Genomic DNA, 72,089 nt, shown 5'->3' on the forward strand with positions numbered 1-72,089 from the left:
CTATACGGGCAGTTGGATGGGTTGAGAATCATACTGACTGTTAACCAGGCAGGTTACGAATGGTCAGGTATATAAATATTGTATAAGGCTGCGGTCCACCGTTTGGTTGCGATCAAATGGATTATACGGGCAGTCGGATGGGTTGAGAACCATACTGACTGTTAACCAGGCCGGTTGCGATCGGTCAGGTATATAAATATTATATATGGCTGCGGTCAACCGTTCTACATGAGCTGCGGTTCAATTTCCTAGCTGCGGTCAGATGACATACTCTTGGGCTGCGGTCCACTGTTTGGTTGCGATCAAACTATGATGAGCTGCGGTTCATCGGTCGGTTGCGATCGACCCCTCCGTATTGTGAAACGGGGAAGGGTGCTGCGGGGCCGTGTCAGAGCTATATGCGCTGACCCTCATGTATGGGCATGCGATTGGTCCTGTGGCGCCAAAAAGTGTGCTTATGTGATGAGATATGGATGAGTTGTGATTATGAGTATCTTGGCGATGTGACTACGGGATTTACGTTGGGGATTGTTTATGTTGGGTTTTGGTTATTGATTATGCTCAGCCTTATCTACCTTGCCTGTTGCGAACTATATATGCTTGTTATAACTGCCGTTTGTGCTTAGCTCTATGTTCGAGTCTATCCTTGTTTTATAAGCTAGAGTTCGTAGGATATATCTTCTGTTCAAAATGGTTTTTGTATATCTATATATATCTCTATATGTATTGTATTGTATTTCAATGCGTTGGAGTGGGTTACCAGCATCTCTCGCTGAACAGATATATTTCGCTCTCAGGCACGGACGAGTAGATCTCTGGAGCGCGCTAGAGGTTGGGGCGTAGATTAGATAGTTCTTCCCTTTCGGCCTGCGTGCCATGATTTGTATTGATACTGATTGAGGTTGTTAGAACTTAGCCTGTGCACCTGAGTTCTCTAGCTCAGGTGTGGCATAACACCCCGTGCCCTTATAAACGTATTTTGGGATTTATAATCATTTACCTTTATTATATTGTCTTTAAAAGTTTTAAAAATTCTGGGGTGTTACACAAGTGGTATGGGTTTGCTAATTCTATTTCCTATAGGACTAGGGGATTGGTTTTAGGGATAAGGGCCCATGGACCATGGTGGACCTTTCTTAATTAATTACTGGAATTTAATTCTTTCTTTTGGGTAAATGATTAAATGATTAATTGGTTTTAGGGGTCGTAACACGGGGTGTTACACTCTCCCCCCCTTACAAGAAGCTTCGTCCCCGAAGCCGGTGTGTTAATCCATTCTTTCACCCCTGGACACCCTGTATTTTAGCCTCCTGGTTAGGAACGTGGCCCCACATGTTGTCCTTGCTGGGGTAGACTGGATTTCTGGTGACGTGGTGATTGGAAAGTTCGGGTCTACCTTGGTTTCTTGCTCCTGAACTGGATGCCCCGCGAGTGCCCAGGATGGTCTCGATTGCTGCCACCCTCTGATCTAAAGCGCGTGTCGCGTGGATTAAGGACGAGAACCCTTCATCCATGATTTGGTTTTGCCGGGTGAGTTGTGCGAGGATGTGCTCATTGACAGATTCTTCATTTTGTCCCCTTGGGTTTCCTCCCGTTCGTGCAGGTGCCGGTGGGTTAGGCTCGCTATCCTCTTCCTGTTCCTCACTTCCCTCTAGTCCACCACAATCTTGCATTGCTCGTTTAAGCTTTTTGTTGGAGATGTCCAATCGGTCAACCAATTCTCTTCGCTCCTCATCGGGTTTCAGGCAAATCTCTTCGAGGGTGATGTACTGTCCCCCTTCGGTGTAGTAGATATCATTGCGATGGAGGTTCTGGGCATTAAAAACCATGCCATTTGCGGTCTTGATCTCAGTGTGGCTCAGATCCACTCCCTTTTTCTCCATGATCCAACTTAGGATCATCCCGTAGGGTAGGCTAAGCCGGTTGCTAGTTTTGCAAAATTCCATGTGTTTCAACATGAGGGCCGGTAGGTTGAACTTGATTTTGTGTTTCAAGAGATAGGCGAAAGTGCACTCTAAACTCCCCACGTCGTTGCTTTTATTATTTGTGGGCAAAAGGCTGTCAGTCACAATCATAACCAATATCTTTTGCTTCGCAGTTAGCCACTTCCTATTTGGTCGTGTGGCCGAGGTGAACCTTTCCTCTTTTCCGAGTAGGTACCCGAGGTAGTCCTTGTACCCCGTATTTTGGGTATCAATCCACCCTTTCCGGTCATAGTTTGACACACCCGTGGTGGTCAATTTCAAGAGTTTGGCCAAGCGGCCTTCGGAAAGTATGATTTCTTTGCCTCGGACCTTAGTGGTGATTTCTAGTTTATCACCTCGTTTGATGGCTACCAAATATTGATAGAATTCCTTCACCAATTCGGGGTACGTATCCCCTTTAATGGTGAGGTACGTATCCAAAAGCCATTGGTGATCAAGCATATCGACTAATTCCGGAGAGAATTGATCGGGTTCGAGGGCTTTACCTCCGATCACGGTGTAGTCGGCGTTGCTCCATTCCGGGGTGCGGATTCCGAGGGGCTTTTTCGGCATTTTGGGTTTTCGTCTAGGTGGTGTTTTCCGATGAGTCTCCGGCGAGGCCTCGGTGAAATTTTTCGGCGATGGGGCGGCGCTCTTGCTGGGTTTGGTCGGCGAGGGGGGGGGCGACCTGCGGCGGTGTGCGGCAGTGGTTGGCTGTGCTGTCGGCGTCGTGTGGCAGTGGGTTACAGCCGGGTGCAGTGTGGGCGAGCGGCGGGTGGCTGCCGGCTGTGGTGGTGGCGTGTGGATGGGGTGCCGACGGTTGGTTGCGGTGGCGGGGCGGAGCGTCGGTCGTGGGGCGGCGGATGGTGGTGCGACGGTGGGTTGTGGAGGTGAGGGTGGTGATGGCGGCTTTGGAGGAAAGGGGAGAGAGAGAGATTGGGTGATTGGGAGAAGAAGAAGAAGGGTTTTTGATTTGGGGGTTTTTGAGAATTTTTAGGGATTTCAAGGGTTTTAAGAAGGGAGTGTTCCCTTGAGGTTTTAAGAAGTACTCATGGTTTAGTGGTCAGGTACTTGGGTTTTTAAATGGGAGGTTTAGAGTTCAATTCCCCTTGATGTCATTAGTTTTCTTCCTTGTGTGATCTTTGTCTTTTTCCTTCTTTTGTCTTCTAGTGGTAGAAGATTTGGTTTTGCCCCCTTTTGTTGTTGACGTGCATAATCTAGTCTTTTTCCCTTATGCTAAAATTAATTTTGATTTAGCTCTTCATTTATAATAATTCCGAAATAGCTAATTGAAGCAAGTAATTCTACTACGAGGGTGGTTACAAGGGATTTGCCAGTTATCCTAAACAGAATTCATCTCCTTGATTTTCTTCTAGTGGGTTTGCGTGGTCCTCGTCCCCTGGGGCCATGTCTCCTTCCTCGAGGTTGCTTTCGTTCTCGAGTTCGGCCTGGGTGCGTCTTATGACGAACACCTTTCCGGGGGCACCGTAGTTTCCTTGATGATTCGTGCCCCCGTGTTGGCCCATGGTTGTGGGGCGTGATTTCTGTGGTTGAGTGCATTGGAAGGCCTTGTGCCCTTCTTCCCCGCAGTTGAAGCATCGCCAGGGGTTGCCCATGCAATCTTTTCCTCTATGGTTTTTGTTGCATTTTGGGCAAGGGAAGCTCCTTGCGTTAGTTTCGTTGTTTCCTAGGGGTGGCCTCTGGCCAACTGGATTGCTTGGCCTCGTGTTGGCGTCGTTTCTCGTTCTTTTTATAGGTGGTGCTCCACCTCCTGTGTTCCTTTTTCGAATTTGTTCCTGAACCCCACGTTGCAGCAATTGGATCCGATAGAGATTTGCGGCACTGGAGTAAGCCTCGTTGAGGATCCGGGATCTGCTTACTACTAGTGCTTTTCGGGCTTCGAAGTTGAGACCCGATACAAACCTTTCTATTTTGGTTGCCTCAGTGGGGACTAGTTCTGGTGCGAAGCGTGCTAGTTCGAGAAATCGTTTATGTATTCCATGACGGTGGTCGTTCCTTGTTTCAAGTGGAGGAACTCTTCGTGTATGGATGCTTTTACGTGTGTTGGATAGAATCGTTCTCGTAGTCATGTTTTGAGGTTTTCCCAGTCAAACCCTGGTTCCTGTCTGTAAGTGGGCCCCTCGTGGATCCACCAAAGGTCTGCCTTGTGTCCGAAATAGAATGAGGCTATCTCTACACGACGTTCCTCTGGGCATTCTACCAATCCTAGAATCTTGTCGAAAGTCCGGATCCATTCCTCAAGGATTACAGGATCTTCTTCCCCTGAGAACGTGGGTGGTCGATGATTTGAAAATTTTCGGGCAACTTCCGAATTCGTGTTTGACGGAGGTGGTGGGGGTCTGTTATTGCGAAGAGCTACTTCGCTTAGTGTCTGGACGACTTGTGTTAGTTGCTGTAGGGTTTGAGTCAGGGGGTCGTGTGTGGTAGGTTCCGGAGTCCTTGATTGTCTTCTGTTTGGTGCCATGCTGCTGTTTTGTTGGGCCAATGTTTATAGTAATGTCGAGTTAGAGTTTTGTACCATCACCTTGGTGCGATAAGCGGAGGGGAAGTTCTTTTAATTTAAACAAGAGTGAGGGGGAATATGTGATGGTGGGTATACTCACAATCTCACCACGCATCTTAAGTCTCCTAAGTCCTATGTACTTAAATACCTAGAGTTCAAGCCTAATGTCTTAAAGTCCGGTCTTCAAGGTCTTATCCTAGGGTCAAACTTAGGCTCTGATACCAACTGTAACACCCCGAAATTTTAAAAAAAATTTAAAGCTTATATAATAAAGATAAGTTCTCATAAAATCCCAAACAGAGTAATACTAATCACAAGTGTACGGGGTGCTATGCCACATCTAACTAATATCCTCAATACAACATTATGGCACACAGGCCGAAATGAAACACTTCTATCTAATCCACGATCTTCTAGCACGCTCTGGGATCTACTCGTCTGTGCCTGAAAGCCAAATATATCTGTTCAGCGAAAGATGCTGGTAACCCACTCCAACGCGTTGAAATAAATTATAGATAGATATATATATAGATATACGAAAATCATTTTGAAGCAGAAAGATATATACTTAAGAGACACTAGTTTTAAAACCAGGAATAGACTCGGCAGATAGGGATAAGCACATTCAACAGTTATAACCAAGCATATAAAGATACTAGCATATATCCTATGGTCATAAATCCACTTCATCTCGTTCACGTCATCATTCAATTCTTATCTCATCACACAAGCACACTTTGGTGGCGCCACAGGACCAATCGCATGCCCATACATGAGGGTCAGCGCATATAGCTCTGACACGGCCCCGCAGCACCCTGCCTCGTATCGCAATACGAAGGGGTCGATCGCGACCGGCCGATGAACCGCAGCTCATCATAATGTTTAATCGCAACCAAACAGTGGACCGCAGCCCAAGAGTGATCATCTAACCGCAGCCAGGAATATGAAGCGCAGCTCGTGTAAAACGTTTGATCGCAACCAAACGGTGGACCGCAGGCCAAAAGTGATCATCTGACCGCAGCCAGGAATATGAACCGCAGCTCATGTAAAAGTGTAAAATAATGGATCGCAACCAAACGGTGGACCGCAGCCGGAGAGTGTAATTCTGACCGCAGCCAGCTTCTGAACCGCAACTCAGGAACAACCCATTTGATCGCAACCAAATTAGGGTATCATGAACACATAACTCATAGCAAGCACATGCAACCCACATTAACATATTGGGAAAGAGGAGAAAACGTATAATGAAACCTATGCGTGGTCATTCACATACTAGGAATAATCCTATGGGGTTCATAATTCTTTCACCTAGGCCAACGGGATACGAATTCAACTAGCATGCAATATATAAGACTCATTTATCTTACGAACGGTACCTGAAACATCAAACTAGACTTAGGCACGATAAACGGAGTCCGTTGGGACACCACAAGGGTCGGGAAAACATCAAACGGGGAAGCCGAAGTCCCAAGGTGGGTAAATTCCAGCGGGTAGCCGGTGGGTGGAAGACCACCCGCCGGCTGCCCGCCGGCGACAGACCTCTGGGCAGCGGGTGCCCGGCGGGCAGTCGTCTGCCCGCCGGCTGCCTACTGCCGGCGACGTCCTTCTCGGGCAGCGGGTAGGTGGCGGGTCTCCCTACCCGCACCTATCCCCCACTGACTCTTTATCAAAATAAACGTCCCGGGATCCGTTGTGGAACCCGAAACCATGCTTAGACACTTTTAAACGCAATTGATGACACCACGTAGACAATTAACGGATCAAAAGCAAGAATCATATAGCTCATATCCTATCATGACTTCTAAATATAATCAACACCCGAACATGCGAAATCCCACCCAATTATATCAAGAATAACACAATACGAAATCCCCAATTTTAACCTAGGGCTCTAATCATATTCAAATCATCAAAATCATGGTTCATCTTTTAACATCAAGAAACATCAAGATTCATCAAGAACATCACATAATCATCAAGAACCTCTCATCATCATCAAGATCATCAAGATCACACATAAAATCATCTAACCAATTATCAAGATCATATCATCAATATCACAAACGATTCATCAAGACACAAGTGTAGAGAGGAGGCCAAAAAAGATAATTATAGCAAAGAAAATAGGTTTTGTTGAGACATGGGTTACCTCTTAGCCTTAATTAGTTTCCTTGGTTATGAAGGGTCTTTCTTTAAGATTCCTTCTTTCTTGATTTCTCCTAGGGGATTTGTTGGAACTTCTTGTGTGGTGAGAGATTATTGTGGTGTGGGTTCTAAGTGCCTCCTAGGCCCCCTATTTATATATTTAAGAGTCCTAATTAGGGTCCAAGTGGTATGAGTTTGCTAATTCTATTTCCTATAGGACTAGGGGATTGGTTTTAGGGATAAGGGTCCATGGACCATGGTGGACCTTTCTTAATTAATTACTGTAATTTAATTCTTTCTTTTGGGTAAATGATTAAATGATTAATTGGTTTTAGGGGTCGTAACACAGGGTGTTACAGTGTGAGTTGATGTATTTATACATATTTTTTTGAAATTATTATGTGTATTTATATTTTATAAATTATATTTTATTATTATAGTTTTATCTTTATCTCTATCTCTATCTATATCTCTATATATATTAAAGCATAATGAAGTATGGAAAAAAGTTTATTGTGTTCAAATTTATTGGTAAAGTTTTATATTTAATATAATTTGTGTATATATTCATTTAAACCTCAATTATAATTAATTTGACTCCACATATATAAAGAGGAGAAATTAGATATAAAATAAATATAGTTCTTACATAAATAATTTTGTTCAAATGAATAAGTTTTTGGTGGAGATTTTCGACAAATATCACCTATTATTTTATTTACAAGTTTTATTTAAATACGTTAGTTATATACTTAAAGTAGTTATTTCAAATTCAAATTTCTTTTAAAATACAAATTCATATAATAATACAAGTAACAATAAACTTTAAAATCAACATAATAATAGTATAATTAAACTTTTAATAATATTAAATATTACATTGTATAGTTATATATTACATTTTTAATCAAACTAATTTTGAGCTCAAGAACTCAAGTACGTTTTTCTATTTCCACAATCATTACTTTCTTTGCTAATTCAGAAGATGTCAAAAATTTAATTGATAAATTTGTTAAATTAATAATAGTTCATGCATCACACGGGACAATTACTAGTTTGGATATATTCTTGCATATGTTGATTGTATATAATTAGGGTCCAATGGTAATGTGAAATTTTGCAAATTTTAAAATTAATTGAGTCATCATATGTAATAAGATATATATACACACACATACACAAACACAATATCAAATGAAATATACCTCTCCTGTACAACTACCTATTATGCATTTGTGGATAAACAATTGTGCATTTTAAAACAAGCATTTTATTGTGGTGACATGCCTCCAAGTAAAACATATGCAATTGGAAAAAATATCAAATTTCTTCATTGCAATTTAATTTTAAAACATTTCAATGTACCTTTCCAACTTACATGATTAAAGAAAGAACAAAAAGGTATATACAATGTAAGCAATGTGATTAGATTTTCCACGCAAAACATCTTGGAAAAAAATATCAAATTTCTTCCATTGCAATTTAATTTTAAAACATTTCAATGTACCTTTCCAACTTACATCTACTATCTATCCACTATATCTACTATCTACTATATATACTAATAAGAGCCCAAGAGAGTTAGGCCTATAATGGGTAGAAAAAATGGCGGTCAAATTTTTTAATCAAATGAATGGCTCAGATTGATCAGATTTTAATGTTTCCTTAAGATTTCCTAATTTATCCCTAATGAATATGATTTTCCGTTAACTTTTCCGTTAAATATTATCTTTTCCGTTAATTTCTGTTAGTTCACCGTTAACTTATTGATTTCATTAAGAAAGGTCTTAGGTTCGAATCTCATCCCAATTAAAGTTGGCATAATTAGTACTCTATTTTACTCTTATTAAATTAAATAATAATTTAATAGCTACAACAAAAAATAATACATATGCATTTCTTTAATTTAGAATTATGTGTCTACAATCTCTTTATTCAAAAAAAAATTTATTCATTATCAATAAATTAAATAAGAGAAATAATTTCATTAGTTATATTGTATTTATTTTTTTCCAATATAAAAATTCTTTACATTCAAATTCATCAATTGATTATATTTGCTACATTGTCCCTACAATGTCTTAATTAAAAAAAATTATTCATTATCAATAAATTAATTAAGAGAAATAATTTTATTAGTTATATTGTCTTTATATTTCTCCAATGTAAAAATTATTTACATTCAAATTCATCAATTGATTATATTCACTACATTGTCTATTATCTTTTTTTGTGCACTATTTTTTTAATTAAATATCAAAGTTATAATACAAAATAATGCTATATGTTTATTTACCAAGTATTTTATTAATACCATGAAAAAATTAAAAAAAAATATATAATTAATAAAGTCAATCATATGAACTACTTGAGAGATTTGTTGACAAAGAGAGTATTCAAATCACACAACAAATTTAAGTGAGAACTACCTCGCAATGTCCTTGTTAGGCAATCAGCAGTTAGTTCTTCAATATTAGTATATATATAATATTTTATGCCCTAATTTTTATTTGCTCTCCATTATGTCCCGTATTTGGTTTCAACCATACCTATACAATTATTTTATTGACAATTATAATCAATCTTGACTATATTATCTTGCATTTGTAAACTTAGAATTGCCTATTTAAATACGCAAATTTAACATTCAATTATCTATGCATGAACAATTTCAATATAATCTTGCCTTGATATACTTTAAAATACTTATTAAAAAAAAACATTGGGCATTATCCCAATCGCGCAATGCGCGTAAAAAACTAGTGATTAAAGAAATGACAAAAAAGTATATACCATGTAAAGCAAGGTGATTAGATTTTACTAAAATTATTTTGTTTGTTTGATAATTTTTTTTTTTTTTTTTTTTGAAAATTGTTTGTTTGATAATTTAATTGTATATATATTTATTTAATGTACAATGACCTAATTACATAAAAATACTAATTTGCCATATACATGTGATGATATATAACTGGATTACTATATAAGTGGGAATGATGAAATAAATTAAAGTACCCATCGGATCGATTCAATGGCCCTGAAAGTTGAAGTTTATCAGAAAGAGAGAGTGAGGCCATGTTCACCAACTCCCCAAACCTTGAGAAACTACAAGCTTTCTCTCATTGATATAATATCCTCGACTTATTATAACCCCTTTGTTTTCTTCTACAACTCCGGCGCCGATCGCCACGATTATGATGAGCTCAAGAACTCGCTCATGAAGACACTGTCCCTCTTGTATCCGCTCGCCGGAAGAATTAAAGATGCATCGACCATCGAATGCAACGACGAGGGTGCGGATTTTGTCCTAGCTAAAGTTACCAATTGTGATTTGGGTGAGTTTCTCCGGCACCCCAAACACGAAGATATACGCCAGCTGCTCCCACTTGATCCCTACCCAAACCCTATTCACTCCGCCCTGCCAATGTTAGCTGTTCAGGTCAACACATTCCGGTGCGGCGGAACTGCGGTGGGGTTCTGCATTTGGCACGGCCTGGCGGACGGCGGCGCGATGACCGGATTATTTAACACATGGGCGGCAATCAACCGCGGAGAAGGACCCATTAATCCCGGCGGTCTCATCGCGGACGCCTCCGCAACTTTCAGGCCGGGGAACCTCGTCAGCTCCCCGCTAAAGCCCTTTCCCCTCGAGAAACAGGGTAAGTACTCCTCGAAAAGATTTGTTCTTTGCAAGCGGGATATTGAGCGGATCAGAAACGATTATTATCAGCCATCGGAGCACAGCCGCCGTCCGTCTCGGGTGGAGGCGTTGTCGGCTTTCGTATGGGCGGCGGTGATACGGGCAACTCTACAGGCGAACCCAAACCTCAAGATGCATTTGCTGACAAAAATGATTAACGTGCGAAATAAGTTGAACCCGCCATTCCCTTCGCAGTGCCTAGGCAACATCTACCAAATGGTGGCCGCTCGGTGGGAATTGGAAGCCGACAGGGGCGGAAGCGTTACTGCCGGGTTTCTTGTAGGAAGAGTCGTGGAAGCCATCCACAAGGTTACCGACGACTACATGAGGGAAATGCATGCGGAGGGTGGATATCTCCGAGCCGCGTTAGATGTATCAAAGGCGGCGGCGCTTCATAATGCGGATGAGATTAATGTTTTATTTATAAGTAGTTTGTGTAATATTCCGTTTTCTCAAGTTGATTTTGGGTGGGGCAAGCCAATATGGATTGGCTTGGGTCATACACTGGAGAACTTGGCTGTTTTTATGGATGCAGAAGATGGGGGAGTAGAAGTGTGGATTGGGTTGGCAAAAGAGGTTATGTCCAATTTAGACAAGGACATGAAATTTCATGCTTATGTGTCTTTCTCTCAAATCATTTCCGAACCGTCTTGTCCTCTGCAGTCTGCACTCTAACTGGAGGATGGAGAAAGCTAAGCTAGGCAAGTCATGCACATGCCACATGCATCATATTGGGTTGGTTCTGTGGTTCATCATATCACTTTATTAATTAGAGTATTATTTCTTATCATCAAATAATGGAGTTAATACCTCTAATGGTCCTCCGAGTATTAGGGTATTACCAGGTGTGGTCCTCCGAATTTAAAACGACAACAAGACGTTCTCCGAGTTTTAAAAAATAATCACCAGTGGTCCTCCGTTAGGATTGATTTCAAATGAGCGTTAAGTGTGAGGGTTAATCGGTCATTTCTAGTATGAGTTAATACCCCCAATGGTCTTATTTAATTTGCTATTTTTACTTGTTAATTTTCCATGCACCAATAATAAAGGTATATTTTAATTAGTGAAAAATAATATTTGCAATTGATTAAATGGGTTCGATTGATTATGTTTTATGATGTTATCATTGTTTGAATTCGAGCAAATAATTGTCCAATTACCCTTGCCATGCATGCACGGATAATTTTTTTTTTATATATTTAGATAATAAAATTAAAAAGAAATCATTACCAATTTTAATATTTGAAAGTGTATATTTATTTGCAATTATTTTTTAAAAATCGATATGTAATATGATTTATATAATTATACTATTACTAAAATAAATATGAAAAAAAAAAGGAGAAACAATTTAATTGTAATTATTATAAAAATGAATTCAACCACCATGTTTAGCTTAATTACTATAATAATTATTAGGCAATTATATTTTCATACCTTAATTATATTCATTTTCACCATACCGCCTTTACTTTTTTCCTCCTCCATATCTAAATGAATTAATTGTAATTATTATAAAAATATATAACGACCCATAATTATAACTATACTAATATCAATGTAATTATTAGCTTAATTAACATAATAATTATTAGTAAATTATACTAATATCGATGCAATTAATTCTTTAATTATCATAATAATTATAAGTAATTATACTAATATTGTGCTGTTATACATTTATACCTTCAGTAATATATATATATATATATATATATATATATATATATATATATATATATATATATATATATTAGGACTCTATGTATTTGAGTCATATTATGACTCTTTATCCTAGTCTCCCTATGATTCTCTCTTGTATATATTCCTACAATTTGTACATTTGTAATTATTGTTCGTCTAATACAATTCTCATATGGTATCAACTAAGCTAGGGTTTAGTTCCCATGGCTAACGGATTTGTCAACTCCACTGAACGGGTCGTCTCAGATCCCACTATTACTGCTTCGGTCTCTATGGCCATTAATTCTCTTTCCACTTCGCATCACTTTATCCGTATTAAACTCACCCACAAAAATTTCCTATTTTGGAGGACGCAAGTTGTGTCGTTCTTGCAAGGTCACGGGCTGATGGGCTTTGTTGTTGGGAGCAGTGTGTGTCCGGCGACTTTCCTCCTTACCGGCGATAATGCGACGCCGCAGCTAACCCCGCCTACGAGTCATGGTTCCATAATGACATCCCATGCTGATCTTTTCGCTCGCGGGGGAGGTCATGCACCTCGCAGTTGGACGTCGGTCATCGCGGGAGGTTTGACAATCGATTGAGCAGTCGCTAGCTTCCTCGTCGCGGCTCAGACTCTTCATCTTCTCGGTCAGCTTCAATCTTTATGGCAAGGTGACTCCTCCATCGCCGACTACATTGGTCTGGCTTAGATTATCACCGAGGATCTCCCGTTAGCTGGCCGACCGATTTCCTTGGACGAGATGTGATAAGTGCTTATTTGTCTATATTTTTCCCCCTTTCACTAAGCCATTTTGCTTATAGATCATTCCAAATTTCATGAGATTATGATTAAATTGTGTTACTTTGCAAGGAGTTTTGTTTGGAAACAAAGATGAGTATTTTCAGGCATTTTGGTGGACATTGGAGTCAAATGGAGCATTTTGGATGCATTAGGAGTCCATGGGAACCAAGGAGAAGCTATGGAGATGGGAAAAACACTTCCAAGGAAGCCTAAGGGTGGTGCTTTGAATGGTCTTGGTCATTTGAGCTAACCAAAGCAAAAGAGAAGCAAAAGATCAATGCATTGCAATTCCCGACCTGCACGTCGACGTCATAGTATTTGGATCATATCTCGAGCTAAAAATATCCAATTGAAGTGATTCTTATATCATTGGAAAGATAACTTGAAGGACTAAAACTTTAATTCAAGAACCAAATGATATTTCAAACGTTTCAAGGGTAAAAAATGACCTAGAAGACAGATTCAGTGCACAGGAAGTGCACACTGCCTTGTGGCCACCGGTCTGGCCACGCCCGTGGCCACTGGGCAGTGTAAACTGCATTTCTGGCCACGGGTGAAGCCACGCCCGTGGCCACACCCATGGCCAGCCCTCTACAACTTTGTAAACTGCGTTTTTCACTCATTTTAGCTCGGTTTTGACCCATGGTTGAGCCCTAGCTTCTCTCTTTCACTTCCTTTCGTATTGTAGTGTTAGATTAGGTGTAGATTTGGATTTCTTAACATATTTCAAGCTTGTAATCAAGGATTCAACACTTGGATTTCAAGATTTACCATCCATTTCTTAGTGAAGTTTTCTTCTTCCTTTTATCTCTTTATTTTGCAAGATTAATGCTTATTACATGTGTTTTTGTGTTCTTTATGCTATTTAATCATGAGTAGTTAGTTTATGGACTTGATTTAGGGTTGCATTTTCTATCTTGATGCTTGATTTGTGATTATTGCAAAAAAAGGGGGAAGAACTTCAACCTAGGGTTCATGTGTTTGTGAAGGTTTTGTATTTATATCTTGTTAATGTTTGATGTACACATTCATTAGCTTGTTTTTGGATGATTCCTTGCCTCAACGAGAGTTGGATGATGAATCCAAGCCACCCCTTGCGTAGACCCGATTTCTTCCTACGAAAATAGGGGAAATTGGAGGCTTTAGATGCTTTGTGTGCTTGATGGACTTGGAATTGATTCACCACGAAAGTTGGGCAATTCCTTGTTCTAATCCTTGTTTATTAATCACGAGAATGGTTCATATACTAGGATACCTACGTGCATTCTCGCTTAATTCCTTGGTTAATTGTTTTCCCCAATCCTTAGGTTGTGCTATGTATCTGGAAGATAATGCTCCCTAGCTTGAGTCCTATTTCTTTATTTTGTGTTTACATCTTGTTTATATGTGTTCGTGTTATTTTGTTTAGTTACCGTAGTCTTAACTTCGTTATCTTTGTGTATATGTGGTAGTCTTATCATTTCCTTAAACTTGTAGTTTGCTTAGCTTCTTGTTGATTGCCTAGTGCTAGTGCCTAGTTTCTTGTGATTGCGTATTGCGTGCCATATCCCTCAATCCCCTGAGGACGACATAACACACCCGAGCTCACATCTTATTTTTGCTACATCAAGATGAACCTGTACATTTTTCGCGACCTTCAACCAAAATTCCGCAACCTCACGACGTCACTCTTAGTTCGCGGGCAGGTTGTCACTCTCCAAGTGTAACACACCCAATTTTCAAACACCTGAACCTAATATTAACCTTAAATTTAAAGGTAGAAATGCGGAATAAAAGAAAGGGTTAAAATAAATACTAATTACCCAAAATAACTATAACTGGGGATGCTACTCCGTAGCCACTCTCAACAGAGTAACTACACAAAAAACTAACCATCAAAACATCACCATCATACATTCATAAGGGTCCCACAAAACCCAAACATCATGAGTCTAAGCTCAAATAGAACATAAGGCTCTTAGGCCTAAGTGTCAACGCACTACAAAACATAAAAGGGTAATCTGAACTGCACAAGTCTAGCATCAAAGTAAAGTTTAAGAGGATTGACAAAATATCTAGGAACTAGAATCAAAACCCTATACTATAACTAGCTCCATCTAAGCACGCTCAGCAATCATCGGTCTATCATGAAAGAGGTTAAGTAAAAAGTGTATAAAGATAACTCGTTAGCACGAATGCTAAGTATAAACCACTCTATCTTGTAAAATACATATAGATATAGATTTGGAAAATAGGTAGTTGATGTGAGCCTAATTGTGCACATTTCCAGTATTAGTTTGATTATATTTCTTAGGATTGAGTTCATAGTTTTGGTGATTTAATTGCATTTTCCCTTGTTTTATCATTTAGTTATGGTTCACACTTGTTTTGGATGTTTTACGGTGTTTGTGAGTGTTTTGGGACCATTTTAGGTCAAGTACAAGAGCAGGGAAAGTACTAGGACAATTTTGGAGTCAAAATGGACCAAAGGAGCATACACAGGAGATTCAACGCGTCGAGCTTTAAAATTTTCAAAAACTTTCTGGTTGGTGCGGCAAAGGAGCCCGATGCGTCGAATGTCAATGGGCGCTGAATTGCGAATTAAGAAAGCGGCACTGAATTGCAAATTAAGAAAGGGACGCCATTCTCCAAATTCCAAAGCTGCTTTCTCTAAATTGTTAAAAGTGTCACTTTCCAATTTTCCAAATTCCAAAGTTGCATTCTCTAAATTGGAATATGAATCAAGAATATGAAGGAATGGAACAACAGTTCCCTTTCTCAAATTTTTCCAATTCAAGACAAGGATATTTTCAAGAAAGCTCATCTCAAGAATTCATATCACAACCCCAATGGTGTTCATTTTGTGATGGGAATCACTTTATGAAAAATTGTTATATGTTGAACCCCACCAACCATGTTCCTCGACAACCTACTCAAGGATTTTGTGCCAACATGAGCCAAGCCACTTATCAAAGATGCACACCACCTACTCCACAACCCTTGTGGTGTATCATATGTGGTGGACCTCATGAGGCGCAAAATTACTTCATCTTGGATCACAATTACCGATATCGGGGGTGAGTTCAATAGCCTCCATATCAAGAGTTTCAACAAGAATGCCAACCACTTGACCCAACAATTGAGATGAAGTCCATAGAGGCCAACGAGTTAATGCAAGTGCATTCTCAATTTATGGAGCGACAAGCTCAAATTGATCATGAGATGGCTCAATGGCAAGATTTGACAATTCAAGAGCCACTTCAAGATTCATTTAATTAAGAGATTCTAGAAGAGTTGATTATTCTAAATGAAGGTCATGAGGTGGAGAGAAATAAGAAGGATGGTGAGGACCTTGAAAATGATAATGATGAGGTTATGGATGAATGCATTGAGATGGAGACACCACGTTGGGAGGAAAGTGTAGAGTTGCAAGGTAATGGTTGTACGAGGGTAATTATTTGGTCCGGTGTTCGTTCGTGGAACCCAAAACCATGTCCAAACACATTCCAACACGTAACAACAACATCATGGATTCAGTTAACATAGATTAAACCAAGAATCATTCCAATTACGTTCTAACATGTACGATTCCTAAACATGCCAAGACTCGACATCAATCACATAACAGTTCAGGAGCATCCGAAACCTCAAGAACATCAAGAAATCTATATGCAAAGCCCTAAAGACAAGTCCTAGACTAGAATCAACACCCGAGCATGCATAAACCCACCCAAGACTACCAAGAACATCACAACACGAGATTCACGATATAAACCCTAGGGACAAGCTCTAGACATAATTAAATACAAGATCAAACCAATAACCACACATGGCTATCAAGAATATCACGAATAGCAATAATTCACCATATAAACCTAGAGACAAGCTCTAACAAGATATACATACCAAATCACACAATCAATCATTCAATCGAAGCCAATCAATAAAAGATAGCAAGGAAGATAGGTTTTGTAAGACATGGGTTACCTCTTAGACCTTAATCAAATTCCCTTGGCTACTAAGGTTCTTCTCTAAGATCTCCTTCCAATTGATTCTCCCTAGGCTCGGTAGAGGGAATTCTTTTGCTAGATTACTTGAGAGAATATTTTGGGTGGCAGAGCTATTCGTGGTAGGGTTTCTAAATGCTTTCTAATCCCCTATATATAGATTCAAGGATCCTAACTAGAATCTGAATAGTAATGGCCCACTTTCCCTATTCCTAACAGGATTAAAGGTTGTGCTAGGGATAAGGGTCCATGGTCCATTGTGAACCATATCAATTAATTAAAGGAATTCTAGTCCAATTAAATTCTTTTTAATTATACATTAACGGAATTAATTTCATAATTAATCCAGATTTGGAGGCCATCCCCGAAGCTTAGATACAGGTCACTCCATTTGTTCCCAATTATGATGTAGTCTTATCGTTAAATTAGGGAAATGTAGGATATGCTTGTTTTCTACTAAGTGTAAGGTGGGGATTGATCAAGTCAGAAGGCAAGTAAGGATTGAGATTTAGGTGTACCTTGGTTTCTTGCTCCCGAGCTTGAAGCTCCGCGCGCCAAGCATGGCCTCGATTGCTGACACTCTTCTGTCCAAGGAGCTCGTTGTGAGAATCAAGGACGAGAATCCTTCTTCCATGATCCAGTTTTGCCTCAAGAGCTGCGCGAGGATACCCTCGTTGGTGGAGTTCTCGTCTCGGTCCCCCGTGTTCCCCCTTATTTCAAGATTGTTCAATTCTAAATGCATTTCAATAACTTTAGTATGACTTGTTAGGAACTTGACTCTCGTATAACAAACTTAAGACTTAGCACAAACAAAGAAACATTTGATCATTGTCTTCAGACGTGTAAAGCACACTAAGCTATCCTATAAATTTTCAATTTTCTTTACTAAGCAACAAAGTTAATCAAACTTGAACTTTTGAGATACCAAATGATGTCATATTTCTGAGGATGCTTTTATGAGAAATTCACCAGAATAACTTGAGATTTTTAGTATATAAAATTTTTTCATATGCAGTAGTTTAGTCAATAATCGTTTTTAGAAGTTACAAAAGTTTTTAAAATTTTCATAACTGAGTCTTAGGTTCCTCATTCATTACTCGGGTTTTTAAGAAGAGAGGAGGTGATGGATATATATATATATATATATATATATATATATATATATATATATATATATATATATATATTATATATATATATATATATATATATATATATATATATATATATGAAATATACTTTTCATATATTGTCAGGATATATACGATTCTTGATTAAGTTACTGCATAGCTTACGAAAGAATTTTACGTATTAAAAATCTCAAGTTACTTCCTTGGTGAATTTGTCATAAAAATAACTTGAGAAATTTGATATCTTCTTGTATTTCAAAAGTTATGGTTTGATTACCATTATGTTTAGTAAGGGAAATCACAAACTTTTAGGATGGTGTGTTTTACATGCTTGAAGACAATGATCAAGTGTTCTCTTGTTTGTACTGAGTCACCGGTTCCTTATACTATTCTCAGGTTGCTAACAAGTCATACGGAGATTATTGAATTGCTTTTGGAATTGAAGAACCTTGAAATAGGATGCTAGGAAGTTGAAAATAATGTTGCAAAAGTGATTTCAATATAAGAAAGTAAATAAAATGTGAATTTCCTACTTTACACCTAAAATTTTAAATAATTTTAAATTTTTCCATCAGTTTTAACTGTGGGGGACCAAATGCGCCACTTCGCTCATAATTGAGGGACTAAAAATGGATATTGTCATAACTCAAAGACTGAGTCGTCACTACCATTATAACTCAGGGACCAAACTTGTCATTTTCTCATTTTTATTTTAAAAATTATTTAATAATTTTTAAATTAAGAAAATAAATTTAAAAAAAAAAAAAAAAACCCGTCGGCCACCCCACAGATGAAAGAGGAGGGGGTGGCCGGCGTAATCGGCGTTCCCTCTCTCTCTCTCCCCCCGCCCCACCCCCCTTGAGAGGGGGGTGAAAGAGAACGTTGGCAACCCCACCCCTCCGGCATAGATGAAGGAGGAGTGGGTGGCGTAGCCGTCGTTTATTCATTTTATCTTATTTTATTTTTTATCTTTAAGGTTTTTAATTTAAAAAATTTTAAAATAATTTTTAAAATAAAATTTAAATAAATTAACCAGTCACTGGTGTCGGATGATTTAGCCGGAAAATTTAACGACATGATCAAATATGATACAAATTGAATAATCATGTACCGAATTTAAAAATTTTAATAGTTAATGACTAAAATTGATATATGTATTATAATTGAGGGACTACAAATGATAATTTCTCCAAATGACACAAAAAGTTACGAATATATAATTGAATGACGACATATGCTATTTCTCTATAATCTACTATCTACTATATATATATATACACACACACATATATATATATATATATATATATATATATATATATATATATCTACTATGCTAATAAGAGCCCAAGAGAGTTAGGCCTATAATGGGTAGAAAAAATGGCGGTCAAATTTTTTAATCAAATGAATAGCTCAGATTTATCAGATTTTAATTTTTCCTTTTAATTTCCTAATTTATCCTTAATGAATATGATTATCCGTTAACTTTTCCGTTAAATATTATCTTTTCCATTAAATTTCTGTTAGTTCACCGTTAACTTTACTCATTGATTTCAATAAGAAAGGTCTTAGGTTCGAACCACATCCCAATCCAAGTTGGCATAATTAGTACTATATTTTAATTACTCTTATTAAATTAAATAATAATTTAGTAGCTACAACAGAAAATAATACATATGCATTTCTTTAATTTAGAATTAGGTGTCTACAATGTCTTTATTCAAAAAAAATTATTCATTATCAATAAATTAAATAAGAGAAATAATTTCATTAGTTATATTGTATTTATTTTTCTCCAATATAAAAATTCTTTACATTCAAATTCATCAATTGATTATATTCGCTACATTATCCCTACAATGTCTTTATTAAAAAAAATTATTCATTATCAATAAATTAATTAAGAGAAATAATTTTATTAGTTATATTGTCTTTATATTTCTCCAATGTAAAAATTCTTTACATTCAAATTCATCAATTTATTATATTCACTACATTGTCTGTTATCCTTTTTGTGCACTATTTTTAAATTAAATATCAAAGTTATAATACAAAATAATGCTATATATTTATTTACCAAGTATTTTATTAATACCAAATTAAAAAATATATAATTAATAAAGTCAATCATATTAATTACTTGAGGGTTTTGTTGACAAAGAGAGTATTCAAATCACACAACAAATTAAAGTGAGAAGTATCTCACAATGTCCATGTTTAACAATCAACAGTTAGCGGTTAGCGTTAACGGATTATATTAGCGAATTTGACAAGCGAATTGAATTATATCAACGGTTGCTAAAAGATATTTGAAAAAAACTGTTCAGATTAACATGTAAAATGACCTAAGGTATAATAATAATAATAATAATAATAATAATAATAATAATAATAATAATAATAATAATAATAATAATAATAATAATAATAATAATAATAATAATAATAATAATAATAATAATAATAATTGTTTTAAATATATATATATATATATATATATATATATATATATATATATATATATATATATATATATATATATATATATATAAAATTAAGCCAATCATATTAACTACTTGGAGATTTATTGACAAAAAGAGTATTCAAATCACACAACAAATTGAAGTGGGAAACTATCTCGCAATGTCCTTGTTTAGCAATCAGCATTTAGCTCTTCAATATTAGTATATATTTAATATTTTATGCCCTAATTTTTATTTTCCCTCCCTTATGTCCCGTATTTGGTTTCAACCATACCTATACAATTATTTTATTGAAAATTATAATCAATCTTGACTATATTATCTTGCATTAGTAAACTTAGAATTGCCTATTTAAATACGCAAATTTAACATTCAATTATCTATGCATGAACAATTCCAATATAATCTTGCCTTGATATATTTTAAAGTACTTATTAAAAAAAAAAAAAAAAGCATTGGGCATTATCCCAATCGCGCAATGCACGTAAAAAGCTAGATACCATAAAAAGTCAATCATATTAACGGCTTGAGGGATTTGTTGACAAAGATAATATTCAAATCACACAAAAAATTGAAGTGAGAACTACCTCGCAATGTCCTTGTTTGATAATCAGCAGTTAATGGTTAGCGTTAGCGGATTATATTTGCAGATTTGATCAACAAATTATATCAACGGTTGGTAAAAAGATATTTGAAAAAATTAGCTATTTAGATTAACATGTAAAATGACCTAAGGGTATACATATATTTCATAATAATAATAATTGTTTTAAAAAAATAAAAATACTAATAATAATAATAATGATTTGATAAAAGAAATAAAATTTAAAAAATAAAAAAAACATATGAGGAGCCGAACGTTCGGCTTCCCTTAGGTTTGTCACTTTTTTCACATCGGTGGGAAAAGTGGCATGAGATCCTTGGGGCTCCTATATAAGGATCCTTAAGGCTCCAATTTAAAAATTAAGCTTGTCCATCCGTTGATGGGCAAGTAGTGAGCCAGCGAAACTGGCTCTTATTAGTTAAGGAGTCGAAATGGCTCTACAGTAAACATTTTTAAAAAATATATATATAGAGGTGTTTTGGGGAAATAATTCTCAAAAATACTAAGTGATCAAAATATAGTAAATTGCAATGTTTGTATTTTCAGTGGTTTAGAACAAATTGTTGCTTCAAACGGTTGAATAACCAAACACTTTCTTTAAGATCTTTGGATTACATCATATTTACCAATCGTCCAATATCTTTGGATTACATTATAATTAAAAATTTTAGATTTTTACTACATCTAAATTTAAATTCCTTAAATTAGAATTTTCTTTATCCATAATAATTTATTCAATAATAATGGTTGAACACTGAGCAAAACACCTAAAAGGCTGGTACCGTTGATTCATTCATTGATCTTGTATATATGTGCATTTATTAAATATATTGGAATCATTTGCAACAAATATACTTGGTTACTATTTAAAAGAAAGTTTAGTAACAATTATAATGAATCTCCTATATTACATTGTATTAATATACTATGAGTTACATATTTAAATAAACAAATTCGATATTAAATTACTTATGTATGAACTTCTCAGATTGTTAAGATTTTAATTTTTCTTTGAGATTTTCTAATTTATCCTTAATTATATGATTACCCGTTAACATTTTCGTTAAATACCGTTAGTCTACTTCTAATATTAAAGTCTAATATAGAATTATAACTACACCATTAATCTAATTCTAATATTAAAGTCTTAATAGAACTCTAACCACAAATCCTACCGTTGGAATCTCCGCAAACAATATTAGTATATATTTAATATTTTATGCCCTAATTTTGATTTGCTCTCCCTTATGTCCCGTATTTGGTTTCAACCATACCTATACAATTATTTTATTGACAATTATAATCAATCTTGACAATATTATCTTGCATTTGTAAATTTAGAATAACCTATTTAAATACGCAAATTCAACATTCAATTATCTCTGCATAAACAATTCCAATATAATCTTGCATTGATATACTTTAAAGTATTTATTAAAAAAAAAAACATTGGGCATTATCCTAATCGCGCAATGCGCGTAAAAAACTAATTTAAAGATAAAAGGGAAAATGACACTTTTCCCCCCTGAATTATAGGTTTATAGGATTTTCCCCCTGTGTTACGTTATTTATGCATCCACATTTGTCTCCTCAATTATTTTAAAAGTTGTGGTTTTCTCCCCTTTAATGTTAAATGAACATTTTTACCCTTAAAATAATTATTTCATTTGTTTTTCTTCTTCAACAAATTATTAGTTATATGTAGGGATGACTACCGTTCGATTTGAACCAAAGCGGACACTATAGCAACCGAACTGAAATAGTAGGGATGGTTCTTGTTACGCTTCAGAACCGTAAAAAAAATAAATAAATAAATAAAATAATTGTTAAATTTAGACTATTTTAAAAATTGAAAGTAGAATTTACAAAAATAAATAACTAAATTTTGAACTAACAGTTCAAACCGAAATTGGAATCGGAATAAATGCAAATTGGAACCGAACAAATTTGTAAATACCGTTTGTATATTAAAGGGAAAAGGGTCAAATAGGCCCTCGAACTTTAGCTTAAAAGTCAATTAGGCCACTAAACTTTTTAAAGGTGCAATTACACCCATCAACAATTCATTTAGGTGCAATGAAGCCTAAAAACAAGTTAATGACCTGCTATCACAGGTCATTAGGGTTCAGGCCACCTTCCGGCAATTTTTCTGGCAAAAAAAAAAAGTGACCAGCAACCAACCCAGATTTTCCGAAAATTTCGCAGGTCACTTTTTTTGCCGGAAATTTCGCCGGTCACTTTTTTTTTTTTTTTTTTTTTTTGCCGGAAAATTCGCCGGAAGGTGGCCTGAACCATAATGACCAGTGATAGCAAGTCATTAATTTGTTTTTGGGCTTCATTGTACTTAAATGAATTGTTGATGGGTGTAATTGCACCTTTAAAAAGTTTAGGGGCCTAATTGACTTTTAAGCTAAAGTTCGAGGGCCTATTTGACCCTTTTCCCTAAATTAAATGATAAATTTGTGTGGTTTCGATTCACATTTTTTCTGATTCCTGTTTTAAAAATTATTTATTTATTTATTTATATTTGTAAATTTTATTTTCTATTTTAAAACACTCTAAATTCAACAATTATTTTATTTTTTTTTCGGTTCTGAATCGTAACAAGAACCATCTCTATTGTTTCAGTTTGGTTGCTATAGTGTCCGGTTTGGTTCAAATCAAACCGTAGTCATCCTTACATATAAGCAATAATTTGTGGGAGAATAAAAATATATTAAATAATTATTTTATGGGTAAATTGTCCATTTAACACCAAAGAGGAGAAAACCGCCACTTTTAAAATAAATTTATTTTATTTTGTTTTCTAAATATAGTGGTTGTTTCTCTCTAATTTTGCCTTTTGGAAATTAGCTAATAATAGTTCATCGCCTAACATGAATCACGACTAAAGGCGGTAGTGTGGGAGTTTGAGTCCTATTGAAAACATGAATTTGTAAAAGGACTAAGTATATTTTAGCAGATATCCCTAAATGACAGAAACGAATGTGAGATCTCCACTGTAATTAACTCATTGGAAAAATAAAAAAAAATAAAAAAAAAACAAAAAAGGGTTAAGGGACCCTCCACGTAAGATGTCACGTCAATTAATATTTTAAAATTATTTTTTAAAATATAAATTAATTATATTATTTATAAAAATAAAAATAAAAACAACGCCATGGCATGCTGGGCATGGACTAGAAGCCAACAAGCTTCCCCGTCCCCCGTCGCTAGTCGTGAAGCATGCAACAGTGCTTCACAGGCAATGTACCTTTCCAACTTACATGATTAAAGAAAGGGCAAAAAGGTATATACCATATAAAGCAATGTGATTAGATTTTACTTGAAGAAATTGAATATATATATATATATATATATATATATATATATATATATATATATATATATATATATATATATATGGAAGGGATCAGGTGCATTTGTTGCTTCCCGTGCGGTTGTGCGGTTGATTTATGTGCGTGAGGTTTATACTTAATGTGCGTGAGTGTTGTGCTTAATGTGCCTGAGATTTGTACTTAATGTGCGTCATGTTAATATGCGTGAGTTTTGTACTTAATGTGCCTGAGTAGTGTGTTTAATGTGCGTGAGATTTGTGCTTAATGTGCATGAGTATTTCAGAATTACGAGCTCAGAAGGAAGCAGAACAGAAACTCACGCACATTAACGCCCAAGCTTCTTGTTACTTCTTCCTTCAATTTGGCCATGGATTCTGGATTATCAGATACCTTCAGTGCAGTTGAATGTTTATATAAATGACGCACTCACAGTAAAATTTGCACAGCAGCTAAATGTGGATCTCTGTTGTATTATTCTCATAATTCTTAACCACAATAGCTCGCCTCCGCATTATCATCATAGGGGAGGGGCATCATCATCATCGGGGAGGGAGCTATGGCTACTGGGGATGAGGAAGAAGCTGAAATCCATATTTTCTGCTGCATTTTACACATTCACGCACATTAAGTACAAATCTCAGGCACATTAGACACAACACTCACGCACATTGAGTACAAATCTCACGCACATTAATAACCGCACAACCGCACGGGAAGCATTCAACCGCACGAGAACCTTTCACTATATATATATATATATATATATGCTCTCCCATACAACGATTGTGCATTTGAAAATAAGCATTGTATTGTGGCACCATGCCTCCACGTAAAATATGTGCAATTGGAAAAAAAATATCAAATTTCTTCCATTGCAATTTTTTTTGAAAACATTTCAATGTACCTTTCCAACTTACATGATTAAAGAAAAGGCAAAAAGGTATATACCATATTAAGCAATGATTTGCGAACAACGATTGTGCATTTAAAAAAAAAAAAAAGCATTGTATTGTGGCGCCATGCCTCCACGCAAAACATGTGCAATTGGAAAAATATATATATATATATATATATATATATATATAATTTCTTCCATTGCAATTTAATTTTAAAACATTTCAATGTACCTTTCCAACTTACATGATTAAAGAAAGGGCAAAAAGGTATATACCATATAATTAATATAGAGCAATGTGATTAGATTTTACTTGAAGAAATTGAAATATATTTTGTTTGTTTGATAATTTAATTGTATATATTTAATGTACAATGACTCAATTTCATAAAAATAATAAATTCAATAATCTATTTGACACTTTCATATTTAAATTGACATCTTAATAAGAATTAGTATATTAACAAATAATCCGTATTTATGTTCAATCGAGTACAAGTAATTTTTTTTTTTAAACAAGTGCTAACGACTTCTTTTCATTTAAATAAACTACAAGAAATAAAGATTTCTTGAAAAAAAAACAAACAAACATATGTTTGAGTTACCTGTCAAATTATATACAATATTATCATTACAAAATCCTGAGTCTAAACATCAAAAACATGTTTTTGCTAACCCATTTTTCCAAGAAATTTTGAGCGGTGTTAATTGACACGACTCTTTATAAGATAGCTCAGTTCATGTTTATGGGTCAATAGAAATTGTATTAAATGTAATATTTAACTTTTCAATAAGAATGTATTATTTGTTAATTTATAAAAATTATTAAAAAAAACATGTGATTGTGTTTGTCATTGACCTTTAATTGTCTTCTTTAAAAACTGAATGAAAATCTTGAATCTAATGGTGTCATGGTTATGCAAGGAACCAAGTGTATGTTACACGTGTGACGTGGTATGAATACGATCAATTGTATAAGTATATAGAGTATAAATAAATAAATAAATAAATAAATATATATATATATATATATATATATATATATATATATATATATATATATATATATAAGTGGTCCACACATTAATTTGTTGGTGCTCCTACTGAGGCTCATATGTCCGCTGCTCATCACCTTCTATGTTACATCAAAAGCGCCCCTGGCCAGGGGCAATATTATCCAAAGAATGACAGTATGCAACTTACATTCTTTTCTGACTCAGATTGGGCGACGTGTGCTGAAACAAGGAAGTCAATCATTGAATTTTGTGTGTTTCTTGGATCAGCACTCATTTCCTGGAGATCAAAGAAACAGGTTACGGTCTCCAAGTCTTCCTCCGAGGCGGAGTATCGTGCTCTTTCTATGACCGTATGTGAAGTACAATGGATTAGGCCTCTTTGCGCCGTGATTTACAAGTTGAGTTGAGCAAGCCATCAGCAGTTTTTTTGTAACAAGTTGGCCATTGCTATTGCCGAGAATCATGCTTTTCACGAAAGAACCAAGCATATAGAAATCGACTGCCACGTTGTTCGGGAAAGAGTAACTCAAGGTCTAGTGTGATACCCGGTAGTTTCCAATGGTTATGCTTCGGGGACGAAGCATCTTTTAAGGAGGGTAGAGTGTGATACCCCATATTTTCTGGGCACTGTACGAGAATCGTACATGCGTACATGACTAAATTATTTAGAGTCTCCTAATCCATATTATTATAGGAATATTATTCTTTGAGCCTAATAGTTTCCTAATCCTGATATAATAGGTAAACGCATATATATAAAACTTTTCTGATTATATACATATGTAGATAGATATATGTTACAGATATAAAGATGTATACATATTTACGTATGTACCTAAATTATAATATATATATGTTACATATGTATATATGTTAAGTATTAATAGGCTAATATGTATATTAATATTATATTAAGCTTTTAAGTATTTTAGTTCCCTACAACTAGAGTTATTATTTATAATACAAGTTATTAGTTAAGTATTTAAGTAGTAGTCTAATTGTTCCCATCCTCATCAGTAGCTGATTCATTAAACCCTTCCCCTTCATCATCATCAGCCGACAAATCAATTCGGAATTTTATAAATTCTTTAAGTGCGCCGTATAAGGAAAAAAAAAACGTAGTCTTCTTTGTCATTGATTCAATTATCGATTGTTCTTTTCATCATAGAGATTCAAGGGTTCTATTGGTTTTGAGAATCCAGGTAAGATTTATGTTCACTAAAATCCTTTTACCCCAAATCAAAAAATTGATTTTTCTAATTGTTTATGTGATTTGTGATTTTGAAAAATTGATGATATTTAGTATTGTAAGTTATTTGATTATATTATGCGAATAGATATATGAGTTTAGATGTTTTGAAATCCCTGCACATGTGATATGGTGATTTTGTGGTGATTAAAAGGGAAGTATTTTACACAATTTGATCATTGCCTGAGAAAATTCTGACTAGCGTAGCTGGGAAGAAAAATTCGTGAAAAATGCTTCCTAAACTTATATTTGCTTGAAATTTTTTATATGGAGAAAAGTTTTGGTTAAAAATATGTTTTGGTTTTTCCAGAAAAATTTCGTAAAGTTGAGGCAGTGTACTGCCAGTTTAATTTCTGTTTGGAGCAGTGTTGGGAAATATTTCGGGAAAAATACTTCTAGGCCTTGGATTGGCTTGAAACTTTTTGTGTGTAATTTAGACTCTTTTTACTACTTATCTGGAGAATTTCATATGAAAATATGTTACCGATTTTTCTCAGTAAATTCTGCAATTCAGGTCCTAGGTTCTGAAAATTTTTGTCAGTTTCTTATTTGAGATATTGAGAAGTTGCTTGCTCGTGAAATATCATTACTGTTATCATTCTTATAAATATGGACAGTTGTGTTCATAATAATTAGGTGTGGAATACGCTAATATGTTTGGATATATTGGTACAAAGATTATAGATTCAGGTGTAAACTTGAATGTAATATTTGGGGGTAAAGATTTGGATTTAGGAAGTGAATTTTTGAGGTTATAGATATATATGTTTTGTCAATGGAAAGTAGTGCCATCTGGTGTTTTTGTGGAGTGAGCAGTTGGAATATACTGACTCACTAGGGAGCCTAAAAACTCTCTGTTTTGTGGAGTGAGCAATTGAGATATACTGACTCACTAGGGGGTTTTATATTAACTTCCCTGTTGTTTTGAGTGAGCAGTGATGTAAAAGCTGACTCACTAGGGAGTCGAGAAAACTCCCAGTTCATGGAAAATATATTTTTGAGAATTTGAAAATCCTCGATTTGGTACCCATTTCTTCTTGGCAATTTATATAGATCAAGTGTGAATGATTTTGAGAAATTTAAATGTATTGTTGGAAGATATTCTCTTGGAAAAAGATAAATTGAGAGGTTCGAATTCTCTCTTTAGTAATATATTCTGAGATCATTTTGAGAGATTGAAATTCCCTCTTTGGTAATTATTTTGAGAGTTTGGAAACTGATCTATTTGGTTATTATTGGAAATTATTTTGGTGATTATATTATGATTATGATTTAAAGAAATTTTGAGTAAAGAGGATGTTATGAAATGTTTTGAGGATATGGTTATATGGAAATGTTGAGATAAAGGTCATGTGGAAATCTCGAGGAAAGAATAATGGTTGAATGATTTTGGGATTATGGATAGGCAATGCCTTAACTGATTCTCTAGAAGTTTTTGTAGATATTTGGTTTTATGGACTTATGTGTGATTTCCTCAATATATATTTGTAAATTATTATATTAATGATTATTGGCATTGTTGAGAATATATGAATCTTTTAAGGGGTTTATGTGCAAATTACCTGCTCCTATGTGTTATGTGCTATGTGCAAAATGTTTTACGGGGTGAAGTAGATCTTACAAGCTTAATGCTGAATTTGTGTGTTTCTTTGTTTTATATTCTTTAATTGTTTTTGCAGGAACTCTTGCATGAGCATTGGGCATGAGGATGAGCGAACCACCTAGAGATATCATTTATTAGTTAGATAGTTGAATTGTTAGTTGTTCATGTACTAGTTCATACCTTGAGTTGTTTTAGTTAGCTGTTTTTAGCGTTAGCTTTTGGGGTATAAGAGAAATTCCTGAACGTGGCAGTAGCACTCTCCGTTTGTTTTGGTTTTATTTTGCTTCCGCAATTATATATGTTTTCAATAAAAAAAAAAAAAGAAAATTGTACGTATTTTCGACAGTTTATGTAGTTTAAGAAATGGGGGTGTTACATCTAGTCAAGCTCCTTTCTATCCCATCCTCGGGCCAAATTGCAGACGGGTTTACAAAGCCTTTGCCTACTGCTCAATACCAACTCTTCTCTCTAGGCTGGGCATATACAAGATTTGTATGCTCCAGCTTACACGGGGGTGTTAGAGGACGACGGTCCAAACTAGCATGCAGCTACCAGTTAGGGGCGTTTTGGTCTTTCCCTCTATTAGTCGGTCGTAACCGCCATGCTATCCCCTTCCCGCTTTTATCCATTGTATATAATCCTTCTCTACTTTGTTATCTATAACACTCAAGACATTATTTTTCCAATCAACAAGTTCTGTTTCTTCTTTTCTCTGCTTTGAATGTGAACTCCATCACAGTAAATACGAAGCTACCAAAGACAAGAGACCTCTACTGAAAGCCTGAAATTAACTCCAAAAAATACTCTACTAAATTTGGTCACACTGTTAATTGTTTTCTATTATTTGGTAAGTACAAATAGAATTACTGAGAATTGAAAGGGTAAGAAGTGATATAACAACTAAAATGCTCTTATGTAATAATGATAATGATAATGATAATGACAATGACAATGACAATGACAATGACAATGACAATAACAATGATAATGATGATGATGATGATGATGATGATGATGATAATAGAGCAATTTTGTCACTTTTCTCAATTTTCCTTTTTTCTATCTATTGTTGAATTGGAATTCAATAGGGGCCGAGGGTGAAAGGGATATGAATTTCAATTTCACAAACGGAGGGAAGCAATTCTCTTCAATCAAACAATATAGTTTCAAATGTTCAAGAATTTTATTGGAGTTGAATTGAAAGTACGCTCAACCAAACACATTCTAAAATTGTAATAAGGATAATAAATGATAAAAAAAAAAAACACTTAAATTATTAATATAACAACAATTAAGTCACTAACTTATAAAACTTTTCAATTAGATCATCAAACTTGCTAAAAACATTTCAAATGTACCTTTCTAACTTGCACGCATGTAAAACGTGTAGACATATCCACATACTCTATCTTGAAAAATAAAATGTTAGGATCTTACTATTACTAAATTTTCAAGTTTGCAATAATTATAAAAGAACCACGTTCTTAAAAGTTTTCAATAATTATAAAATTGATCATTTTTTTTTGGGAAAATTGTAAAAAATGCCCATCTATAATATGCCAATTATCAATGTCACCCCTGAATTATGAGTGGTGTAAATGTTGCCCCTCAATTATCAAAATGGTGCACATATAGCCCCTCTCGTAACGGACATGTGGTTCCCCGTTAGCCCCTCTCCTAAGTTTATATAATAATTCCTTACTCAACTTCCTACCACGCCTCCCAAAATGACGTCGTTTTGGGAGGCGCGGGGCGCACAGTGCATTGTGCGCGGTGGTGCAGGGTATAACGATTTGGATTCAAGTGTTTAATCCCCTAGTGTCTATCTTAAGTGCAATATTAAATCTAGGTTTAAACTAGTGTGAGAATGCAAAGATAGCATAGAGTTACTCCCGTAATGTCTAATACTAGTGAATATTCACTCCCGTGATATAAACACCCAATAATAATAAGAACAAGCATTCATAATTAATTCCTAACTACTACCATCTTCCGATGTGCAATAATCAAGAATTAAACTCCCCTCCAAAGGTGCAAAAGTCAAGTGCAATTGTGCATACTCTCAATTATGCCTAACTCCCATTATGACATAAACAAAGCAAAGAAACAAGTAATCCGGGCCCTGAACTACTAGTAACAACAGTAATAAACACAATTGCAACACAAGTTTAAAACCTAAATAATAATATATTAAAGAATCTGAGAGCACAGGCACATAGGTCCATAAACACTTTTAACCAAGAATCTCTAATGGAATTTAGCCAAGCATGGCTAAATTATACATAGCAAAATAAAATAAAGGAATTACAAATTATCAAAAGAGTACAAGAATGAACTAGGCGATTTTCCCAAATCTCCCTAGCTTTCTTCTTGCTTCCGAAGACAACTAGTGGCTCTTGATTTCTCTCCTTCTTGTCTCCAAAGATATCTGGTAGTCCATTAAGGTTGGAGAAGGTGGGATTTTATAGAAAAAACCAATCCCGGAGAAAATAGGAAAAATCCACGCAAAATGGCCCACGAACAGCCCAGGAGACCCGCGATCTCGACGCGTCAAGCCTTCATGCTCAATCTCTCGGACCTTACTGGAAAAGTTCGATGCGTCGAGTGGTTCGTTCGATGCGTCGAACGAGACGTCAATTTTTCGAAACCGTGCTGCAACTTCTCGACGTGTCGAGCCCTCTATTCGTTTTCTCGGACACGGCTCTGGAATTTTTAGACGCGTCGAGCCCTTGCTTGACACGTCGAACTTGCTGTGTACGTGTCCTTCGGTTCACTTTTACTCCAAATTTGTTCTAGAACTTCCATTGTCTCTACTCATGACCTACCATGGTTCCAAAACACTATCAAACACCGTAAAACATTCAAAACAAGTATGAACCATAACTAAACGATAAAACAAGGGATTATGCAATTAAATTACCAAAATCATGAACTTAAGCCTAACAAATATAATCAAACTAATACTAGAAATATGCACAATTAGACTCACATCACAATGAAATACAGTAAAGATACAGCACTCTTTTATATCTAAGTAGACAAAAAATTTCAGCAAAAATACTTAAGCGGCAATAACATACCATTCTACATCTTTAAACAGTAGCTAGCGGCCTACTACAGGATCTGGTGAAGAATACCCCAAACACTATAGAAATGCACTGGAATCATAAAGAAATCCTAAAGCGTAGCTCATGAAAATATAGTTTCAGTACACTTCAAAATTCAAATAAATTGTTAATTGCTAATAAAAGTAATAACTTTCTCAATCGAGAATTTTACCAATAAATCTAGAAATTTACAAATAGTGAGGACAAGATAACGATCAATTATATTAAATTTTAAAAAAAATAAAAGTATATAAATAAATTAAATTATTTATTTAAAAAAATACCTCTAAGACATTTGCAATAACTACAGATACAAACTCTCCCACCTTTCAAAAAAAAAAAAAAAAAAAAAAAAAAAAACTCTCCCAATACCACAAATAAGTTTGAATCCAATGTGAAAGGCTGTCACATCATGATGGAAGATGTACAAAATATTACCATATATATAATACCAACTGTTTGAGGTAATTTAAGATTTTTAGCTAAATATATATAAGTGTTTATGTCTATATATATCCAGATAAATTGTTAATGCCCCTTTTTGTATTAGTGTTTATTTTTTCTTTTCCCATTGGCGTTCATTGTCTTCTAGATTTGATATGGTTGTATACCTAGACGGCTAGACCTTGTTTGGCCAATGGGGAGATGTTCAATTCAAGTTAGGCCAAACAAGAATTCACTTCTGATCTGATGTATATGTATATATGTTTGGTACATGCATGACTAGTTGATGAGGTAGGATTTAGAGGCGGAAGCATTATTTGGATATATTCTTGCATACATACATACATACATACATACATATATATATATATATATATATATATATATATATATATATATATATATATATATATAGAAGAGCGCTCATATGCGGCGGGGTCTTACGGTGCGGCGGTGCGGTCAAATTCCAGAATATACCAACAGCGTTAACAATATGCACCAACAGTGTAATAAAAACACACCCCAATGAAATGTAATAAAACATCACAAAATACACCACAGACTCAAAAAAACACACCATATAACTCACCACCCCCAATGGTGTATTTCCGAACAGTGTATGGTGTTTTTACTCACACCTAATGGTGTGTGTTTGGTGATGCAGGGCTCTGTTTACTCTGTTTTGTGTGGTGTATTTCCTAACGTTGATGGTGCATATTTGGTGAACTATTGGTGTTGCCGCACCGTAAGAAATAACCGCACCGTAAGACACTGCCGCACCTGAACTCGCATATATATATATATATATATATATATATATATATATATATATATATATATATATATTGATTGTATATAATTAGAGTCCGTTGATAATGTGAAATTTTGCAAATTTTAAAATTAATTGAGTCATTATATGTAATAAGATATATATACACACACAATATCAAATGAGATATACCTTTCCCATACAAACTATCTATTATGCATTTGCCGATAAATGATTGTGCATTTGAAAACAAGCATTTTATTGTGGCGCCATGCCTCCACCGTAAAATATGTACAATTGAAAAAAAATATTAAGTTTCTTTCATTGCAATTTAATTTTAAAACTGTTCAATGTACATTTCCAACTTACATAATTAAAGAAAGAGTAAAAAGGTATATACCATATAAAGCAATGTGATTAGATTTTCCACGCAAAATATGTGCAATTGGAAAAAAATATCAAATTTCTTCAATTGCAATTTAATTTTAAAACATTTCAATGTACCTTTCCAACTTACATGATTAAAGAAATGGCAAAAAAGTATATATACCATGTAAAGCAATGTGATTAGATTTTACTTGAAGAAATTGAATATATATATATATATATATATATATATATATATATATATATATATATATATATATATATATAGAATAAAGTTCAAATGCGGCGGGGTCTTCCCATGCGGCGGTGCGGCGAAATTCCAGAATACACCAACAGTGTTAACAATATGCACCAACAGTGTAATAAAAGCACACCACAATGAAATGTAATAAAACATCACAAAATACACAACAGACTCAAAAAAATACACCATATAACTCAACACCCCCAATGGTGTATTTCCGAACAGTGTATGGTGTTTTTACTCACACCTAATGGTGTGTGTTTGTTAATGCAGGGCTCTGTTTACTCTGTTTTGTGTGGTGTATTTTCCTAACGTTGATGGTGCATATTTGTTGAACTATTGGTGTTGCCGCACCGTAAGAAATCGCCGCACCGTAAGACACTGCCGCACCTGAACCCGCCTCTATATATATATATATATATATATATATATATACACACACACATACAATATCAAACGAGATATACTTCTCCTGTACAAACTACCTATTATGCATATGCGGATAAACGATTGTGCATTTGAAAACAAGCATTTTATTGTGGCGCCATGCCTCCACGCAAAACATGTGCAATTGGGAAAAATATCAAATTTCTTCCATTGCAATTTAATTTTAAAACATTTCAATGTACTTTTCCAACTTACATGATTAAAGAAATGGCAATAAAGTATATATCATGTAAAGTAATGTGATTAGATTTTAGTTGAAGAAATTGAAAAATATTTTGTTTGTTTGATAATTTAATTGTATATATATTTATTTAATGTACAATGACCCAATTACATGAAAATACTAATTTGCCATATACATGTGATGATATATAACTGGACTACTATATAAGTGGGCATGATGAAATAAATTAAAGTACCCATCGGATCGATTCAATGGCCCTTAAAGTTGAAGTTTATCAGAAAGAGAGAGTGAGGCCATGTTCACCAACTCCCCAAACCTTGAGAAACTACAAGCTTTCTCTCCTTGATATGATAGCCTCCACTTATTATAACCCCTATGTTTTCTTCTACAACTCCGGTGCCAGTCGCCACGATTATGACTCGCTCAAGAACTCGCTCATGAAGACACTGTCCCTCTTATATCCGCTCGCCGGAAGAATTAAAGATGCATCGACCATCGAATGCAACGACGAGGGTGCGGATTTTGTCCTAGCTAAAGTTACCAATTGTGATTTGGGTGAGCTTCTCCGGCACCCCAAACTCGAAGATATACGCCAGCTGCTCCCACTTGATCCCTACCCAAACCCTATTCACTCCGCCATGCCAATGTTAGCTGTTCAGGTCAACACATTCCGGTGCGGCGGAACTGCGGTGGCGTTCTGCATTTGGCACGGCCTGGCGGACGGCGCCGCGATGGTCGGATTATTTAACACATGGACGGCAATCAACCGCGGGGAAGGACCCAGTAATCCCGGCGGACTCGTCGTGGACGCCTCCACAATTTTCAGGCCGGGGAACCTCTTCAGCTCCGGGCAAAAGCCCCCTCCCCATAAGAACCGGGGAAATTACTCCGCGAAAAGATTTGTTTTTGGCAAGCGGGATATCGAGCGGCTCAGGAACGATTATTATCAGCCATCGGAGCACCGCCGCCGTCCGTCTCGGGTGGAGGCGCTGTCGGCGTTCATATGGGCGGCGGTGATTCGGGCAATTCTACCGGTGAACCCAAACCTCAAGATGCATATGCTGATAAATCTAGTGAACTTGCGAAAGAAGTTGAACCCGCCACTCCATTCGGAGTGCCTAGGCAACATCTTCCATACAGTGGCCGCTCGGTGGGACTCGGAAGCCGACGGGGGTGGAAGCGTTAATGCCGGGTTTCTTGTAGGAAGAGTCGCGGAAGCCATCAACAAGGTTACCAACGACTACGTGAGGGCAATGCACGAGGAGGATGGGTTTCTCAAAGCCATATTAAACGTATCAAAGCCATTTCGTAATGCGGATGAGTTTAAGAGTTTAAGTGTAAGTAGTTTGTGTAATAGTCAGTTTTCTCAAGTTGATTTTGGGTGGGGCAAGCCGATATGGATTGGCCTGGGTCATACACTGGAGGACTTGGCTGTTTTCATGGATGTAGAAAATGGGGGAATAGAAGTGTGGATTGGATTGGCAAAAGAGGTTATGTGCAATTTAGACAAAGACATGAAATTTCATGCTTATGTGTCTTTCTCTCAAATCGTTTCCGAACCGTCTTGTTCTCTGCAGTCTGCACTTTAGTTGAAGGATGGAGAAAGCTAAGCTAGGCAAGTCATGCAAATGCCACATATTGGGTTGGTTCTGTGGTTCATCATATTTAGAGTATTATTTCTTCTCATCAAATAATGTATTTATTTAATTTGCTAGTTTACTTGTTATTTTCCTGCACCAATAATAAAGGTATATTACCAAGGACCTTGTGGTCCATCGGTATTAAGTTGCTCCTTTATGTGGGACGTGTTGGGTTCGAGCCTTGGTAAATGAGTAGCATATATATGTGGGTATCCCTCTCCCTTGTAATAAAAAAGATAATAAAAGTATATTTTAATTAGTGAAAATAATATTTGACGTGTTACCTTGAAAGATGTTTTTTCTTTTTAAATTTTTTTTTTTTTTAAATTGATGTAATGATTTCATTTCTAATTTACAACAGTATAAACAATTAACTTACACTAAATCTCATTTCAATGAGTGGTTAGAATTGAGAAGTTAATTTTTTTTTTTTTTAACAAATTAGTATTTACACTTGTGCATTGCATGAACTGAATTTTGTTATAATATTTTAAAAATATTTGGATCGATATCATGTATAAATTATAAAGTCGAATATTATATATTACAATTGATTAAATGTGTGTATTACTATAGTAATTACATGAAAAAATGAGAATGATAATAAAATGAGAACAAAAGAAATTGTCATTCTCATTCTTCCATCTAATTACTATAGTAATTTTATGCTAATATATATACATGTATATATGTATATATATATACATATATACATGTATATATATACATATATGCATGAGGCGGGTTCAGGTGCGGCAGTGTCTTACGGTGCGGTTATTTCTTACAGTGCGGCAACACCAATAGTTCACCAAATATGCACCACCAACGTTAGGAAATACACCACACAAAACAGAGTAAACAGAGCCCTGCATCACCAAACACACACCATACACTGTTCGGAAATACACCATTGGGGGTGGTGAGTTATATGGTGTGTTTTTTTGAGTCTGTGGTGTATTTTGTGGTGTTTTATTACATTTCATTGGGGTGTGTTTTTATTACACTGTTGGTGCATATTGTTAACACTGTTGGTGTATTCTGGAATTTGACCGCACCGCCGCACGGTAAGACCCCGCCGCATATGAACGCTCTTCTATATATATATATATATATATATATATATATATATATATATATATATATATATATATATATATATATATATAGAAGAGCGTTCATATGCGGCGGGGTCTTACCGTGCGGCGGTGCGGTCAAATTCCAGAATACACCAACAGTGTAATAAAAACACACCCCAATGAAATGTAATAAAACACCACAAAATACACCACAGACTCAAAAAAAACACACCATATAACTCACCACCCCCAATGGTGTATTTCCGAACAGTGTATGGTGTTTTTACTCACTCCTAATGGTGTGTGTTTGTTGATGCAGGGCTCTGTTTACTCTGTTTTGTGTGGTGTATTTTCCTAACGTTGATGGTGCATATTTGTTGAACTATTGGTGTTGCCGCACCGTAAGAAATAACCGCACCATAAGACACTGCCGCACCTGAACCCGCATATATATATATATATATATATATATATATATATATATGTATATATATATATATATATATATATATATATATATATATATATATATAGGGACGCACTCAGGTGCGAATAAGTGCCCATGAAGGAAATGCGAACGAATCAGCGCGCGACACGTGACTAGATCTAATAACTTTAAAAAAAAATGCGGTGGCATTTTCGTAAATAATTGAACATCGAAGTGCAAGTAAAATCTCTTATAAGTGCACCTATTTTCACCTATAAGTGCATGTAATTTTGCCTTGTTAGCATTCACTTTCCGCAACCATTCATGCACCTGGGTGTGCTTATAACTATATGTGCAACTATTTATAACTATAGGTGCAACTACTTATAACTATAGGTGCAACTACTTTCACCTATAAGTGCATGTAATTTTGCCTTGTTAACATTCATTGATCTGAGTTCAGCGGGTAGTAATACTCCTGAAAATCACTCGCAAACATTCATACACCTAAATGCAACTACTTATACTTATGTGTGCAACTACTTAGAACTATAGGTGCAACTACTTAGAACTATAAGTGCAACTAAGTATTGATGCTCAGTGTAAATTTTTACTTGCACCTATATATAATACATTTTACATGCACTTGTAATACATTTTACTTGCACTTCGATGTTCAATTATTTACGAAAATGCCACCGCATTTTTTAAAAAAATCAGTGTTTCTCATCCATTAGATCTGGACATGTGGACGAACAGAATCCATTCCTATTTCGCGCCTGGGCAAGCCGTTCGCACCCGAGTGCAAGTCTATATATATATAATGCATATATATAGTAGTACGTAATATATATATATATATATATATATATATATATATATATATATATATATATATAGTACGTAATATGTATTATGTATTATGTATTATATATTATATATTATATATATTAAATATTATATATAAAAAGAATTAATTATAAGACAATATTAAATAACTAATGCAAAATTATTATAAAGATATGCCTAAAATATAGGTGTAAAATATGTCTATCATTGGTACATGCATGACTAGTTGATGAGGTTCCCAAATGCTCTGTACGGCCGGGGTGTGGAGGGCCCTTAGGGTTGGAGTTCAGCCTTTTGGAATAATAATGACTAGTTGATGAGGTAGGATTTAGAGGCGGAAGCATTATTTGGAAATATTCTTCTCCCAATATTTGGATATATTCTTGCATATATATTGATTGTATATAATTAGGGTCCAATGATAATGTGAAATTTTGCAAATTTTAAAATTAATTGAGTCATCATATGTAATAAGATATATATACACACACAATTAATATCAAATGAAATATACCTTTCCCGTACAAACTACCTATATGAATTTACGGATAAACGGTTGTGCATTTGAAAATAAGCATTTTATTGTGGTGACATGCCTCCAAGTAAAACATATGCAATTGGAAAAAAATATCAAATTTCAATTCGTCCATTGCAATTTAATTTTAAAACATTTCAATGTACCATTCCAACTTACATGATTAAAGAAAGAACAAAAAGTATATAACAGGTAAAGCAATGTAATTAGATTTTCCACCCAAAACATCTTGGAAAAAAATATTAAATTTCTTCCATTGCAATTTAATTTTAAAACATTTCAATGTACCTTTCCAATCAACTTACATGATTAAAGAAAGGGCAAAAAAGTATATACCATGTAAAGCAATGTGATTAGATTTTACTTGAAGAAATTGAATATATATATATATATATATATATATATATATATATATATATATATATATCAATTGAGATATACAATATTAGAACAGAAATTTTAACCTAGAATTATATTACGAATATGAAAGTAGAAAACAATATATTATTATATTTTATTAGAAAGATTAGAATAGGAATTGTATTGCACTATTTTATGGTATATATATATATATATATATATATATATATATATATATATATATATATAATTCCTATTCTAATCTATACTATATTATTATATATATTATTCAATTATAATAATAATAATAATAATAATAATAATAATAATAATAATAATAATAATAATAAGAACAACAACAACAACAACAACAACAACAATAATAATAATAATAATAACAATAATAATAATAATAATAATAATAATAATAATCCAAACAACACTACATGCAAAATAAAATTAAAATTACAAAAAAATAAGGAGAAGAAGAAGATGACAAAGGGCTCCCCTTTGTAAATGACGTGGGATCATTTTTATTCCACATAAAAAATGTTAGGAAAGAGGAGGTCTTGAGATCCTATATATAAGGAAACAGTGCTAGTTCTTCTTATAAACATAATTGCTTGCCCATTAATGTGGACAAGTATTAAGAAGCCAAAAAACTCTTATTTAAGAAGTCTTTGCTTAATGACTTTTTATTTTAGTTTTTTTTTTTTAATTTACTAGTATTTTCACCCGTGCGATGCACGGAATAGATTTGTTGTAATGATTTCATTTCTAATTTACAACAGTATATATAGATAATTAACTTATACTAAATCTCATTTCAATAAGTGATTAGAATTGAGAAGTTAATTCTTTTATTATTATTTTTTTTAACAAACAACTAGTATTTTCACCGGTGCGTTGCACGAAATTGATTTTGTTATAATATTTTAAGAATATATTTGGATCGATATCATGTATAAATTATAATAACGAATATTATATATTGCAATTGATTAAATGGGTTCGATTGATTATGTTTTCTGATATTATCTTTACTTGAATTCCAGCAAATAATTGTCCAGTTACCCTTGCGATGCAATGATAAATTTTTTTTATTATATATTTAGATAATAAAATTAAAGAAATCATTATCAATTCTAATATTTGAAAGTGTACATTTATTTGCAATTATATTTAAAAAATCGATATGTAATATCATTTATGTAGTTATACTATTAATAAAATAAATATGGAAAAAAAGGAGAAATAATTTAATTATAATTATTATAAAAAATAAATTCAACGACCATGTTTAGCTTAATTACCATAATAATTATTAGCCAATTATACCAGTATCTAGACAATTATACTTTTATACCTTAAGTATATTCATTTTCACTATACTGTCTTTACTTTTTTCCTCCTTCTCCATATCTTAATGAATTAATTGTAATTATTATAAAAAAAAATATAACGACCCATGTTTAATTATAACTATACTAATATCCATGTAATTATTAGCTTAATTAACATAATAATTATTAGTAATTATACTAATATCGGTCCAATTAATTCCTTAACTATCATAATAATTATAGGTAATTATACTAATATTGTGCAGTTATACTTTTATACCTTTAGTATAATATATATATATATATATATATATATATATATATATATATATATATATATATATATATATATATATATATATATACGGATTACCATAAAATTACCAAAGTAATTACATGGAAGAATATGAATGATAATTTATTGTGTTCTCATAGTATTATACTTTAAGTATATAAAAATATGAGTTTGTTAGGAACCTTGTATTAGGATTTTAATGATACCAATGTAAAGTAGAAATTAGACCCCTAACTATTTACTTTTTCGATTGCTACTTTCGTCCTAGACGAGAGTTGCCATAACTCTCATGTAATTCGTGTTAAGCTAGACAAACACACGAAAATGAGTTATGTCTAGATGATAGGGTCTCCAAGACGAAAGAAGACACAAGGCATGATGAACAGCAACGAGAATTAATCAGGAGCTGTCAACTATCTCGAAAGGACAGATTTATTAAAGACAATTCTCACCAAGCATTCTTTCTCTTCAACAACGAGAAGAATGTTCTGTATGTCTGATTTGACAACATCCTAGGAACATAAGGGCCTCAACTTGTGGGACACGTTTACCAAGGAGCATTAAATGAAGATGTACCATCTCCTGAAGCTAAAGGACAAAACCCTAATGCAATCCATACCTTCAATGGCTACATGGTACAACCTCATTAATGAAGCATTTAATGCATGAAGCTCCCCGGTCCTTATCCACTGGATAAAAGGTTCGAAATTTCATCTCCCTCCAATGGATGAATTTTCATCACCTATATAAACCCACCTTCATCAACTAAGAAGGTGCTGGTTCCTTTCACTCGATCTATATACTTGCAAAAGCTCTTAAACACTCTCAGTTCTCTCAAGCTTTTGTGAACCAGTGTTAAGGTGCTAAGATATTTGAAGAAGTTCATTGATTATCATCTTACACCTTAAGGAAGTCTTGCCATTTGTACGAAGAAATCATCTCACACAATCAAGACTTCATCAAGTTGGAGAAATCAGAAATCATTTTCTACCAACCTCAACTCTGAAGAAGAAGTTGATAGAGGCGGAGTAAACTCGAGGAGTTGAAAAACTTACGAAGGCTGTCCAGCTTAGTGATCAAGGAAGTCTTTGTGTAATTGTACTAACGAGTGATAGTGCAATCCTTCCATAAGTTGTGGAAGAAGAGTGGAGTAGGCAACGTTAGCCGAACCACTATAAAATCTCTTGTCTCGTTATCTCTTTACTTTCGCATTTCATTTATGCCAAAACACCGAAAGGTGATTTTTGGGGTAAAACACGAAAAGAGTCTATTCACCCCCCCCCCCCCCCCCCCTCTAGACTCTCACTACACTCTATCGGGACCAACAAGTGGTATCAGAGCCAAATACCTTGAACGGTAAAGGCTTTGCTTTTACTGCCTGGTAGATCCCCTATCAAAATTTTGAAAATTTGCATATTTTTCGGCTCTGCACGAATTTTTGCAAAATGGAAAAGGATCATGCTAATCGCTCTAAGCAACTTGTTTTTAGTCTTGCTAAATTTGATGACTGGAAGATAAGAATGCAGGCACTCCTCTGCTCCATACATGACGAAATGTGGGACGTCATAACAACTGGACCAATTACGGTTATAATGACGAATACACAAGCAGCAGCTCAAGGAGCCGGTGCTGAACAAATGATACCAAAGCCAAAAGATTCATACACCTCGGAAGAAAGGACAAGAGCAAACATGGATAACGTAGCACGGAATATCCTCTACAACTCCCTTGATGACTCCTTGTTCCCAAGAGTCCGAAAGTGCAAGAATGCCATGGAAATATGGAATGTTCTAATGGAACTAGGAGAAGGGGATGAGCAGGAGAAAGACAACAAGCTGACTGTAGCTATGAAGAAGTTTGAAGATTTCAAAATGCTCCCAAATGAGACAATCATGGACATGGAGCTAAGATTCACCAGACTCATGGGAGATCTGACAGATCTCGGGAAGGAACTGACAGAGAAAGAAAGGAATCTGAAGATTCTTCGTAGCCTGCCAAAATCTTGGGAGATGAAGGTCATTGCACTGAGGGACAATCGAGACATGAAAACAACGAGCACGACCAAGATCTTTAGTGATCTCAAAGCATATGAGTTTGAACATGAACCGAAAGATACCGAAGAATCAGAAGCAAGAAATATCGCTCTCGTGGCCAACCAGTCAGCATCAACATCCAACAGGTCGAAATCTAACTCTTGTGCTTTTTTAACTGATGAACAATATGCACTATTTGTCAGGAAAATGAAAAGGTACATGAGGAAGAACAACTTTCAAGATTCTCATCGTTCGGGCCACCGAAAGCAACACGAAAGTTCTCTTCAAACCTCAAAGGCAGAAACCTCGGACTCGCAACTGCTGTGCTACAATTGTCGAAAACCAGGGCACTTCAAGGCCAATTGTCCTCATCCAATAGTGAGGAAGCATCAAGATAGTAACACCACCAAAAGCCCATCCAAGGAGACTGGACAAAGATACAAAAGAAATGACAAGCCAGAATCATCAGGCTCCAGAAACGAGAGAAGAAGGAAGGCAATGGTAGTGAACGAAACCTCTGACACAGTTGTGAACGAAAGTAGCTCCTCAAGCTCGAGTTCAGACGACGAAAGTTCTGAAGAAGAAAAAGGACTCCTATGCCTTCTCAGTCAGGAATCAGAAGATCTATGCCTTATGGCTGACGAAGATGAGGTAAACTCTCATTCATCTTCTTGTTATTCAGCTGAGTCAAGCTCTGTAGGAAGTCAAATCTCCAATGAATCAGTTACCGAAATGATGAGGAGATTCAAAGTGATAAATAGCACATACTCCAAACTTAAGGAGGAGAACTCTCGGCTCATGATTAGCTACAATGCGCTAAGGCAAGTTCGAATTGAGAACATTATGCTAGCCATTGCTAAGGAGCAACTTGAGAAAAATGTTCTCGCTCTGAAGGAGCATGCACATCAAGAGAAAGGAGAGAGCAAGAATTGCTTGAAGTCTTGGACAAATTCAATAATTCATCCAATCTAATGGATCGAATGATGAATGACTCCAGACTGCCCGGAGAAAGAACTGGAATTGGTTTTGACCCCAGCTCCTCCTCACAAACCTGCTTGAACAAATCCACAAATGCATATTCACACGAAGGCTTTCAAGCTGCATTTGTTCAAGGACCAACCCAGGTGTCTGAGCCAATGACGAAAGTTAACAATGATGCCATACCACAATCAACAAGCTTACCGAAAGGAAAGGCTGTACAACGAATTGTGGATCCTCGAAATGAAAAATCTTACAAAGGCAATCCTAGACAAAAATATGTCAAAAGGAATGGACCAAATGGAAATAGACAGAATCTACACCATAAGAAAGGTCAGCCTGCTAAGAATATTCAATCAAGGAAAAGGCCTAATGTTGACCAGAGGCAATATCGTCCTAAAACAACACGAGATAGTCCTGATCAAGGAAACCCAAAAAATGGACGAATCAGACAACCCGAAAGATCCTTCATAAGATCTGGGTATGGCAATGGATGGACTGAGCCATCAGAAGAAGATTGGTATGATTACCCAGAACCTCTGACTAAAGTAGAACTACAAAGGATTCATCTGCGTAAACAAACCAATCATCTCAAGCATTATGAAAATCCTCCTCAGGAATATCTTCGCAAAAGATATAATGCTAAAGTCTTTGCCAGCATACATTATGATTATCGCACATTTAATGGGTATAGAGGACCAAGGATGAGTCGTGGACACTCTAGGTTGATGTGGGTTCCAAAGTTGACAGCTAACCCTCAAGGACCCGAAATTCAAGGGGTACCTAAAAACATATAATCTTTGCTGTAGGAAAAACAAGTCATATGGTATGTTGACAGTGGATGCTCAAGACATATGACTGGTGATAAAACAATGCTGAGCAACTTCGTAGAAGTAGATGGACCTAAAGTTATCTTTGGAGGAGAAAACAGTGGCAAAACTCGTGGAAAGGGGGACATCATCAAAAAGGGAATAACTATACAAGATGTGTCTTATGTTGAAGGACTAGAGTTCAACCTTCTAAGCACGAGTCAATTCTGTGACAAAGGATATAAAGTTGAATTTTCCAAGGACGGGTGTAAAATCGTGAACACGAAGAATGGCGAAACAGCTTTAACTGGCCAACGAAAGAAGAACGTGTACGTAATATCGTTAATTTCTTCTAACGCTAACATTTGTTTTGTGGCCAAAAGCAGTGAGATCTTAATCAAGAATGGCACAATAAACTTAGCCATCTGAACCTAAAGACAATCAGCAAGCTCGCCAAAAGAAATCTTGTAAGAGGTCTGCCCGAAGAAACATACATGAAAGGTAAAATATGTGAGGCAACAAAACACCATATGAACTATGGAAAGGTAAAATACCTAGTATTGGTTATTTTCATGTCTTTGGTTGCAGGTGTTTCATACACAACAACGGAAAGAGTCATTTAAGGACCTTTGACGAAAGAGCTGATGAAGGACTGTTCATGGGATATTCCTCAGTAAGCAAAGCTTTCAGAGTTCTAAATAAGCGAACGATGGTAATTGAGGAATCCATTCATGTTAAATTTGATGAACAATCTGAGAAAAATCCATCCGACATCAAAACGTCAAATAATTCAAGTCAAAACCCTCAGCTACGTGTCGATGAAGAAATTTCAGACGAAGAAGATATACTATCGTCCTACACTAAATATCAGCTAAAGGTTTTTGAACCCGAACCTACAACTCAAGAAAAGGTCACAACTCAACAAAACAATCCTGTCAGTACCACAACATCTGAACCAATGATCTATATTGATCTACCATACATTCCTGAAATGGATGTTCAAAATCAACAAAACGCATTTGAACCAGATCTTAGATGGTTAAGAGATCACCCACCAGAACAAGTGATTGGAAATATACAAGAAGGTGTGAGAACAAGAGCCTCTTTGCATGAAATCATGATGGCATGTTTCCTATCTCAAATGGAACCTAAATCCATAGAAGAAGCCTTAAATGATCCCGACTGGGTAATAGCAATGCAGGAAGAACTCCATCAGTTTGAACGAAATGAAGTATGGGAACTTGTGTCGAGACCAACCCATCAGAATGTCATAGGAACAAAATGGGTCTTCAGGAACAAAATGAGTGAAGATGGGCTCATTGTTAAGAACAAAGCTCGTCTCGTAGCTAAGGGGTATTGTCAAGAAGAAGGAATTGATTTTGATGAAACCTTCGCCCCCGTAGCCAGACTGGAGGCCATACGAATATTTTTGGCCTTTGCAGCTCATAAAAACTTCAGAGTCTATCAAATGGATGTCTAGAGTGCTTTCTTAAATGGACTTCTAGAAGAGGAAGTATATGTTGAGCAACCACCTGGCTTTGCAATTGATAATGAGCATGAAAAGGTCTATCATCTCAAAAAGGCTCTTTATGGATTAAAACAAGCTCCACGGGCTTGGTATGATACACTCTCACACTTTCTCATAAATTGTGGTTTTATGAAAGGAGCCGTGGACAAAACACTCTTTCGTATCAAAGACAATGATCACATTCTTCTTGTACAAATCTACGTTGATGACATTATTTTCGGGAGCACGAACCCTGAGCTATGTAAAAAGTTCTCAACACTCATGCAAGGCAAGTTTGAAATGAGCATGATGGGAGAACTCAACTACTTTCTGGGATTGCAAGTAAAGCAATGCTCAGATGGAATCTTTATAAGTCAAGCCAAATACACTAAGGATCTAATTCGAAAATTTGGCATTGATGGGAAAACATCTGTTAAAATTCCTATGAGCACATCTCTTAGAATGGATATTGACAACGAAGGAAAAGATGTGGATCAGAAAAACTTTCGTGGCATTATCAGTTCTCTTCTATACCTAACAGCAAGCAGGCCTGACATTTCGTTTGCTGTTGGTGTATGTGCACGATTTCAAGCGAAACCAAAAGAAAGCCACTTAAGTGCCACTAAAAAGATCTTAAGATACCTTAAGGGGACACAAAGTGTTGGACTTTGGTACCCAAAAGGAGGATCTTTCGATCTTGTTGGCTATTCAGATGCCGACTTTGCAGGATGCCGAATCGATAGAAAAAGCACCTCAGGAACCTGCCAGTTCCTAGGGGGAAGACTCGTGTCATGGTTCAGCAAGAAATAACATTCTATTGCCACTAGTATGGCTGAAGCCGAATACATGGCGGCTGGGAGCTGCTGTGCTCAAATTTTATGGATGACACATCAATTGAAAGATTATGGTATTAATGCACGAGAAGTAAGCATCAAATGCGATAACACGAGTGCAATTGCCATTACACATAATCCCGTTTTACATTCACGAACTAAGCATATTGATATCAAATATCATTTTATTCGTGATCATGTCGAGAGGAAAGATATATCTCTTGAGTATGTTAACACTGATGATCAACTTGCAGACATACTCACGAAACCCTTAAGTGAAGCAAGATTCTCCTCTTTAAGGAATGAAATTGGAATGATTGAAATGACATAAAGAATGAGAATCAAATCTGCAAAGATTCTCCTTTTTCGATTTTCAAAAGATTTGATCCATCTTCACACGCAAAGATCTCTATAAAATGAGGTACATGACAAAATTAAGCCTTCACAACTAACAAATTTTTTAGTGTTTGTCTTTGTGTGCAGACATGAGTACAGGAAGCGAGAGAACAATCACTGAGGTACAAGAGGAGAAAAGCGAAATCTTCAATGATCCACTTGTGACCAAGAAGGAGTTAAACAAATTTCTTGAACATTCTCAATACATACAGAGCATTCTCCGTGACTCAATGGAAAATGAGTCAAGGGAATCATTCCACTCTGTTGGCAACCGTATAGCGTATGTCAAGGAAGACGGTGTGCTAGAACGAAGTGATAGCTTTGACTACTCACCCTCGAGCACCCCTCCTAAGATGTCATCTCCTCTCAAATCCACCACAAGCAGCAAGAAAAAGAAGGCCTAAATGAAACTATTGGGCCACAGTGATAAGTTGTGATGTTGTTATCTTCAAAATGATGTGTTTCTCTAATAAATAACGTTATCTTTCTACTTATCTCTGATAGCGTGACTAACACGAAACGTGAATCAGTGTCTAAAATATTTTAACATGTTCTACACGCTAACGTTGCCTATAAATTGATCTCTCCACGGTAAGTCTCTAGCAAAAGAAAAGCTTGCAGGTAAGGATAAGAGTAAAGAGAAAATGGATGAAGCTGAGACTCGAGCTATCCATCATCTTCAAGAAGCAGGGAAACTGACTAATGCTCCAATAACAAGGATAGTAGAAGTTGGTGATAAGGTCCACGTAACGTTCACTATGCCTAACTCGGCCACTCCAAACGATGAAGCCGAAAGAAGGGCTATTCGTCTAAACCATCTTCTCCAGGAAGCAAGTTTGCCCAATGCTACCATTATCAAGCTGGAGGAAGACGGTGAAAGGGTCAATGTGACATACTCCATGCCCAACACAGCAAATCTTAAGGAAAAAGAGACACTGGACAACATTGTCAATGAATCTCAGGCGAAGAAGGCATATTGCTTGGATCAAGCCAAACGGCTTGCCAATGAAAGGATAATGATGATGAAGAGCGTTAACAAGTGCTCAACAAATCCACCTAACTTTCGTTGGTACCCTATCCCTGAAGTTCCACAACAAAGTGATCAATCCTACGAGGACTTCACCTTGGTTCACTCTCAGTCACCTATCAACCCGAACATGCCTACCCTCACACTTGAGGAACTAGACGAATATTCAAACAGGGCCAATCTGAATGATGTGACTGATGAGTTAACTCGCCTGGAACTTCACGTGCCCTATCGCTTTATCTGAATAATATTTGTCTTATCTGTACGGTTTGGAGTACCTCTGCACGATTCTCTTCAATGAAAACTTTTAATTATTGTTGTCCTTACTAATTGCTCTCCTAACCTTGATTCTGTTATGTCAGATTATCTCTTTTCGGATCAAAGATGGAACATGTCTTAAAATATTATCTTATTAATAACGATGAAGACATGAGTTTAATGTTATTTGACTCTTCAAGAACCATGGATTTTCCTTATGGATTACCGTTAGAAAAAGCACTTCATCTTGAATGGCTATAAAAGGAGAACATTGGATATGCTCAAATTGCATCCATCTCTTCTAAAATGGCTCCTAAAGTCTCAATCACCAAAAAGGTGTCAAGAAAGACCCGAGGTCATCCAGAAGAGGATGAACAAGGCATTCACATTCCTGGAAATAATCCTATCAATCCTCTAAACATTTCATCCGACTCTGAAATCGAGGACTTTGATGAATTCATCAAGAGAGATGCTGATGAAGATGCAAGATCTTTCGATCCTAATGAGGAACCCCCTCTAATTGTTAAAAAGGGGTTCTTGACATTGGAAGCATGGAACAATATTACTATGGATAGAGATCTCAGGGATTTCTATCGACATTATGATTGCAAATCTGCATTTGTGGGGTATGTGGAAGGAGATTCTGATGAAGAGATGCATCCTAATGATGGACCGATGCGCCCAAAAGCTTCTACATCAAAGAAAAATTCTAAAGTCACCAAGGGAGAAACCAGTAACACGAAGAAAGGAAAGGGAAAGAAATGAAATCCCCTGTGTCCTGTGTTTAAATATTGTTCTCTAGCTATACATTTCTGTTCATCCATGTTTCGTGATTTGTCTCTGAATTAATGAAGGTCTTCTGTTATAAATCTCTGGCTACCTGACATTCACACATCTTGAAATCATATCTCTGACTCTGAAATTATGACAGTCTTGAAAATGCTCATTCAAAGTCTTCTACACCATTAATGGTCGGTTGAAGAAATACATGGTCATTGATTACAACATTGAATGCTGAGAGCAGTTTCACAACGCTATCTCTTCTCAATCTGCCTATAAAAAGGGAATTATATCTTATGGTTCTCTACCATTCTCATCCTCCCAAATGGCTCCCAAAAAGCCCTTCACAAAGGGAGATTCCAGCAAGCTCCGTGAAATCGCAAGGCAAATAAGACAAGAGCAAGAAGACTTGTATCCAGGCAATAGCCTTCAAGCACCATTGGAAATCTCATCTGATACTGAGGAATCATCCTTGTATGATGATATGGCTGGGTTCATTGTTGAAGAGCCTCAGGAAGAAAACTATTCAAAAGGAACTGACCCTCCACAGGCAACCTCTGAGGATCCCAGCAAGTACTACGATCCAGACTACATGACCTATCTGAAGCAAGAAGACGGAAAAGAGGCAAAGGCTAAGGGGGAAGAACTTGAATCATCTCCGGGTTCCAACTATCCTCGTACCGGAAAATGGTACAAGCGTATGTGGGGAGATCTGAAGAAGGCAAAAGCTGAAGCATCTGAGGTCAAGAAAATTGAGAGAAAGAAAAACTAATCCTTCGGATTATGTATTTTATGCTATGTACTACTATCTCTCACTTTTATGCATAATAAAATCTCGTCTCTTTGTTTTTATTAAAAGAAGTGAACGAAACTTTACTTGTCTCGTTCACATCTATCTGAGGATGTCCCGAATCAAAGATAACCTATTGAAAATGAATTCTTTCGGGACACATCTTTAAAGACAAGCGGCTCTCTGTCCTATGGATTCTCTTACTAATAATGAAATCCGAAAGAAACTCTGTAAGATCGCTCGAAAGGAGAATCTCTTGGGAAATGTATTCTCTTAAGATGATAAGATATTTGTTTGACTTTATTTGCCTTACAAATCTTGCATTATGACAAATTAATCCTCCTTTGGGTTAGAACCGTGCTTGACAAGACTCATTTGTCTCTGTCTCATTTGAATCGTCAAATAGTTCATTATGGGGATCGTGTGGCCGAGAAATATGGTCCACTACCCCACCATGACTGACACATGAATTGACGTGCATTAAATGCACCCAGAGATACTCGAGTGCTTTTCTCTCTCCGCAGTAAATATGGAATGATCAAATTTGATCTGCACACGATCTTATCACTCCCCCATGCTCTGATCAGTTACCATATGCAGAAGAGGAGGCGGTTAATCTTTTGAAATTCCACTAACACACCTTCACATGGGTTACCCATATTCAGTTACCCGGAACTACATAAAACCCTACTTAAATCCTCTTCGCATCATACCTTGTCATTTTCATCTTCTCCCAAAACAAAACTACTAGCCTTACTCTCTCAGACGCTCTACAATGGCAGAAAATACACAAGCTACATCATCTGAGAAAGAACCAGAAAACCCTTCTACCTTGGAAATCCCAAGATTTCCAACCGAAAACATGCGATTTATTGAATCCAGAGTTCCGTTTATTGTTGGAGGCAGCATGTGGGATGCCCATGGATTTTTCGAGTACGTGTTGGATCGAAAATTTGGCGAAGATATCGTTCGGTTGCTCATGGAATCCGGTTTGTACAGGTTCATTACACATCTCTACACCATATGGTATCCCATCGATGTAACGCAATTCTACATGAATGCATCCATATCCACCGACTCCCTAACCATCTCTTCCAGAGTCCACAATCATCTAGTGGTTCTCACCTAGGAAGATACAGATGATGTCTACAAAGCACTACGTCTTGAAGAAATAAGACGAGTATTCTCCTACAAGATGACCAATCGCACTCTTCGAAAAGACAAAGCTCCAATCTACATTGAACTTAACAAACAACCGTTGGATCCAACTTTTGAAGAAGAAATGAAGCAACTTCGATATGCCTTGCTGCTATCGAAAGTCAAAACCACGTTAGAGAAAGAACATCAGAATGATCCGAACTGCAATGTCAGTGGCTCAAAAGATGAGCATGGACGAGAAATTGAGGAAGACGAAAGTAATGAGGAAGATGAAGATAATGCTGACGATGATGTCGAAGATGCAGATGATGAGCATGATGATGATGATGACGATGACAATGATGATAATCTGGGCAATGCAAGATTCCAAGGAGATGATCCGGCCTATGACAGCGATCCAATATTAATCGGCCCTGATTATGATACCTTTCCTCAAAGATCTCCTCTTAGAAAGTTGCCCTCTGACAGTGATGACACGAACGAAGCTTCACACCAAGCCCAACAGATTTCAAATGAACATCCCGAAGATATGTCTCGTGCAATTGTACCGCATATTCCACCCATGGACGAGACTCCAATCAAGCGTGAAGAAGCAACTGAGGGAAAAATGGAAGCCTCACCTATCCTCCTCAGCTCAGCAAGTGGTGGAAAAAGAGAAGCACCACCTCAAGATGAACACATGGACACGTCACAAACAAACATTGAAGAAGACTCACCTCCAGAGTCCCCACGGACCATCATGAACCAAATGAGGGAAACTGTTCATACAGCCGAGAACATTCACTTGCAATATTTAGTTCTTCGGCAAAAAAGACACGAAAGTGCTGGATGACTTATGCAAGAAGGTAGATCTCCTGATGGCTGCACAATCTCAATCTCGATCTCCACCTCCAGAATAGCCTCAACCACCTCAACAAACTCAATCTGATCGACAGTTCCTTGAGAGGATTGCAAAAACGCTTCATGAGCTTAATACCTCAGTTAACAAAATTGCACGTCAGCAACACGAATTCAAGCACTCTCACTTTAGTCTCAAAGAACGTGTTGATTTGGCATGCATAAAGATCGACACCTCACAAGATAATTCCTACCAACTGGGAGAATATGCTCTTCAGATTCTTAGATATACCCAGGACATATTGGTTGCAGTGAGTAAGCTTTCGACTATTCCTCCTACCACCTGTGCCGATGATGCCAAAAAGGGGGAAAAGAGAGACAATGATGACAGGGATAAGGATGGCGATCATCTGAAAGATAACACGAAAGATCCCTCTCCAAAATAAACTCCAATAGCACGACACTCTCCTTCTCGGACACCAAGAGACTCTGGCCGAAGAATCACAAATCCGTCCTATCCAACATCCAGGTCTCGTGGTCACCATTTCTCACAGCGAAGATACCATGGACGATATCAATCCAGATCACTCAAGCCTCGCCAATATTTTGGTTCTGAAGCCAAGTACATCTTCACAGGCCTCTCCAAGAGAGAACAGACGAATCTAAGGCCGAGACCCATGAAGAACAACAAAGTAACTATGGATGGCATAGGGAACTTTGTGGATTTTGTACCCTATGAAGAAGGAAGTGGTAAACGTTTTGAGGGTTGCAACGTTCCTGCCTGGCTCAAGACAAAGGACAATCATACAAGACAAGATCACATAAGCACCCAAAACGAAAGGATCAAAAGAGAAAACAGAGATTTATGGAAGAAACATGAAGAAAAAGTCAAAAGAAGAGAGGATGAAGCAAAGGAAAGAGAAAGAATAAAGAAGCTGATTGAAGACCTCTCAAATGTAACCAAAGACTCTCCACAAGGTGTCATTCACAATGCAGCTTTCAAAGTGCACACTGAGTCGGGAAAGAGCTATCAAGAAGGAATGAACTCGTTTGAACTGATCTCGTGGTGGAAAGCAGGAATAGTCGAAGGAAGAAACATTCGTGAAGCCTACAACAACTACAAAAGTCTGAACATCAAAGGAAAACATGAAGATCTTGTCAAGACAAATCCGATAAAGGTCTTCAGAAAAAGGATTAATGAAGAAATCGACTTCACCAGAATGCTCAAACAACATAAGGAAAGGGATGACCGTGAACATGAGGAAGCTGAACAACAGAAGTCAAAACTCTTGGAATTGTAAGATATCCTTTCGTTCTGCTTTCATTATAAAATTTTTGTAATTTGCACCATCTTAATATGAAACTCTCGTTGTCACACATCTCGTGATACTTGTCTGAGTTATCTGTCCTTGTCTTATTTATTAATGCTTTCATCCTAGAAAAGACTTATACACTCCTTGTTTTGTGGCCTGTGTGCCAGTTTAGTTGTACCCTTTTGAGACTATGGGTTTAGATGTAAACATTGCAGATGTTGCCGTAGCGTTTATCCTTTTGGTGAACGTGGCATAACACCCCATGTTTCGGATTATGTTTATCTAGTTATCTTTCAGTCTTCCGCTGTGTTTGTTGTTTAGCTCAGTTATCTGCATGTTTAAAGCTTTTAAATAGCTTGTTTTTAGGGGTGTTACATTCGTGGTGTGGCCGGATGTAACACCCCGAAATTTCAAAAACTTTTGAAACTATATAACAAAGGTAATGATCGTAAATCCAAAACATAATACAAAGAGTACGGGGTGTTATGCCACACCCGAGCTAGAGAACTCAGGTGCACAGGCTAAATTCTAAAACCTCAATCAGTGTCAATACAAAATCATGGCACGCAGGCCGAAAGGGAAAACTATCTAATCTACGCCCCAAGCTTCTAGCGCGCTCCAGTGATCTACTCGTCTGTGCTTGAAAGCCAAATATATCTGTTCAGCGAGAGATGCTGGTAACCCACTCCAACGCGTTGAAATACAATACATATAGATATATACATAGTTATACGAAAAACCATTTTGAAGCATGAAGATATACCCTAAGAGACTCTAGCTTTCAAAACAGGGAATAGACTCAACAGATAGGGCTTAGCACAGACAACGGGCATAATCAAGCATAAACAATTCACAAGCATAGGGAAATAGGCAAGGCAGATAAAGATAAGCACAGTTAATATCCATAACCCAACATATACGATTCCCGGTATAAATCCCAAAGTCACCTCCCGAGACACTCATAACAACAACTCATCCATATCTCATCACATAGCACACTTTGTTGGCGCCACAGGACCAATCGCATGCCCATACATGAGGGTCAGCGCATACAGCTCTGACACGGCCGCAGAGCACCCTGCCCCGTATCGCAACACGGAGGGGTCGATCGCAACCGACCGATGAACCGTAGCTCATCATAGTTTGATCACAACCAAACAGTGGAACGCAGCCCAAGAGTATGTCATCTGACCGCAGCCAAGAAATATGAACCGCAGCTCATGTAGAAACGTTTGATCGCAACCAAACGGTGGACCGCAGCCCGAGAGTGTAAATCTGACCGCAGCCAGCTTCTGAACCGCATCTCAGGAATAACCAATCCGATCGCAACCGAATTGGGGTATCATGCACACATAACACATAGCAAGCACATGCAACCCACATTAACACATTGGGGAGGGGAGAAAATGTATAACAAAACCTATGCGTGATCCTTCACATACTAAGAATAATCCTAAGGGGTTCATACTCCTTTCACCTAGGTCAACGGGATACCAATTCAACTAGCTTGCAATATATAAGAATCATACAACCTACGAACGGTACCCGAAATATCAAACTAGACATAGGCACGATAGACGGAGTCCGTTGGGACGCCACGGGGGTCGGGGGAACATCAAACGGGGAAGCCGGAAACCCGAGGTAGGGTATTTTCCAGCGGGTAGCCGGTGAGTGAGGGTTCACCTGCCGGCTGCCCGCTAGTGGCGTGACTCCGGGCAGCGGGTGCCCGGCGGGCAGCTGCCCGCCCGCCGGCGTTGCCCAAATAGGCCGCGGGTAGGTGGCGGGTCCCCTACCCCCCACTGACTCTTTTTCACCAAAAACGCCCCGGGAACCTTTGTGGAACCCGAAACCATGCTTAGACACTTTCAAACGCAATTGATAACACACGTAGACAATTAACGGATCAAAATCAAGAAACATACGGCACATAACCTATCATGATTTTCTAAACATAATCAACACCCAAACATACAAATTCCCACCCAATCTACCAAGAATAATACCATACGAATTCCACGATGTAACCTAGGGTTCTAATTATTTTGAAATCAACAAGAACACAATTCATCTTCTAATATCAAGATTCGGTAGGAATATCATATAAACATCAAGCACGTCATATAATCATCAAGAACATCAAGAACACCATATAATCATCAAGAACTTCTTATCACCAAGATTACGCATGGAATCATAACACCAATTATCAAGATCATTATAACGAATCATCAACACACAAGAATATGGGGGAAATCCTAAGAGGGGAATCATAGCTATGAAAATAGGTTTTGTTGAGACATGGGTTACCTTTTAGCCTTAATTAATTCCTTGGCTATGAAGGGTCTTTCTTGAAGCTTTCTTCTTTCTTGATTTCTCCTAGGGGAATTCTTGGAACTTCTTGTGTGGTAAGGGATTATTGTGGTGGGGGTTCTAGGTGCCTCTTAAGTCCTTATTTATATACCTAGGAGTCCTAATTAGGAACTAATAATATAGGCTTGCTAATTCTATTCCTTTTAGGGCTAGGGGTTGGGTTTTAGGTGTGAGGGCCCACGGACTATGGTGGGCCTTTTCTTAATTAATTATTGTAATTTAATTCTTCCTTCTGGGCAATTGGTTAAATGATTAATCGGTTTTAGGGGTCGTAACACGGGGTGTTACACCAGACGTTTTCCCCTATTTGATGTTTGTCCGTATCCCGTTGTACCCCGTTTGATGTTTATGAGTCTCGTATGATGTTTTGAGTACCCTTCTAGGAATTTGTGTGTAGAGTGTGTCGTTTGTTAATGTGCCTTGATTGTTATTATTGATTACGTGATTGATTGATTGAATGATGATGGGTATCGTGGTCATTGCACAATGATTGATGTGACTGATGATGATGAGATTGTGATTGGTGGAAATGAATTGTTGGCGGAAAGCACAACGAGTGCTCGGTTATCGTGCTAAAGGCACAGATCCCGCCTTAGACTTGCTGGCTAAAGGCTTGGGTCAGGGTATAAGCGTCGCGGTGTCATGTTAGAGTTATATGCGTTGACCCCTTGGTATTAGTGCTAGAGGCACGGACCATGCGAATGACACTTCGGTGCTACCATGTTGGTGGACTTGTTGGCTGTTACAGAGTGGGGCATGTAGTTGCTCCGGTGGAATAAGGGAGGCGATATAAGGGTGGCCTGGAAGTACAGGTTGGAACTGATATAAGGATGGAGATGAGTAAAGGTTGGAACTTGGTAGAAGGTTAGATGATGGATTGTGTTTTTTGATGTTTACTTGCTAATTGGTTGTTATTGAATCTCGTTGTTTGCCTTAAATTGCCATTTATCTGCTTGCCTGTTCATTATACCTTGCATACGTAGGATGTATGTTAGTATCTTTATGTTGATTCGTAATGATAAACCTGTTGCTTGTGTTTAGAGTCTTGATCTGGTTATAAAGCTAGAGTTTGCTTAGGACTATATATGTATTCCAGTTTCAAAATGATTTTCTTATATCTACCTATATTGTACTTAACGCGTGGGAGTGGGTTACCAGCATTATTCGCTGACGGTTGTTACACCGTATGTTTTTCAGGTACAGATCAGTAGCTTTAGAGTGCGCTAGATGGACACCAGGACCTAGCTTAGATAGTTTAGTATTAGTTAGATGGCCTGTGAGCCTTGGATTGTATCATGGATATTGATTATCGTTTATGGTTGTTCAGTTAGTTTAGCCTGTGCATCTAGGTTCTCAAACCTAGATGTGGCATAGCACCCCGATACTTATGTTGTTAGTTCCGCTTTGTTTGGATGAATAATGATATATTTGCCTTTATTTCATAGGCTTTAAATGTTTTTAAAATTAGGGCTGCTACATTGCGCATCAACAATGAGGAGGCCAAAAGAAAGCGACGAAACTGAAGAAAAAATCAAAGGCCAAGATCAATTGTGCAGGAAAAACAGGGAAGTTCATCTGAAGAGGAAAAGGAAGCTGTGTGCAAGCAACCAATGTTGAGAACGATTGAAAGAAGGGTACGTCGGGCTAGGACATTAAATGCAGCGCTTGGGAGGCAACCCAAGGATTTTGTTTTATTGTTATTTTAAATTTCTGCAAATTTTATTTTTGAATAAATTTGTCTTTGAGAACTAACATGACAGGGTCATGAGATTATTTCGGGAGAATTAAAGAAAAAGGGGAATAAGAAGACCGGACCAGAAAAAATCCGTGATCACGCGTGAAACAAGCTGAAAAGGATTTTAAAATCCCATTCACGCCGTGACCACGGCATGAATGAGATTTAAGAAGGAAGGCTTTAGTTCCCATTCACGCACACTGTCACGACACGTCGAACTAGATGTCAATTTTTCAAAACCGTGCTGTAACTTCTCGACGCGTCGAGCCCTTTGTTCGTTTTCTCGGACACGGCTTTGGAATTTTTGGACGCGTCGAGCCCTTGCTCGACGTGTCGAACTTGCTGTATACGCGCCCTTCGATCCACTTTGACTCCAAATTTGTCCTAGAACTTGCATTGTCTTTGCTCATATCCTAGAACTCCAAATTTGTCCTAGAAATTCAAATAAATTGCTAATTGCTAATAAAAGTAATAACTTTCTCAATCGAGAATTTTACCAATAAATCTAGAAATTTACAAGTAGTGAGGACAAGATAACGATCAATTATATTAATTTTTTTAAAAAATAAAAGTAAATAAATAAATTAAATTATTTATTTAAAAAAAAAAAAAAAAAAAAAAAAAAAAAAAAAAAAAAAAAAACCTCTAAGACATTTGCAATAACTACAAATACAAACTCTCCCAATACCACAAATAAGTTTGAATCCAATGTGAAAGGCTGTCACATCATGATGAAAGATGTACAAAACATTACCATAATACTAACTGTTTGGGAAATTATCAAGGTAATTTAAGATTTTTAACTAAGTATATATAAGTGTTTATATGTCTATATATATCTAGATAAATTGTTAATGCCCATTTTTGTATTAGTTTTTTTTTCTTTTCCCAATTGCATCCATTGTCTTCTAGATTTGATATGGTTGTTTACCTAGACGGCTAGACCTTGTTTGGCCAATGGGAAGATGTTCAATTCAAGTTAGGCCAAACAAGAATTCACTGGGATCACTATTAACTATTATTTTTAATAATTGAATTTTAAACCAGCTTCTGATCTGATGTATATGTATATATGTTTGGTTGGCGAGCTGTCGTAGGCTTTCAAATTAAAACCTTACAAACGTAGTAGCGGGAGTAAGGGTCGATCTCACGAGGAGGAACTAGTTTAATGTATGTGCTCAAATTAAAGGAAAGGAGGATTTGGTATGAAAGTAATAATCAAAGTAAATAAACGAATAAAGTAATGAAAACAATATATTTAAAGCACTTATAATAGAAAACCTTGGTTAGTAAAGATCCACCACCGGAATTTAACACTGATCATTGATTCAAAAAGTAATTAATATGCAATTGAATATTTGTCGTGAAATTATTTCATTTCAGTTTTCCCTTTGTTGTAGGTAACTAAAGCACACGCGGTTTAATTACCCTTAACTATTAAATAACCTAAGACAAGCGTTATAGATTTAATTTAATAGCAGCAATAGGAACCAGGAAAACCGACAAACTAAATAATACAAGCACAAGCGGTTGCATTTAATTTAGGAAAATATTCTACCCGAGTCCAATTATCACTAAGCCGTCAATAATTAACCCAGTTGCTACTGAATATTAGAATAATTTGTAGCACAACGTTATCTAATATAGCAAATAATTATATCAAGTAAATAACTAGTAGGCCTCCCTAGCAATTAAATGATACAACTATTCAAATAACTTAGAAGAATATTTAATACCCAAATGCATAAAAATTATATAATAAAAATAAATAAATAATCTTACAGCATAATCAATTCCGAGGCTTCAATTCACTAAACCAAGCTAAAGAAATTAGCAACGAATGGACATTGATAACAACTTTACAAAATAATCGAGAGGGGAAGAATGAATCTTTTAGAATATAAATCTTCCACTATTTATGCACTTTCCAAATTTTCTATCATCCACTTTCCTCCTTTTGCGCTGAGCCACGAAATCATCCGAAGTTGCTGCTTGTTCTCGCGCCAGCTGTAATCAGTCGACGAAGCTTTCTTTCGTTGCAGGTAGCACCTCACATTCTTTAGGTGGAATTAAAACAAAACATTAGTTAGTATTTGCTAAAGGTTGGGCCACTTAATTCATTTAAATATATATATATATATATATATATATATATATATATATATATATATAATGCATATATATAGTAGTACGTAATATATATATATATATATATATATATATATATATATATATATATGTCTATATAAGTATAGTACGTAATATGTATTATGTATTATATATTATATATTATATATTATATATATTAAATATTATATATAAAAAAAACTAATTATAAGACAATATTAAATAACTAATGCAAAATTATTATAAAGATATGCCTAAAATATAGGTGTAAAATATGTCTATTATTGGTACATGCATGACTAGTTGATGAGGTTCCCAAATGCTCTGTCGGGTCGGGATGTGGGGGGCCCTTAGGGTTGGGGTTCAGCCTTTTGGAATAATAATGACTAATTGATGAGGTAGGATTTAGAGGCGGAAGCATTATTTGGAAATATTCTTCTCCCGATATTTGGATATATTCTTGCATATATATTGATTGTATATAATTAGGGTCCAATGATAATGTGAAATTTTGCAAATTTTAAACTTAATTGAGTCATCATATGTAATAAGATATATATACACACACAATTAATATCAAATGAAATATACCTCTCCCGTACAAACTACCTATTATGAATTTACGGATAAACGGTTGTGCATTTGAAAATAAGCATTTTATTGTGGTGACATGCCTCCAAGTAAAACATATGCAATTGGAAAAAAATATCAAATTTCAATTCTTCCATTGCAATTAATTTTAAAACATTTCAGTGTACCTTTCCAACTTACATGATTAAAGAAAGAACAAAAAAGTATATAACATGTAAAGCAATGTGATTAGATTTTCCACCCAAAACATCTTGGAAAAAAATATTAAATTTCTTCCATTGCAATTTAATTTTAAAACATTTCAATGTACCTTTCCAATCAACTTACATGATTAAAGAAAGGGCAAAAAAGTATATACCATGTAAAGCAATGTGATTAGATTTTACTTGAAGAAATTGAATATATATATATATATATATATATATATATATATATATATATATATATCAATTGAGATATACAATATTAGAACAGAAATTTTAACCTAGAATTATAGTACGAATATGAAAGTAGAAAACAATATATTATTATATTTTATTAGAAAGAGAGATTTTTTAGGAATTGGGCGGGAAAGTTAAAGTTCAGTATTTTGTTTTTATATATAGTATAGATTAGAATAGGAATTGTATTGCACTATTTTATGATATATATATATCGTGCAATACAATTCCTATTCTAATCTATACTATATTATTATATATATTATTCAAGTATAATAAAAATCATATGTAATAATAATAATAATAATAATAATAATAATAATAATAATAATAATAATAATAATAATAATAATAAGAAGAAGAAGAACAACAACAACAACAACAACAACAACAACAACAACAACAATAATAATAATAATAATAATAATAATAATAATAATAATAATCCAAACAACACTACATGGAAAATAAAATTAAAATTACAAAAAATAAGGAGAAGAAGAAGATGACAAAGGGCTCCCCTTTGTAAATGACGTGGGATCATTTTTATCCCACATAAAAAATGTTAGGAAAGAGGAGCTCTTGAGATCCTATATATAAGGAAACAATGCTAGTTCTTCTTACAAACATAATTGCTTGCCCATTAATGTGGACAAGTATTAAGAAGCCAAAAAACTATTATTTAAGAAGTCTTTGCTTAATGACTTTTTATTTTAGTTTTTTTTTTTTTTTTTTTTTTTTTTTTTTTTTTTTTTAATTTACTAGTATTTTCACCCGTGCGATGCACGGAATAGATTTGTTGTAATGATTTCATTTCTAATTTACAACAGTATATATAGATAATTAACTTATACTAAATCTCATTTCAATAAGTGATTAGAATTGAGAAGTTAATTCTTTTATTATTTTTTTTAACAAACAACTAGTATTTTCACCCGTGCGTTGCACGAAATTGATTTTGTTATAATATTTTAAGAATATATTTGGATCGATATCATGTATAAATTATAATAACGAATATTATATATTGCAATTGATTAAATGGGTTCGATTGATTATGTTTTCTGATATTATCTTTACTTGAATTCGAGCAAATAATTGTGCAGTTACCCTTGCGATGCAATGATAATTTTTTTATTTATTATATATTTAGATAATAAAATTAAAGAAATCATTATCAATTCTAATATTTGAAAGTGTACATTTATTTGCAATTATTTTTAAAAAATCGATATGTAATATCATTATGTAGTTATACTATTACTAAAATAAGTATGGAAAAAAAGGAGAAATAATTTAATTATAATTATTATAAAAAATAAATTCAACGACCATGTTTAGCTTAATTACCATAATAATTATTAGCCAATTATACCAGTATCTAGACAACTATACTTTTATACCTTAAGTATATTCATTTTCACCATACTGTCTTTACTTTTTTCCTCCTTCTCCATATCTTAATGAATTAATTGTAATTATTATAAAAATATATATATAACGACCCATGTTTAATTATAACTATACTAATATCCATGTAATTATTAACTTAATTAACATAATAATTATTAGTAATTATACTAATATCGGTCCAATTAATTCCTTATTTATCATAATAATTATAGGTAATTATACTAATATTGTGCAGTTATACTTTTATACCTTTAGTATAATATATATATACGGATTACCATAAAATTACCAAAGTAATTAGATGGAAGAATATGAATGATAATTTATTGTGTTCTCATAGTATTATACTTTAAGTATATAAAAATATGAGTTAATATAAGCCAAAGTCCCTCGAGTTTGATGGTTTTGCCATCTATAGTCCTAAACTTTCAATTTACTCATCGTAGCCCTCTGACTTTCAAAATTTGACCTTCTGCGGTCCCCCCGTTACTTTCTCCCGTTTGCACCGTGAAATCCAGGGTTAAAATGGTACTTTGTCTTAGTTTAGGACTATATATGTCAAAACTATCAAACTCGAGGGACCTTGGCTGGTATTAACTCTTTTGAATTAAAAATATTCTTTTATTTAATATTTCTTACTCGTTTTACATTTTATTTAAAATACTCATAATTTTTTTACAAGATAGTATATATTAGAGAGTGTCAATTAATTAAGTTTTGTTGTGTATGTGTTTAATTGTGTGGTTTGGGAAGAATGACCAGGGATCGAGTCTCGCCAGCGGAAGTGTGGGACGAGCAACCTCTCAAAGTGGGGGGCGGGGGGCTACTTGTGCGCAATAAGCAAAAGTTTAACCTTGTGTTCAGCTGCAATAGTCACAAATAAGCAAAAGTTTAACCTTGTGTTCAGCTGCAATAGTCACAAATAAGGGTCTAACCTCTGTGTTCAGCTGAGTTACCATATTATTACAATAGTCACAGATAGTATAGATTTGCCTATAAAAGGTTAAAATTTTCTTGCCTCCAAATCTTTTACATCTAAACTAACTACCGACTATGCTAAGAGCTCTTAGCATATACAGTTAAGCTTCTTTCCAATACACTTTTAGTTAAGTCTATGACATGATATGTCTTTCTAGTACAGTTTACCTCACCTTCAGATAGTGACTGCGCATCTCACGTGACCCATGTTGTTGGTGTCTTCCATTTCTGTTGTACGAAGATCCACGCTTCGATTGGCAGTCCAACATGAACAATAAAAGTATATGTCTTCATGCATTGGTATATTAATGTTGAAAAGGCCAAAATGGTAATCATTGGAATTATCACGGATCAGGCTCCCTTTGCACCACCATTTAACGTGTTAAATTCAATTAATAACGAAATTGAATTAAACGAATTTATAAAATGTTTTAATAGTTAATCAAATCAAATCGAATTTCCTAGTTTCTCTTCCAAATGAGAGGTCATGGTTCGAACTCTAGTGAGAGTGGTATTAACTATACCACTCTTTTTATTTTACTTTAATAAATTGAGAAAGTAGATATGAACATATACTACATTGTAACAGAGTCGGTAGTATTCATAAAAATTGAATTTCCTATTTACAAATTAATTGAGTTGATTTTTTTTTTAATTAACAAACATATTTTAATAAAGTTTAAAATTTTCTAAAGCAAATTATAAAAAAAAAAAAAAATTCAATACATCTTTTCACACCACAAAATAGATATTATTACATCAATATATAATTGAAATTTTTTTTGTTGTGGCGCCATGCCTCCACGTAAAACATGTGCAATTGGAAAAAAATATCAAATTTCTTCCATTGCAATTTAATTTTAAAACATTTCAATGTACCTTTCCAACTTACATGATTAAAGAAAGGGCAAAAAGGTATATACCATGTAAAGCAATGTGATTAGATTTTACTTGAAGAAATTGAATATATATATATATATATATATATAAATAAATATAATCAGGTTCCTATGAGAACAGGTCTTCTCGTGCGGTCAATGTAACATACACCATTAGGTATGCATAAATGCACCACACAATGTTCAAAAATACACTATTATGTGTGGTGTATTTTTTTTTTTTTTGTGGTACATTTTTTGACATTTCATTCTGGTGTATTTTGAACATTGTATGGTGCTTGCCGCAGTGACCACACGGGAAGACCTATTCTCACAGGAACATATATATATATATATATATATATATATATATATATATATATATATATATATATATATATATATAGAGAGAGAGAGAGAGAGAGAGAGAGATAGTAGGGTTCCAATTCCAATGAGAACACTTGTTTAAGAGAGAACGTGATAACAAATCGTGTGCATACATCTAATATTTTTTAATGGTCTAAATTAGATTAAATATATGCGAACCCGAATTAAATGTGTGCAGACACGATTATTAATTATACTAGGGAAAATGACACTTTTTCCCCTGAGTTATATACTTATAGCACTTTTTCCTCCTCAATTATTTAGGTAAGCACATTAGCCCCTTCAATTATTCTAAAAGTGGTCGTTTTCCCCCCTAATATATTAAATTGACATTTATACCCTTAAAATAAACATTTTATTTATTTTACTTCTCCAATAAATTATTGCGTATAAGTAGGGATGACTACGATTCGGTTCGAACTGAATTGGACACTATAGCAATCGAATTAAAAGTTTCCGGTTATGATTCATATCTAGAACCCAATATTTGGATTTCAATTTATTAAAATTATGAATCAAAAAAATTGGATCCTGAACCGTGAACTGGCGGTTTCGGACGCGATTCGCGATTTTGAATCGTTTTTATTTTAAAATTTTATTTTTATTTTAAAAATTGTCTAAATTCAACAATAAATGTATTTTATTTTTTCAGTTCGGAACATGAACCGTCCGTTCCAGGATTTTAATAAACTCTAAATATCGAGTTTCGATTCTAAACTGTAATTGGAATATTTCAGTTTGGTTCCTATAGTGTTTATTTGGTTTGAACCAAATTATGGTCATAATTTGTTGGAGAAGAAAAATAAATAAAATATTGATTTTAAGGGTAAATATGTCCATTTAACATTTTAGACGAAAAAACAGTCACTTGAATAATTGAGGGGGAAAAAGTGCTATAAGTATATAATTCTGGGAAAAAAAGTGCCATTTTCCCATTATACTAATATCGTTGAAAGTCCAAAAGACCAATACTCCATGTCTTCAGCAACTTGAAAGTCATGGACACTTGTTAAGCTATGTTGCATGAAAATTTTCGTGAAGTTAGCAATCTCTATTTTAGAAATATTTTGACTCCAAAATTGGCATAAATTCATTTGAAAATATTTTTTTTGACATTTCTTAATTAATATAAAGTTTTAAAAAAACCCATTTGAAAATAATTTTAGAACAATTTACATATTTTTTGTACAAATTACAATTTAAAATTTTTTAAAAATTGCAAATTTAGTATGATTAATGGTGGAATATTATATTTAATTCACACTTAGGTTCACGTGTATATTAGATTAAATTCACGCTTCCTTTCAGGTGTTCATAAAAATATAGTTCATTTCATTTGGGTAGAAGAAAAATTTATGCATATGTGATCATAAGTGGGCGTTATGAAATAAAGTATCAATCGATCCAATGGCCCTGAAAATTGAAGTTTATCAGAAAGAGAAAGTGAGGCCAGGTTCACCAACTCCCCAAACCTTGAGAAACTACAAGCTTTCTCTCCTTGATATATTAGTCTCGACTTTTTATAACCCCTTTGTTTTCTTCTACAACTCCCCTGCCGGCGGCCCTGGTCGCCACGATTATGATGAGCTCAAGGACTCGCTCATGAAGACACTGTCCGTCTTGTACCCGCTCGCCGGAAGAATTAAAGATGGATCGACCATCGAATGTAACGACGAGGGTGCCGATTTTGTCCGAGCTAATGTTACAAATTGTGATTTGGGTGAGTTTCTCCGGCACCCCAAACTCGAAGATATACGCCAGCTGCTCCCACTTGATCCCTACCCAAATGCTATTCACCCCGCCCTGCCAATGTTAGCTGTTCAGGTGAACAGGTTCCGGTGCGGCGGAACTGCGGTGGGGTTCTGTATTTGGCACGGCCTGGCGGACGGCGGCGCGATGACCGGATTATTTAACACATGGGCGGCAATCAACCGCGGGGAAGGACCCATTAATCCCGGCAGTCTCATCGTGGACGCCTCCGCAATTTTCAGGCCGGGGAACTTCGTCCGCTCCCCGCAAAAGCCCCTAAACCCCAAGAAACCGGGAAAGTACTCTTCGAAAAGATTTGTTTTTGGCAAGCGGGATATCGAGCGGCTAAGGAACGATTGTTATCACCCACCGGAGCACCGCCGTCGTCCGTCTCGGGTGGAGGCGTTGTCGGCGTTCATATGGGCGGCGGTGATACGGGCAAGTCTACAGGTGAACCCAAACCTCAAGACGCATTTGCTGACAAATGCGGTGAACTTGCGAAAGAAGTTGAACCCGCCATTCCCTTCGCAATGCCTAGGCAACATCAACCAAGTGGTGGGCGCTCGGTGGGAATCGGAAGTCGACGGTGGTGGAAGAGTTACTGCCGGGTTTCTTGTAGGAAGAGTCGCGGAAGCCATCCACAAGGTTACCGACGACTACTTGAGGGAAATGCACGCGGAGGGTAGGTATCTCAAAGCCATATTAGGCGTATCGTCAAAGTCATCACTTCATAATGCCGATGAGATTAAAGTTTTAGGTATAAGTAGTTTGTGTAATAGTCAGTTTTCTCAAGTTGATTTTGGGTGGGGCAAGCCGATATGGATTGGCCTGGGTCATACACTGGACGACTTGGCTGTTTTCATGGATGCAGAAGATGGGGGAGTAGAAGTGTGGATTGGGTTGGAAAAAGAAGTTATGTGCAATTTAGATAAGGACATGAAATTTCATGCTTATGTTTCTTTCTCTAAAATCGTTTCCGAACCGTCTTGTCCTATGCGGTCTGCACTCTAGTTGGAGGATGGAGAAAGGCTGGTTTAGGGCGGAGCTGCGCTGATGCATAACATTTGGTTTATGGATGATCTAGGTAGACTCTAGAGGTTATGAATTGAAGGGGAAAGAAGCTAGGCAAGTCATGCACATGCCACATGCCACATGCATCATATTGGGTTGGTTCATCACTTTATTAATTAGAGTATCATTTCTTATTATCAAATAATGCCGCATTTAATTTGATACTTTTACATGTTAATTTTTCATGCACCAATAATAAAGTTATATTTTAATTAATGAAAATAATATTTTCCGCGCGTGTTATGTTTGAAAGATGTTATTTTTGTGTTTAAATTTTTGTAATGATTTCATTTCTAATTTACAACAATATAGACAGTTAACTTACACTAAATCTCATTTCAATAAGTAATTAGAATTCAGAAGTTAATTCTTTTTTTTTAAACAAACAATTTAATTATATTAATCAACCAACAAGCTTAAACAAATTCGACTGTACATCCAACAAACTGAGTGAGACAGCCACGCACCCTCACTTTAGCAAGAAAATGGGCAACGTGATTAACACTTCTACGAATAAAATGAACCTTACAAGCAACCAACTATGCTATTAAAAAAACTAATACATTTGTAGGCAATGGAGCGAACATACGAGCAATCTTCCTTAGAATCCAATAGGCTAGAATAAAAAACAAGACAATATGTTTCCACCTGAACATTGACTAGGCCATGATCTTTGATCCACCCTAAAACCTCGCAATGCTTTTGCCATAAGGGGCTCTTGAACACATTGGACGGGCCATTATTAGCAGCTTTGAACACTCTTTCACTAGAAAAAAAAAAAAAGAAAAAGAAAAAGAAGACATAACCTTATTTTTGGTCCTATGACTATTGAGGTCTTGTTAATTTCAATACACGAATTTTAAAATTGTCAATTTAGTACATTAACTATTCAATTTTTATCAATTTTGGTTAATCTAGCAAAATTACCGACCAAAACTCACCGAAAATATTCATAGGTAAAATAATGAGGGTATTTTAGGCTTTTTACTTCCCTTTTCATGAGCATATAAACAAGGATTAGAACAAGGAATTGCTCTACTCTCGTGACGCATCAACTCCAAGTTCTTTAAGTACACAAAACATCAAACACTACTGGAAATCAGTGTATTTCCAACCACCGAAAAGTGGTCGTAAATTGCTAAAATCCTGTTGAAAACCACTGTTCCGACCAACTTTAATTTCTGACCACTTTTGGAATCTGAAAAAACGTTCGTTGGTAATTCTGACCACTCCATCAAGTGTTTGGAACTACCGTCCACAGTAATAGGTGGTCGAACACTTTTTGGTCGTCTACGGAAGTTGGCTGATCATGTATTTCCGACCAAGTGGTGGTCGGAAATTTCCGACCGACCACCAAGTGGTGGAAACCAAATGTCAAAAATTATTTTAAAAAACATTTCACTGCGCTATTAATTTACCCTGCAATAATATTTTTTTTAAAAAAATAATACTCTTATAACAATGTAACATCATCAAAAACTAGCAATTTTATAATAATGTAACTTCACATTTCAAAAAGTAGTAGCTACTTTACAATTCTAAATATTTCTACGAGTGAATTTCATTTTTGGTCCTACTATTATAGGGGTCTTTTCAATTTTAGTCCACCATAATTATTTTTGCCACATTGCGTCCACTATTATTAAAAGTGTTACAATTTTAGTCCACGGAAAATCTAAAAATAGACTAAATTGGAACATTTTTAATAATAGTGGACGCAATGTGACAAAAATAATTATGGTGGACTAAAATTGGAAAAGTCTTTATAATAGTAGGACCAGAAATGGAATTCACTCTATTTCTACATTAGCAGCACGAGTTGTAACAAGTACTTAGTCAAAAATTGAAGTATTGAGATTACACGGGAGATTGTGTATCATCATTCACATTGATATTATCTAACACAATACCACTACTTTGATTACTATTAGCTAGGAACAACAGATTGTAACAACTTCGGATGTGCACCACATAACAACTCCAAAATCTTCTTATTTTGGTCTATAATCTCCACATAATACGCTCGGAATCACTTTCATGCACCTGTCGGGGTTGTGTCGAAGGTTGGGACATCAAGCTTTTACTCTTTTGCTTTGAGTTACGTTGCGACATAACTTAGGCTGTTAAACCACAGAAAATAATTTAAGCTTTATATAATGCAATGAAAAGGAAGATGCCAGTTTATTGCTTAGCAAAATGCAATGAGATAAGATAAGATTGGGAGAAGGGAAAATATTAACTAAATGCAAAATAGGATGAATGTGTAAATAAGTCTTAAAATATAATAGCTCAACGAGCATTATTTGTCAGGTCAATTCTAAGGCAGTAGGCCAAGCAGTAATAGCAGCAAGTACTAAGCCTCAAAATCTGATCACCAGCCTTGAGCCCTGCTTTGGCAGCATTTCCACCATTATCCACAGCCTAAACCATGAACCATCAATCTATAACATTCCTTTCTGACTAATTACAGTTGCAAACTGCAATTCATTTCTCAAACAGGGATACTAATTATCACATTGCATTCAATGGATTAGTACTAATATGTGGCATAAACATGTGAAGAATTCATATTATGATGGCAGGCTTTAACAAAAGAAAATTGAAGTAAGGAAAGGCAAATTACTTACAGTAATGACAACCCCACAACCAGATTTTTGACCAAGAGTGAGTCCCAATGGCTTGTCAACTTCAACCTCAATGTTCTTGGCTGCAGTTCTTGCCGTATTAACTATTAAATCAAGTAAATAATTAACAAAATGTGATGAAATTATTATTTTGGGAGTGTAATGTAAATTGGCATATTCTCTGCATTACCACGTAACACATTTCTATAAGCTATATTTTTGTTGAAATTGTACCAACTCAAAACGTGAAATATAAACTTCGGACATCACATTTGCATCTATAAATTCTATCTTACAAGTGTGAAGCACTAAAATAGATATTCAGAAGGGAAACAGACCATGATTTGTTGAGTTTTTTTGCACACAATTCATTTTCTTTGTCTATAAGAATTTCTATGTATGTGCACAAAATTCATTTTCCTAAAATTGTTATGTTGTTTACTAATGATGTATAAAAGTGAGTTTAATCTGTTTGTTGGGTAAAAATCCAATAATTAATGTTCTAAGTTACCACAACTCATAGATACATTGTAGACCTTACAAATTAACTAAGTGATGAGATGCATGGCTTATTCTTATACTGATCTGCTGTGTTCCGTTGTATTTATATAGAGTTAATACCCATTTTGGTCCCAATACTATTCGGTAATGCGGAATTAGTCCCATACTATTAAAAGTACTCAATTTAGTTCTCTAACTTGTAAAATCATACCCAATTTGGTCCTCCGTTACAATTGTCATCCATCCACCGTTATAGAGAGGGACAAAAATGTCCTTTTATCTAATAATTGAGGGACCAAAATGGGTATTAACTATTATTATCAAATAGTCGAGGGACCAAATGGGTATTAACTATTATTAATATTATGAATAATATTATTATTATTACTATTATGGCCAAACGGTGGTGCAACAGGAGTGGAGGGTGAGCTTAGACATTCCAACGAACATGAGCAATATGGCCAAGAAGTTGACTGATTGGAACAGGGCAGAGTTTGGCAACATCTTCATTCGGAAACGGATTCTCTTAGCCAGGTTGGGAGGAATCCAGAGTAGGCTGGCAACCTCGTTCCACAGAGGACTAGCCAAGTTAGAAAGGAAGTTAAAAGCAGAGCTCGAAGAAACGCTCTACCATGAGGAGCTCCTGTGGTTTCAGAAATCCAGGGAGGAGTGGATCGCGTTTGGAGATCGTAACACTGCTTTTTACCACGCGGCTGCCACCGTTCGCAAGTCACGGAACATTATTACACGGATTATGGATAATCTCGGGAACTGGATTACGGAAGAGAATGGGCTGAAAAGGCACATCCAGAGTTACTATATAAACCTTTTCACGGGGGATGATAGTACATCTTCAGAACCGAGCGTTTTGTCTTCTTTCCCCAGGCTAACTAGCAGGGCTTGGCGTATTTTCAACAGACCTATCATGAAATAGGAAGTCCACAAAGCTCTAACAGACATGAAACCTTACAAAGCCCCGGGACCAGACGGGTATCCTGTTGCGTTCTACCAAAAAACATGGGAGGTCACGGGAGACAATCTTTTTGAAATGGTACAGGAGGCTTTTCAAACGGGTAGCCTGCCAAACGGGGTTAACGACACTCTTATTGTACTAATTCCTAAAGTGACCAGCCTGGATAATATTAAGCAGTTTAGGCCCATCAGCCTCTGCAACGTGAGTTACAAACTCATTACAAAGACCATCACAAACAGATTGAAGCACGTTCTGCCTAACCTGGTTGGGCTTTACCAAAGTTCCTTTGTCCTAGGACGTCAGA

General features: G+C 35.7%; 3 protein-coding genes across 3 annotated transcripts; all 3 read left to right on the forward strand.

The window, feature by feature from the left end:
* The first annotated feature begins 9,650 nt into the window (after positions 1 to 9,650).
* LOC109178924 (vinorine synthase-like) lies at positions 9,651 to 11,418 on the forward strand. The gene has a single exon (XM_019328475.1). The coding sequence runs from the start codon at positions 9,665 to 9,667 to the stop codon at positions 11,006 to 11,008; it is 1,344 nt and encodes a 447-aa protein (XP_019184020.1). The 5' UTR covers positions 9,651 to 9,664; the 3' UTR covers positions 11,009 to 11,418.
* A 23,537-nt stretch (positions 11,419 to 34,955) lies between these two features.
* LOC109178957 (vinorine synthase-like) lies at positions 34,956 to 36,293 on the forward strand. Its single transcript, XM_019328505.1, has one exon. It carries the CDS (start codon positions 34,956 to 34,958, stop codon positions 36,291 to 36,293), a length of 1,338 nt encoding a protein of 445 aa, XP_019184050.1.
* A 6,381-nt stretch (positions 36,294 to 42,674) lies between these two features.
* Positions 42,675 to 44,234, forward strand: LOC109178958. Its single transcript, XM_019328506.1, has 2 exons — positions 42,675 to 43,425; positions 43,609 to 44,234. The coding sequence occupies exons 1-2, from the start codon at positions 42,675 to 42,677 to the stop codon at positions 44,232 to 44,234; spliced, it is 1,377 nt and encodes a 458-aa protein (XP_019184051.1).
* The last annotated feature ends 27,855 nt before the right edge of the window (positions 44,235 to 72,089 follow it).

The sequence above is a fragment of the Ipomoea nil genome, unplaced genomic scaffold (genome assembly GCF_001879475.1).
Source record: "Ipomoea nil cultivar Tokyo-kokei standard unplaced genomic scaffold, Asagao_1.1 scaffold0875, whole genome shotgun sequence".
NCBI lineage: Eukaryota > Viridiplantae > Streptophyta > Magnoliopsida > Solanales > Convolvulaceae > Ipomoea > Ipomoea nil.

What these genes read in the sequence shown, in the direction of transcription:
- LOC109178924 (XM_019328475.1), top strand. Translation starts at nt 9,665, where the DNA reads ATGGCCCTGAAAGTTGAAGTTTATCAGAAAGAGAGAGTGAGGCCATGT.
- LOC109178957 (XM_019328505.1), top strand. Translation starts at nt 34,956, where the DNA reads ATGGCCCTTAAAGTTGAAGTTTATCAGAAAGAGAGAGTGAGGCCATGT.
- LOC109178958 (XM_019328506.1), top strand. Translation starts at nt 42,675, where the DNA reads ATGGAAAAGGATCATGCTAATCGCTCTAAGCAACTTGTTTTTAGTCTT. An exon ending in CAGGTCGAAATCTAACTCTT is followed by an intron (nt 43,426 to 43,608) that starts GTGCTTTTTTAA and finishes GTCGAAAACCAG; the next exon opens with GGCACTTCAAGGCCAATTGT.